Source organism: Silene latifolia, chromosome X (assembly GCF_048544455.1).
Source record: "Silene latifolia isolate original U9 population chromosome X, ASM4854445v1, whole genome shotgun sequence".
Taxonomy (NCBI): domain Eukaryota; kingdom Viridiplantae; phylum Streptophyta; class Magnoliopsida; order Caryophyllales; family Caryophyllaceae; genus Silene; species Silene latifolia.
In genome coordinates, this window is record NC_133537.1 from 21,421,207 (window position 1) to 21,493,295 (window position 72,089).

Genomic DNA, 72,089 nt, shown 5'->3' on the forward strand with positions numbered 1-72,089 from the left:
TATGTTAATAAAGGGTAATTCGGCACACCGTGCCCTAAGTTAATATGAATTTTGGTCTTGGAATCAATTATCATAGTTGGGTAGAGGTCACTATGTAAATGCTATACTTGTTTTACAAGTATTAATAAAACGATAAATGTTACGTTTTCCACTATTCCGTTATTATATTGTTCTATTTCTTTACCACAATTCATATACGATATCATTTCGATTTTGATACAAATCTCCATTAAAACATCGTAACTAAAGACAAAATTTGAATTTGCTTCTAAAACCTCAAACGAACCATTGCTAAGGATCTCTTGTAAAGAGTATAGATTAAAGTTATTCATTATCAAACAGGTTTTTGATTCTTGACTAACACTTCTACTTACAATGGATTATGTTTCATATACTTAATTGAATTAAGTACCTTGAAGCGATAAATTGTTTTGGTGATTAGTTTTGTCAGAATTCGTAATTGACCAAAATAACACAACCACTTCAATGAAAGTTTTAAGACTAAAACGATTAAATTGAAGAGTAATCTTTATAAGATTCACCTTTGCTTCTCTAAGTAAAGACTCATTGAAATGAGTGGGAGCATTCTCTTAAACCGTTAAGATGAGGACGAGGTTAAAGAAGTAAAATTAGAATGGAATTGATACAAGGTTATGTTAAAGGTAAAGTTGTTGAGAATGACAATACTAAACATATCAATCCCGACCGATAAAGTTTCCATTGTCTTAAATGTTAGACACGAGAAAGGAAACTACCCCAAATTATTGAAGAATCAACAAGTTAGTTGTGGGACATCTAATGGGACCTTCTTCGTTAAATGTTTATTTGATTAAACATAAACTTTGCTAGTATTACTTCGTCAATATTAGAAACCGGTGGTGGTTTTCATCATTATGTTTGATACATAGGATGATTAGAATATGACGACTAGCAACAATGAAGTCGAGAGATAGAGTAATTGTGTACTCAATCTAGTTTTTGGATTTAAAGTGGTACTTAATTGTGACTATTAGGTGCATAAACTCTAAATAAGAATATAAACTTGTTAAGAGACAAAAGAGGTTTTCACTTACTTTGACCCTATACACCACGATTTGATAAATGGCTAGCCCATTATCAAGGTGATTATATTCTAAACCAAACTAAAATGACATATCATGTAGATGATGTAAGATTCAAATTGGTAACCCAAGATTAAACCTTAATTTTTGGAATGAGAAACGCAAAGAGTTATCAAGTACTCTTGAAACCATTAGACTATTAATGGTATATGCGTATCTTGTATTCAAAGCAAGATATCTCGTGCCTTTTGGTTGAAAAAGGAGATCGAGATTGTAAATCATTGATTCAAAATAGGTTGATCATTTTCTTTTACCAACGATTTAAGTTGACACTAGTGTGTTCACTTAATAAGGTAAATAGAGAAATCTTTGAAGAAGTTCAAGAGTTCAAGGAATCACGATTTAGTCGCGATGGGATTATCAAAGTGAAGACTTTGATATAAGCCAAAGGAAATGTGATATAGTATCACAAGTTAATCTCTCTTAGCACGCATTATGAAATAATGTGTGGATGGATAAGAATTCAAACGCTATTCGATAAGGTTTGGACTTCAATCAAGTTACTTTGAGTTACTTGATCCTTTTGGGGATTTTATCATTTTTGTCTAAATTATTTTTCCACTAAATCGAATCATATGAGATATGAAATGGTAAGAGTACCATGGTTGTAAGTTTTCACAAGAAACAAATGCTCATTTTTCCCTTTTTCAATTATCACGAGTACACCGGGTTTGTGGCTCGTGAAGCTGTCTTTCTAAAATACAAGTTTATTTCTAGAAGACAGAGTGGGAGAAAATTATTCAAGAGCCACAAAGAATGTTATGTCGCAAGAAACTGGTCTTTCTTGGCTACATGAGACGTTTTGTGTAAAATATTGTTTCTTTAAAACCTAGGAGGTTAAATTCGTCACTTGTTAAAAATGATGAATTCATGCTACTTTTAAGAAAGTAAAGAGCTTATAACTTACAAAGCTTATAACTTACAAAAGAAATTGTTTGATTCAAGTTGATTACTTCTATAAAGTAATGAACATATGACTTAATACAAGGCTTAAGTCACAACTCAATACAAGGCTTAGAGCCATGAAAATCCGAAATAGAAGGGCTTGATTAGTGACAAAGGGTTTTGCACTAATAAAGAGAGATTTCAAAGCAAGATTGGTTGCAAAGGGTTTTGCACTAATTGAAATGCTTAAGTCTATTTGGATCTTCTTAGGGATTGTGTTTCATTATGAGGTTATGAAATACATAGCGAGTGAATCTAAAACCCACTTCTTCAATAGAAGAAATGTATTCAATACATATCATGAGTTTAGTAGATTCTTGCAATCCTAAGATAATGTGAAACTTAAGAGAGGGTCTTAAGTAGGACATCAATGAGTTAGAATCAACATTTTGATCATGTGATAAAACATTTCTCGATAAGTCGAGAAGTTGTGTTTATACATGAAGTTTAGTGGGAGTTACGGAAATTTTAATTAGTCCGATATGTGGATGACATATTGATCATTAGGAATGATTTAAGACTTTTGGAGTATTACAATACATCTTTAATATCCAGATTTATGAAGATAAATCCACATGTTATTAGCGTCAATAAGAAGTCTTATGTTAATAAGATTCATGACTAGTTCAATTAAATTGAACATATTTGATTGATTTCATTTGCTTCCGCTGCCGGATCAATTAAATGAGAAATGATGTATAACGCTTCATATGCTTTGAGTATGATGAATTGTTTTCAAAATCGAATTTAAGTAATCTTTACCAAGTAAGCTATAAAGATTACCCTTAAGTGCTTGCAGAAGCATTAAGGCTATGATGCAAAGTGTTTATGATGCAATTTTGTGTAAGGGTGTTACACAAGTGACAATTGACAATTGAGATTGCGCATGGTTTCCGACAAAACCATAATCAAAACACATTAGGATGGTTAAGATACCATTGTGGTTATGTTATTTAAGAAATATATTTTCTAGAATCGTTCTAGGCAATAAAGAACAATAAGAGATATTTATAACGAAAATTGAGTACACTTGCAATCATGAGATGTGCAAGAAGGATGAGTCCCGCACACTATGAAAACAGTGGGAGCTATTCTTAGGCTAGAGGGCCTATGTCTTGATTGGATCTCGACACGTACTCAGAAAGTTTTGTAATGCAAATGTATACATTACAAAGGAAAACGAGTATGTAGTGAGGTTGAGTAAGGTACAAGAAGTTGATAAAACCTACTAACCAAAGCCTTCTCATAGGCTAAACATGATGAGTCATGTCATTTCAATTGAATTGAAATGAACAACTACGTACAAGATCAAATTAGATTATAGAACATGAAATAGTAATCAGGCATTGACTATTCATGTGTGATGATCGCATTTGTCGTTCGAGTTTTATTTTAAAACTCTTTTATTATACTTTGTTACATCCAAACGGGTTGTGGAGACAATTGAACCCCGTTAAAGTGAACACGGATTAACATTGTATTTGCCCATAGTTACTTGTATGAGGTGACGTCTCGAAGTAACTAGAGTGTGATGCGATTGATGGCAAGTTCAAGTGCCATAGAGTCATGTAAGATGACTAGTCGATCACATAGGCAGACTGTTAGGAACATTTTGTCGGGCCTTATGACCGCTTATAGAGTTATGGCAATTTATATAGCCTGGTCGTGGCGAGAGCTACTATAGTATTCAAATGAGTCGATTCTTTTGACTAAAGACTATTCACCTAAGATGGCACGATTTCAGATTAACTTTGATTTGTGTTACTACGACCTTCGTAAATGGGGTCAAATGGGCATATTTTGGGTTATGATGGCTGTGGCTAGTCGAAGGGAATTAGTGCAATAGGAATTGTCCATCCCCTTGTCAGGGTTAAAACAATATCTCAGGGCCACTCGAGGAGTAATGAATCGAAATGCGTGGCCACGCTCGGAAGGTATCCGAGTGGATAAATCCGGTCAATCGGTTATTCTCCGGATCGAGGAAACCACTCTCGATATGATCACTTGCAAGTACGACACGAAAGACACCTTGCATTGAGTGGGAGATAGTAATAGGACAAGAGAATTGGTGACGCACACTTGTCGAGGACAAGTGGGAGATTGTTGGGAAATGTGTCCTCAACAATAGTGCGATCAAATGATTTAAATATCATTATTAAATCTCATTTTAAGAATACATGTGGGATGTAATATTTTACGATCAACTGGTCCACACATATCGGTAATGATTGGTGACTAGAGTTTGACATTCGTCGTGCGACGGTGGTGATCGAGTTGATCCCCTTAGGTCATACCTATAGGGAAATACTCTTAATTGATTATTTAATTAATCGTATACCGATACGAGTTAATTAAATTGCTTAAAATTGACGGATGATTTTGTGAGTAAAATTTACGTATCTTATTGTAAATATGATTAAATAAGACACGGTCTAAGTAATCGAACTATTTTATTACTTGGATGAAATTATTGTTTACAGAAACAATTGAAACGGGATGAATAAATTATTATAAATACAGAATGTTGTAGTTTATAATTTGGAAACATTTTTGGTACAAGTAATTACGAATTACTAGTCGATTTTGTAAAGGACATATTTTATGAGTATGTTGATTTTTAATATGTTAAAAATACATTACAAATTCACATGTCAAGTAACATATCACATATGTCACAATTGACAAATGACAAAATAAAATGGACCTTCCATTTTATCTTGTATGTCTTAAAATTAGAAGGAGATTTAGTGGAATAATTATGTTGATTATTTTAATATGAGAAAACATAATTATTAAAGCCTAATCTCTAGCCTTGCAAGCCTAAGCTTTTGAGAAGAGCAAAAACTAAAGGCATTGGGCATGCTACCCAAGGCCATAATTTCGGCCACCCTAAGGAAAGAAGAAGAGTTTTTCTTTTTGATCATTATTCATTCATAATTCATACATAACATTTCTAGTGTAAGAAATGGCTTTCTCTCTATCTTGTGTGGAAACTCTAGAGAAATAAAAATCTCAAAAATCATTATCTCTCAACCGAAATATATGAGAGAACAATAATATTTTGTGTCAAATTTTTTAAGTAAGACTAATCTTAATACTAGATCATATTATTTTAGTCTTTAAGATGTATTCCTTGGGTATATGCTTTTGGGAGGGATTCTACATTTGAGTCCTTGTTCATCCATTTAGGAAAGCACAAGAACAAAAGAGAAGGAGATCTCTTTTGTGCCCATATGAACCGAAATCACAATGTAAGAACATGATTCCTCCTCTATTTTCATATTGTTTTCATGCATAAAATCCGTATTTAATTTTATGACAAATTAATTTCGACATATATGAGTATGTTAGTATGTATAAAGATCTACATTTCTTTCAGACACGAGGTATTCGAACGGTTTCCAATTTTCCACAATAAATTGGTGGCGACTCCACAAATGCAAATAAACCAAAGAGTGAAAAGCTTGCTTCGCTTTTCGCCCCCGTGGGCCCGCGTCCACACTTAGGGATTGGCCAGGACTTAATTGATGAGATTTTCTCCTGGTCCGCTGATATACCTCTTCCAGATACAATATAGCCTAGAAAGGTCACCTCTAGAACCATGAAGGTGCACTTTTCTAGCATGCCAAACAGCTTCTGTTCCCTGAGAATTTTAAAAACCACTTCAAGATGCCTAAGATGCTCTTCCCTACTGCTGTTGTGCACCAGTATGTCATCAAAGTATACCACAGTAAACTGACCTAAGCAAGGCCTCAGCACTTCAGTCAACAACCTCATGAAAGTGCTGGGTGCATTTAAGAGACCAAATGGCATCACAAGCCACTCATACAACCCATATTTTGTCTTGAAAGTAGTCTTTCATTCATCTCCTTCCCTGATTCTCACCTGATGGTACCCTTGCCTGAGATCAATCTTAGAAAAGATTCTGGCACCACTCAGTTCATCAAGCATATCATCTAGTCTTGGAATTGGGAACCTATACTTGACAGTGATATTATTAATAGCTCTGCCGTTAGTACACATTCTCCTTAGGAACAAGCAATGTAAGGACTACACAAGGACTTAGAGATTTTCTGACAAAGCCCTTGTTCATGAGCTCCTCAATTTGGTGTTGTAACTCCTTGGTGGTTGCTGGATCACTCCTGTAAGCAGGCCTGTTAGGTAGCACAGCACCTGGTACAAGATCAATATGGTGCTCAATTCCCCTCAAGGGTGGCAGTCCACTAGGTAGTTCCTTTGGTAACACATCTCTGAACTTATGGATCAATGGTTCAATTTCTACAGGCAACTCTGAACCCTCTCTTTCAGTTACTCCCTTGGACAGTAGGATCAATACAGTTTTCTCCTGCTTCAGTTCCTGGATCATGGCTGCTTCAAATAAGAATAGCACACATAGTTTCTTTGATTTGGTGGTAAGGGGGTTAGGCTTACCTTCTTACCTTCATGTTTGAAGCTTTAAACATTCTCTTTACCCTGGTGAGTTGTATTCCTGTCAAACTCCCATGGCCTCCCTAACAGCAGGTGGCAAGCATCCATGGGTACAACATTACATACCACCTCATCTTTGTACACTTTTCCAAAAGAGAATAGCACCAGACATTGCTTATCAATCTTAACCTCTGCTCTCTTGTTTAACCATCTGAGCTTGTAAGGGTTTGGGTGATCCCAAGTCACCAGATTCAGTTTGTTGACCATGGTGATGGAAGCCACATTGGCACAGATCCCTCCATCTATGATCAAGTTACAAACCCTTCCCTGAACTGTGCATCTACTCTTGAAGATCAGGGATCTTTGGTCAGCTTCTAAGGGTTCCTGTTGTGAGTGCATAACTCTCCATAAGACCAAGTTGTGCCCTGTGTCAGGGTGAGCTACAACCTGATCTTGACCTAACTCCTCCTCAGCTTCCATTTCCTCCAGCACTAGGCTCTCATCCTTCTAATACTCAACCAATCCTTCTCTTTCCCATTCTTCTATTTCCATTGTTGTCAGTGCCCTCTTAGAAGGACAATCCTTCCTGAAGTGGTCATATCCCTGACACTGAAAGCATTTGATCTTTCCTTCAGTCACAGGTGGGTTGGTTTTCTGGTTCATGGGGGCTTTTCCTTTATCTAGTGTAGGTGGTGCAGTTGGTTTAGGTGTACTCCCAATCCTGACACCAGTAAATGGTCTGAATGCAGGTCTAGCGGTAGTTTTGGACACTGTAGGTTTAGCCTTTCCCATTTTCTCAACTCTCAAGGATAGGTTAACCACATCATCATAAGACCATAGGGGCTGCATCCTAACCTTTGTAGCAATATTCTTATCAAGACCCTCTAGAAACCTAGCAATCCTTTGCTCAGGTTTTTCATTAATCTCACATTGCAAGGTTAAATGCTCAAACTCCCTCAAGTAGGTCTCAATGGGTCTCTCATCCTTCCTAAGTTTGGACAGTTTACTAAAGAGATCCTGAGTGTAATCTTTGGTGACAAATTTACCCAACATTTTTTTCTTAAGCTTAGCCCAAGACCTAAGTGGTTCTTTCCCTTCTCTAATCCTTTGGTGTTTCAGGTTGTCATACCAATGAGAAGCAAAACCCATTAGTTTCAAGACAACAACTTTAAAGGCCTTAACATCAGTGTAGTCTTTATACTCAAATATTTTCTCAATATCCCTAATCCATTCTAATAAATCATCAGGATTTAAGCTACAAGAAAATTCAGGGATTTCTACCTTTAAGTGCTTGTCTGTGTGCTCAGGAAACTCCTCCTGAGTCCTGTTGCTTTCTTTGGATTCTGACTCATATCCATGTGGTGGTTGTCCTCTCCCTGCTCCCCTAAAGAAGCCTCTGCCTCTACCTCTTCCTCTGGCAGGTGGCTGTCTTCTTGGATCATGGTTTGGAAACCTCTTCATCACTACATGGACAACATTGAGTAGTGTGTCTACATTTCATGCAAGAGTTTCTATTCTGGTTTCAATACCAGCAAGTCTCTCTTCACTCATGGTTGTTTTTGTGTTTTTGTTGTAGATATGGATAATGTACTCACAGTTTCTCTCAACCCAAGACTAATACAAAGGTGGAATTGTGTTAAACCTTGCTCTGATTACCAAATTGCAGTGTCAAACCCCAGGCCTGACACAAAGACTTAAACTTTAGTTGGACTAGTTTTCCTGAAATCTCTTAGGAATACAATAGACTTCAGAATTGGATTAAAAATACCATATGACCTGCTAAAATCATGAAACTTTGTGACAAGCTAGTTAAATGGTTAAACTAACTCTGAGTAAATTTTCAAGATTTTTGAGACAATCTAAGTATTTTTGGTTGATTAAGTAAGACTGGCTGACAGAATGAATCAGACAGCTTGACACAGAAATGTTGTTTGAGACTGAACAAGGACCAAATGATATAATTATCAACTCAAATCCCACAGAATACTCACAGGGAAGTAAGCTAATAATTTGGACAACTTAAACTAGAATTTGTCACGGCCAGACACAGATAATTACCAACTCAAGCCAACAACAAAGACCAAACAACCCACAATCTGAGCGCAGGATTGAATGAACCTTACTAACAGACTTATTCAACACCTACAGACTAAGCACAAGATGTTAACAGGCTTGACTCTTAACTACAGAGTAAGCACAAGTTATAGAGATTTGAAATTGAGAGAAAACTCAGGTTTAATATTCATCAAAAACTGTCTCAATGCAGTTGGAGTAGAGGTCCTTATATATGCCTCTCTCTTGGAAATCTGTTACAAGTTTAACCTAGAAATATGATCCAAGGGCCAGGATTAGTTCTTAGGACATAAACAAGGTGCTGAAAATATTTTACAATGATGACAATGATTTAAAGAAAACTGCAATAAAACAACAGAAAGTCTGCACTGGTTGTGACATGCTGCTTCCTTGGTTGTTGTGTTGCTTTGGCTGGGAGTATAAGGACGAATGGGTGTAGGAGGTGCCTTGAATTTGGTTCTTAGGTGATATCTGAAATATGGAAAGACAAGCAAAAACACATCATCATCAACTTCTTCTTTGTTTAGCCAAAAATGGCAATCTGCTTTATGCTTTATGTCTCTTTCAGCAACTTGACTTTCAGTTTGATTTTCTCTTGGATGCAGTGTGAATTAAGCCTGGCTCCTTAGGACTTTTCTGTGCTTAGTTGATCAAGGTTTCAACTGGACAAGGTGGCAGCTGGTGGTCGAGCTTGTACTGGTACTTATGACCTCCCAAAGCAGGCCTGGCAGTGGATGTTATTAGGGTAGTGTGACTGGGATTGTTGCCTGCTCCCTGATCAGTATTGGCCTGGTTCCTGGTTCCTGGCTCCTGCTGCAGTATAGTTTATAATTTTTGTTATTTTGATTTTGATTTTACGATGCGTTTATTTCCCGCTAATCTCATATAGTTTATACTTTTGTGGTTTTGACTTTTACGATAGTTTCTATGTATTTCATTGATTATTGATTTCTAAATAATATTATTGGGTGCTTGAGCTCCTGATTTGACTTATTCGAGATTAATATTTGTACGGAATTGTTACTAAAGTATTTCATTTGATTAATTTATATATTTCGTGTTGAATTCGAAAGCAGGTTAGCATGGCGTTATCAAGAAGATTAAAAATTTCTCTCGTAATATGATGGTTATAGAGAAGACTTAAACTTATTGCATGATATTTGATAGATGCATAAATATATATTTCCCTATGTTTCTCTCTATTTGTCAAATGAATGAGATGTTATAATTTTCTTAAGCTACTAAAGGTGGTTGATCAAAGTTCCAAAATAAAAGAGGTGATGAAATTGTGGAACATATAATGTAAAACGACATGTTTACTCATTTATAAGAATGACTATCCTTCACATTTGGCAAAGTGAGTATTATCCTTTAAATACATATTTTATTGGGAGAAAATTTGTGATTTCAGACAACTCTAACTATTCTATATTACTAATCTTGTCGTGATTGTTTAAATATTTAAACTATAACTTATTTGGTATTAATGAATTTCATTACAGGGCAAAGTGATCTAATGAATGATTTACAATTTTTTTTATGCTTCCAAAAGAGTAGAAAATTTATTGTATTTTTATTTTGTTGGGGGATTATCATTATTTCTATATATTATTTTTTAGTGAACTTGAATTTCTCATATATATTTATAATCTATAAAAATGAATTGTTGTTAGTCCTTGAATATTGAAGAGTTTTGACAAGTCCTAAATTTGAGTGTATTTGTTAAGCCTAAGTGGCTAACAAAGGTAATGAGACTAGCAGTCGTATTTATAATTATTTAATTGTAGCCAACAAATAGGAAAAATTTATTTTATTTATCCTCAAGAGAAAAAATAAAGAAAGAAATTGCTACGATGTGTATATTAATGTATAAAAGAGTTTTTGAGAGTCTGTGATATTATTATGTATTATATGAACATGAATGATTATTTATCATCGTAAGATGAATGACAACTATTGACAAGCTATATCAAACCATGTATAATGAACATAATAATTTGGAGTTTGGAGAATTATGGAATAAGTTTAGAGTTCGGTAAATTTGCTTTAAAAAACAAATGAGATTTAAATTGTGGGGTGTAGAGAGTATGGTCTACGGAGTAGCGTTTTACATATATACTTACATATGTACAATCTCATGATTCACAAACTACTTTATCATGCGCAAAATTAAAAAAATACCATGCTTCCAAATAAGTTTTGTGTTTATAAATGAAGTATTGATCTATAAAATATAATTAAAAGGCTACTCTAAAATGACAAATAAACGCCACCTAGACAAAGCCACGTAGGATCCAAAAAGTCATCTAGATTAAAATTTAATGTGACGTGGCATATTTAAATGTTATGTTGCATATTTTTAATGTGACATGGCGAATTAATGTGACATGGATTATCAATTTATTATTACATGACATTAATTTAAATCATTTATCTATAAATTAATTTAATTCACTTATATCTATATTATTAAAGGATATTATTATTATTCTTATATTAATTTTGTATATTAAATATATTGTCTTCCAAAATTTATATAACTCTTACAAATTTACATCAAATTTCATAATTTATAATTAATATTGACATTTTAATTGAAAATTTTTGTAATAAAACATGTTAATAAATTTCATAATTTATAATTAAAATTTTAATTGAAATTTTTGTAATAAAACATGTTAAGGAATTAATTAAACTTGTTCATATTACTAAACACTCGCCATTATTAATATTTTCCTATTTAATTCATTGTTTTTAAAATTATTGTAATAAAATATGTTAAGAAATTAATTAAACCTCTTCATATTACTGAACACCCACCATTATTAACATTTTCCTATTTAATTTTTTTTTAATTAAACATGGTAATAAATTGATTAAAACTCTTCATAATACTTAACACACACCAAATTAATTAAAAGTTTTTCCTACTTAATTAATTTTTGTAATATAATATGTTAATAATTTTATTAAAATTCCTTATATTACTTAACACCCATAATCTTCATTAACATTTTGTCTTATTTAATTCACCTCTTGAGGTTCTCGGCAATCAATTATCTAACTAGTTTTAGAGCCCGTGAAAATCACGGGATCGCTAATAATTTATTGTTTTAATCAGCTTAAAGATTATGGACTATGAATGTTTATCTTCCAACAAATATTTAGGCGTTATTTTAAGTTCTCTTTATTGATTGAATGAATTAGAGTGTTTAGACGGACAAAATAAAATCTCAAAGGTGTTTAAGGTAGACAAGTAGAGATATTGTGATAACACAAGAGATGATAATCGTAGACAAAAATATGGCAATGTGTATAGGTAGTATTAATAAGGAGGGAAGCCAAAAATTCATCATTTAAGAAAAAAGTGATATGCTAAATTAGTAGAATGTATTAATTAATTATTAATAAGTATAAAGATAAGAGGAAACTAAAAAATTTATTACATTTACATTCTTTTGTCACATTAAAATTTGTCATTTTAGGTACCATTTAATAAATTGTATAGATTTATTTATAGATGAGTGAATGAAATCAATGTCATGTAACTATAAATTGATAATCCACGTCACATTAATATTTCCATGTTACATTTAATTAAATTTATCATTTTAAGTACCCCTTTAATTAGATTGTATAGATTATAGATAGGCTTTTAGGGCCGCCGCATGAAACTTCATAGTGAAAAGAGTTGCATATTCAACTAATAAAAAGTTGTTTAAGGTAATATTTTTAAATTATGTGAGTATGTATCATCCTCCTGCAATTTGAAAACACAAAAATAATAAAAAAATAAGATTCTTATTAATTCAATATACAATAAAGAAAAAAAGTAAAAAAATATTCTAGTTATTTATGTAAACTTTACATATCAATTTTTGGAATAAAATAGAAATTTCGATTGTTATATAATGGTGATGGAAAATCAAAAAGATCATCATTAAATAAAAGTAATAAAGTTAAATAAATAGGATAAATTGATGACTAAAGTTATGAGAAGGAGATAAAAAGCTTGATCAATTTTTTTTAATTTTTTTTGTATGTTTGAGACTTTATATTTTAAATTTTTTTTACTAACAAGCATTTAACACATGATAATAAAAAATGTTTTTTTATGACACATGGCTTAGTGAGATGACTTAGTGAAATATTTAGTCTTGCCTTTTTATAATATTGTAATTTACATACCAATTTTTTGAATAACATGGAAATTATGATTATTGTTATATAATAGTGAGGGGAAAGAAAAAAGATCATCATTAAGAAGATAATAAAGTTAAATAAATAGGGTAAATTGATAACCAAAGTTATGGGAGGGAGATAAAAGGTTTGCATCAATTTTTATTTTATTTTTTGTGTTTGCAACTTATATTTTTTAATTTTTAAAGAAATTTATGAATGAGAGGTTTTGTTTGTCATGTTGAACTCAAAGCTGGTAAGAATATAAACTATACATATATGAAAATTAAAGGGTTAAACAAATAAAAAAAATGCAAAAATAAAACAATAGGCGAAAGTAGTAACTTACAACATAACAATAAAGCGTTCACATCAAAGAAGATCATGACATTGAATCCTATAAAACACAACAAAATAAAGAGGTTAGACTTAATTTACTATTAGAAATGTTAAAAAAACCATTAAAAAAAATCAATACCAAGATATACATAAAAGATATGTAATTTCACTTAAAGAGATGAAGCACTACTACAAATCCAGGCAACTACAACGCCTCTTTAACAACGATTATTCACGAAAATCACAATAGACGTTGTAGAATGTATGGCGCGAATTTTACTAAAATTAATTACAACGGGTATGGTTATATAACCGTTGTTATAAGTTTTGACAATGGGTTCCTTAAGAAAACCAACCGTTGTTAAAACCTTTTACAACGGACGCTTTAACAACGTCCGCTTTTTTATATAACAACGGTTTTTAACCGTTGTTATAGCTTGTATCTGTAGTAATGAAGTATATATATATATATATATATATATATATATATATATATATATATATATATATGTAAAATGCTATAACATTCATTAAGATTAAGAATTCAAGAGTAAGATGAAAGGTTGAAATTAGGTTACGAACTTACAATGAATGGGAGAAGAGGAAAAACAAAAGTGGAGTAAATGCATAATAAAACATCTTGAATGTGTTATTATTATTATTAGAACTTAATTAGACATGAAATATTATAGCATATTAGGAGGTTTTTGAGAGTTGTCACATGACAATTAAATACTACTCAAGTTAGTCTTTTAATGGTATTGTATAGATGATTTAGCTAGTCATTTAACTATATTGTATAGATAGAAATATATTTCAACGCGGACATCGGCAATCCAAAGACATTTTGGCAAAAAAATTGGGGAAAGTGATATTTTGAAAATTGTATATGTAGTTAATTTATATGTGGGTGGAGTAAAAGAATAGGGGATTACTAATCCGATTTTGATTTTTTTTTTTAAAGAAGGAAAAAAGAGTGGATTGAAAAATAATTTCTTGCTAGGTGGCTTTTAGTCAATGTCAACGTGACATTTATAATCCTAGGTGGCTTTTAGTCGATGTCCACATGACATTTAATAGGTGTTTCAAGTAGCCTTTTAATAAAATTTTATAGATTAGAGTGACACGCGGATTAAGATGTGGCATTGCAAATGTATACGTGGCTTTTCCTTATCCTACATGGCATTGTCTGGATGGCCTTTTGAGGCTAGCCTTTTAATAAGATTTTATAGATTTAATATTACCACAAAATAAATTAAAAATTAAATTAAAATATGAGAATTTATGGTTGTGCAATGACTATAAAACCTACAATACCTATAATAGTTTCTATTCACTTTATTTATTTAAAATATGCCCATTTGTCATGAGTGTCTAAGTTGTGGGTTGTATTATATGGTTTAATTTGTTTATTTGATTATATTGAGTATTATTGTCGAGTATTATTGTTGAGTATTGTTATTGTTGTTGTTGGTGTTGTTGTTGTTGCTATGTCCCATAAAGTATATTTTAATTTGTTATGTTGTTGCTTTTATAAATCGTTTGCTTTATATTTGAATTCATGTTTTCCAGTTGGTTTAATTTAAGTGGCTTACATGTGACAATGTTTTGATTCGTTTGTCAAGTTTTTGCCAGGTTGATGTTTTATCTTTTGGTCAATGTATTTTTTATATAACTTTAAAGCACCATGAAACGTATGTGAATACAGATAAGGCAAACCATCACGTGGGTAATCTGAAGAGGGAAGAAATACAAAAGGCACGAAACTGAGGTAAAATTAAAGGTGCAAAAACGTAAGGTAGAAACTGATAAGTAATGGATGATTGTTGATCTCAAAATAGAAGTCTTATAATACTTCTTTTAATTTGTTATTAAACGTATACTGTGGTGTAATTTTACTATTATACTTTCCCGATCAACCTATTTGAATTTGTATTTTTGTATTCACGAGTATAATCATCTCTAACGTATATTTTTCTTTTTCATTTTGTATAAACTATTATCAAGGCATGTAATAAAAGGAATGAAAAGTGAACCTTCGGGTAAATATTAAATAGTATGATTTCTAAATTCTACTTCGTATGTTTTTAAGTTTATGTGTTTTTTTTTTGTCAAAACATGAATAATACATAAAACTTAGTCTCATAATTTCCTTAAAAACAAAACATACTCTCATAATTAATGGTAAATAAATAAGTACAAATAATTGAATGAAAAATCTTTAAAATTTCACAATTTACTTTTTGAACCATCATGACAATTATTAATCATTTTAATTATGTCATTTCCTCTTCCAATTTAAGTTTTCTCTAATTCCCACTTTTTGATTGTTTTTCTATAAAATTTACTTTACTTTTTTAAGTGGTTTATGCTTTTTTAACCATTATAAGATGATCGTTGATCTCAAAATGGAGATCTTATAATATTTCTTTAAATTTGTTATTAAGCGTATATTGTTGTGTAATTTTACTATTGTGCTTTCCCGATCAACCTATTTGAATTTGTATTTTGTATTCATGAGTATAATCATCTCTAACATATATTTTTCTTTTTCATTTCATATGAACTACTATCAAGGCATGTACTAAAAGAAAGCGTACTAAAAGGAAGCGAAAGTGAACCTTCAGATAAATATTAAATAGTATGGTTTCTAAATTCTAATCCGTATATTTTTAAGTTTATGTGTTTTTTTTTTCAAAACCGGAATAGATTATTTTATAGTCTTTACTACTATTTTTATTTTTATATAGGATCGTGGATAAAGTATAACAGGAGATGGATCAAATTCTTGAAATAGAAATAAGGAACTTAAAAAGTTTTATGAACCTTTTGGAATTCGGATTTGGGGAATATAGTTTTTGTGATTATTGAGCAAGTGAAATAAAAATTTAATTCGTAATACATGGAGTAGATACCGACCATACTGTTGAATCGTGTCTAATATTTTTCTATCGATATAATAAATGTTTTTCAGATGTAAATAATATTTGAAGCATGCACGTGGTGATAAGACTTCAAAGATATTTCTATGGAAGGGTTGATGGAGAGATCTGGAAATAATTTGGAAATGACTATACTGAGGTATTGAGTTTACAACCTTATAAGGCGTCATTGAAGATTTTTCCATACGGAATTTATTATATACGGATGGTTTCAAGTCTTTCAACTTTTAATATTTAAAAACTCACTTTATTATAGTGTGGAGTAAAACACACGTATATATAATGAGTCATCTTTGTCATTGCTCCGTTGTCAAGTTTCTCAAAATTAGTAGCTATCACATTGTCACTTGCAGGATTCGATTTAATAAAATAAACCAAAGTTGTCAAAGTATAAGATATTAACTAACTAATTTCTATGTATTTCAAGACTGTATATTTTTAAATGGATCAACAGCTAATTGCTCGAACAAATATTAACAATACGATAAAAATATAAAAACTAAAACAGGTAAACCCGTGAATTTCACTGGTCACAAACCTAGTTAATAATGAAAACCTATACAGGACCCGTGATTTTTCACGAGTTTCAAAACTAGTTTCTTATAAAAACCTAGAGAAGTTCCATATTGTTGGGAAATATAAGAGTTTCCCTCTTTGGTTCAATCCGTCAGGCAATTCCGCACCATTTAGAATATTTAGCGCCGTGCCAATCACCGAAGGTCCCACAATATGTCAATACGTCTGGTAAAACAGAGCATTTATCGCATCTAAACCCGGTGCCTTTAGAGGATTTATTTGCTTCAACGCCTCCATAACAAGTCCCTTGGTTGCGTCGATGTAAACAAGTTCGAAAAATAATTAGCAGCATAGTCCGATATATCATTCGTGTTCTCAAAAATCCTCCCTTGTTCATCGACAATTTTAGAAATATGATTTTTTTCGTTTTCCTTTGAGTTGCTTGGCGGTGGAAAAAGGTGATGTTTTTATCTTTGTCTTGAAGTTATAACGCCCTAAATCTTTGCCTTAAGAAATTTTCTTCTTGATGAATAAAAATAACAATGTCTTTTACCAATTTACTCCTCTACATCACATTTCTCTCCTGCCTCCCTCCTTCATTCAACCGTTTCAGCTTCTCCCTTTTCTACTTCAGATCACGCACAACCTTCCCTATGCTTACACCCTTCCATGACTTCAGTTTAGCAGCGCAACATCGAATATTCAACATTACATAATCCTCCCCGCCACTCCAAGCTCTTGTGATAGTCCCCTCACAACCCTCATCTCCAACCCAAACTTGCTCAAAACGAAACGACTTAATAATTCTATCAACTTCCTCTCGTTTTCTGGCTATATGGACACAAATGCGACCATGAACTTGTCACCATAGCTCAGTGCCTCTGTCAAGCCTACATTGCCTATTGTCTTCCCCTACTTGTCCGTTATCAAAGGTATTTAAATTAGAGTTTTTTTGCCTTCATATAACACGCTTATTTAAATTAAAGTTTTTTTTTACCTTCATATGTACCTCAACTACATCACTAACTTAATCTCTCGCCATCTCCAGATCAATAAATTAAAATGACCATACCTCTGTATAAACCAACTTATGTTTTACTCGATCCAAACACGGCCTCGAACACGACCTCGGCCCCAAGTGACAAAACTTTAGGATATGAAAATGTCTGTTAATGTGTCAGGCTGCTTAGTCCATTCATACACAACTACAGTCCGTCTCATTTATAGACGACCATTATCCGTCTATAGCTATGGATGGATAGTGGCCCTTTCACAAAATTAAAGTGGGTGGGCAAGTGGGGGTATCCATTTTCCACCCACTTACACTACTCATTTTCATTTGTGAAAGGGACACTATCTGTCTATTGTAAGAATATATTGGGTCCAATACAATTTATGTGGACACGCTATTAAACCGGTTGTATTTGTTAGCTATCATTTAAGTATAGCCCAATATAGTGATCCATCAGGATGATGTAATACGGGCATAATTATATACGTTTTATAAAGTATGGGCCGGATATCTTAATTGTGTAGATACCCATTAGGGCTTTAACTGATGCATGATGGGCGTATCAGACTAAGGTGGCTGTTATAGGATAATAGGGTTTATATCCCCTTCCTATATATAAGCAGGGTTATGGTCCCTGGCAGCACACTTTTACCTAAACTCTTAAACATCCCATCAGTAGAGAGAACCCTAAGGAGAGTGTGTATGCTAGAAGGCTATAATCCGGACCTCAAGTTCATCCGATCATCTTACTCCTATGGATTCATCAGGTACGCTTCCGCTTCTCCGGTTTACCAATTAATTTAGTATGAAGTTATGGTCTCATAAGGATTTAATTCTAACAAGTGGTATCAGAGCCTCCTTCATATTAAATTAATTTGGGACGGTTTATTTCAGATTATGAATATGTTATGCGGATCAGTTTTTTGCGTCAAATTTGTTTTCTGTTCATATGCAAATTCGGATGAAAACTGATTTGGCTTAAAGTTATAATGCATAAATTCGCTTATTGTTATTGATCTATACGTGTTGGATGAATGAATACTGATCTAGTAGAAATTTAAGATAATTATGCCTATAGCTGCTGCCGTCCACAATTTATCTGGTATTATTAATCTTGGAACATATCTTATTAGTGGCAGACAAAGTTTGTTTTATCACGCATGTTTGATTTGAATATTGAGATACATGTGTTCTGTTTCGGCCGTCATCGCTTCTCTGCTCATTAGTTTATTGCAAAACAATGGTAATTTAATCAAACATGGCAAGGCGAATTTGAGATTAGTAGCAGACACGACTCTTTAATTATACTAGCATCTTTCGCCTTATATGCCCTTGTTAATTTAGATTAAAATTTGCAGTATTGAATTGCAAAAGTTAACATAAGCATGTGCCGTCGTATCTATATGTGGGTTTTCTGTCTTCATCAGGTTTTGATATTGTGCTTTGGTAAACACATACGAGATTTTGCTAAATAAACAGATGACTGAATTATCTCATGACATAATATGAATGTTCATTGCTGTCTTCTTAATGATTAAGTCATTCGTTAATTATCTGTTTATTATCGTATTATGTTAGTATATTATGGTGTCTAAATTACCCATCTTCTTAAAGTTAGACAAATTTTCATATTTAATAATTGGCCATACGGATTTATAAGAATGGGTCTAATATTTTGGGTTGTTTGATTGACATAATAAGTTGCCAAAGTAACCTCTATTGTGTAAGTTGAATGATTTAGAATATTATGACTACGGTGTGTGACTGAGTTTCATGCGGATAATGGTCGGCCCAAAGGAAGGCTATTATTTGGCCGGAATTTAGTCATGCTTGTGGTGGTAAATATGTAACAATTGTAAGGTTTCCATGTGAATATTAAGTCGGCCCAAAGGAAGGCTTAATGTTTGACCGGAGTTTATTGTTAATATTTGATCACTACACCAAGATGACCACTTACAAGTTAATTTTATGTCCAAAGACTAAAGTTAATGTTGTGCTAGGTGTCTTGTTATGATGGGATTTGCCAAATTCTTAAATCTGATTACTAAATAAAGTTGAATAAAGTATTTATTGTGGGCATGTTTTGTTTGTTTTTTGTTCTTTTACAGTTAATGCTTCTGCTAATACGGTATCTGCTAACATCAATATGATTCCAATGCTTGACGGAACAAATTTTAAGTATTGGAAGGAAAATGTTATGATTGTTACGCCTTCAGGTTGCATGGATCTAGACCTTGCTCTTCGGGATGAGCGTCCCATTTGCTCTTACGACTACTAGTACCCCTGATGCTAAGAGGGACATGGAGAAGTGGGAACGCTCAAATCGCATGAGTCTAATGATCATGAAACGTGCAATTCCAGAATCATTCAGGGGCACTATGTCCGAAGAGGATAATGCCAAGAAGTTCCTTGTTGAGCTTGAAAAGCGTTTTGTAAAAAACGAAAAGTCGGAAACTAGCACTCTTTTAACGAGTCTAGTCTCCATGAGGTATAAAGCAACAGGGAACATAAGGGAGTACATTATGGAAATGTCTCATATTGCTTCAAAGTTAAAGGCACTTAAGTTAGACTTCAAGAAGACTTGTTGGTGCATTTGGTTTTGATATCTCTTCTTAAGAAATTCAGTCACTTTCTTTATCGATTCTAACCGTCGGAAGGAGAAGTGGACTCTTAATGAGCTCATTTCTCATTGTGTTCAAGAGGAAGAGAGGTTGAAGTAAGAAAGGACTGAAAGTGCTCATTTGCATCATCCTCTAAGGATGGTAAGAAAAGGAAAAAGGGTAAGGAAGTTGCGGTTATCGACCACCAAAGAAGCGAGAATAAGGAAACTAAGGAACCGAAAATTCGAAACTAAGGAATCGGGATGCTTCTTTTGTGGAAAGCCGAGGTTATCGAAGAAACATTGCATAAAGTATCACGCTTGGCGTGAGAAGAAGGGTATGTTTCTTTCTTTTGTCTGTTCCGAGGTCAATTTAACCCGGTACCTAAACACACTTGGTGGATAGACTGCGGTGCTACTACTCACATAAGTGTGTCTATGCAGGGCTATCTCAGCTGCAGAAATCCGGTTGATGGTGAAAGATACATCTATGTGGGGGATGGCAAAGCAGTTGAAGTTAAAGCTATAGGGACATTTAGATTATTATTAAAGCCTGGAAATTATTTGGATTTGAAAGAGACTTTTGTTGTACCGTCATTTAGACGGAATTTGGTTTCAGTTTCTACTTTGGACAAATTTGGTTATTGTTGTTCATTTTCAAACAATAAATTGAGTCTTTTCATAATTCAAAGTTCGTTGGTTACGGTTCTTTATCCTGGATATGATAATCTATATTTGCTTGATACGCATGTCTCTTTTAATGAAACCTTGCATGTAAGTCGTTCTAGTGGTACCAAAAGAAAGTTGACAAATGAGAATTCATCGTCATTATGGCACAAACGTTTAGGACATATTTCTAAACAAAGAATTGAAAGACTTGTGACAGATGGAATTCTTGATTCTCTAGATTTTTCAGACTTTAATGTTTGTATAAATTGTATTAAAGGGAAACAAACAGACAAAAGGAGATTAGGTGCAGAGAGAGCTTCAGATGTCTTAGAACTTATTCATACAGATATTTGTGGTCCATTCCCTACGGCTTCTTGGAATGGTCAACAGTATTTTATTACGTTCATAGACGATTACTCTCGATATGGCTACCTATATCTAATTCATGAGAAATCTCAATCACTGGATGTGTTCAAATCATTTAAGGTCAAGTTGAAAATCAACTTGGCAAAACAATAAAGAAAGTCGAGATCTGACCGTGGTGATGAATACTACGGCGAGAAATGATGGATCGGGTGAACAACGTCCGGGGCCTTTTGCTAGATTCCTAGAGGAGTGTGGTATTTTCCCTCAAGTAAACCATGCCGGGTACTCCACAAATGAATGGTGTTCTTTGAGAGACGAAACAGAACCTTAAAGGATATGGTGAGAAGTATGATTAGTCATACAACTTTACCGAGAATCACTGGGAGAGGCACTTAAGGCGCAACTTAAATCTTAAGCAGTACCAACTAAAGCGACTTCTAAAACCCCTTATGAATTATGGACTGGTAAGAAACCCAGTATAAGGCATTTACACATTTGGGGTTGTCCACCTGAGGCAAGGCCTTATAGGCCACATGAAGGTAAACTGGACTCTATAACTGTCAGTTGTTATTTTGTTGGATACCCGGAAAGATCTAGGGGGTACAAGTTTTATGATCCCACTTCTAAGGTAATTTTTGAGACAGGAAATGCCCTGTTCTTTGAGGATGTTGAATTTGGGAGGGAAGATAAGGACAAAGATTTCATCTTTGAAGAAGAAAATGTAACTCTTCCTCCTGTTATAATTACCCCGGGACCAGTTTATTAATGCGATACGGTTCGGGATACAACTTAAAGCGAAGTTGATCCGGAATTTAATCCTGGGGAACAACTTCAACAACCTCAAGAACAAGTGCCTTTAAGAAGATCCATTAGAGAAAGGCGAATTGTAAATCCAGATGAGCCTTTAAGAAGATCCATTAGAGAAAGGAGAAGTGCTATTTCAGATGACTATGTTACTAATTTAGAAAACCTTTATGCACTCCTCCCTGATCAAGAGTTAGATAATGGAATGGTGGAAGATGATCCAATCACCGTCCGCCATGCCATTGAAGGTCCTAACTCATAGAAATGGATTGATGACATGAATGAAGAGATAAAGTCCATGACTGACAATGACGTTTGGGACCTAGTTCCATTACCAGAAGGTAAGAAACCCATTGGTTGCAAATGGATATTTAAGACCAAACGGGATTCAAGTGGTAATGTGACTAGGTATAAGGCACGTCTTGTTGCTAAGGGCTACACTCAAAAGGAAGGCATTGATTATAAGGAGACTTATTCGCCAGTTTCATCGAAAGACTCCTTCAGGATTATAATGGCAATTGTGGCATATTTTGATCTTGAGCTACATCAAATGGATGTTAAAACGGCGTTTCTCAATGGTAACATTGAAGAGACAATTTACATGCAAAGACAACTGAGAACACTTTGTTTCAGGAGATTCAAAGAATATGGTCTGCAAATTAAAGAAATCCATTTATGGGCTTAAGCAAGCTTCTCGTCAGTGGTACTACAAATTTCATCAAATTGTGATGTCTCATGGTTTTGAGACTAATTTGGTTGATGATTGTGTATACCACAAGTTCAGTGGGAGTAAGCACATCTTTCTGGTTCTGTATGTTGATGATATATTGCTTGCCAGCAATGATATAGGCTTCTTGCACGAAACCAAGAGATTCCTTTCACAAAATTTTGAAATGAAAGATCTTGGGGACGCCTCTTTTGTGTTAGGGATTCAGATATGCCGAGATCGTGCCCAAGGCACTTTTGGTTTATCACAAAAGAGCTATATCGAGACAGTCTTAAAAAAATTTGGCATGCAAGATTGCAGACCGATAGATACCCCTGTTGCTAAAGGAGATAAATTTAGTCTCACTCAATGCCCAAAGAATGAGTTTGAAACTAAAGAGATGCAGAATATCCCTTATGCTTCAGCTGTAGGGAGTTTGATGTATGCACAGGTTTGTACAAGACCTGACATTGCATACATAGTTGGGATGTTAGGCAGATATCTCAGCAATCCAGGGATTGATCACTGGAAAGCAGTCAAGAGGGTTATGCGATATCTAAGAAGAACAAAAGATTACATGCTCACTTACAAGAGGTCAGATCAGCTAGAGGTCATTGGGTATTCTGACTCTGATTTTGCGGGATGCCAAGACAGCTTGAAATCCACTTCAGGATATATTTTTCTAATGGCTGGTGGAGCTGTGTCTTGGAAAAGTGTTAAGAAATCGCTTAATGCTACTTCCACCATGGAAGCAGAATTCATAGCTTGTTATGAGGCATCTAATCAGGCATTATGGTTAAGGAATTTTGTCACGGGACTTCGGATAGTGAATAACACGGACAAGCCACTCAAGATGTTGTGTGACAATAAATCTGCGGTGTTGTATTCTAACAACAATAAAAGCTTGACAAAGTCAAAACATATTGATGTCAAGTTTAGAGCTGTGAAGGAAAGAGTACAGAGTGGTCAATTGTCTTTAGAGCATATTGGTACAAACTCCATGGTTGCGGATCCGCTGACTAAGGGCATACCGCCCAAGGTATTTGGTTTAAAGTTGCATGCAAATAAAGTTAAAGTTTTCAGTTTTTTTTTGGTTATTTACTATGTTACTTGTTTATGGTGTTGACCTCAATAAAGTTTAAGGTGGACCAGTTGGAAATATACATATTTTGAATCACATTTGGATGTTGTTTCCATGCTACGCACCTATATTAGATTCATGTCGTTGGTTGTATTGGCATACGTGACCATTGAGGGTCCTGTTACGACAAACTGTAGCAAAGGCCGCTTTGATCCTATGTTAGTATGATTGATGGACCGAATTGCATAAGACGGTTTGAATGTTGATAGCACTATTGAGCGCGTAAGGTTATAAAATGAATACAATTTTTCAGGTGTCGCACACTCACTGTATTTGACCCAAGTGGGAGATTGTAAGAATATATTGGGTCCAATACAATTTATGTGGACACGCTATTAAACCGGTTGTATTTGTTAGCTATCCTTTAAGTATAGCCCAATATAGTGATCCATCAGGATGATGTAATACAGGCATAATTATATACGTCTTATAAAGTATGGGCCGGATATCTTAATTGTGTAGATACCCATTAGGGCTTTAACTGATGCATGATGGGCGTATCAGAGTAAGGCGGCTGTTATAGGATAATAGGGTTTATATCCCCTTCCTATATATAAGCAGGGTTATGGTCCCTGGCAGCACACTTTTACCTAAACTCTTACACATCCCATCAGTAGAGAGACCCCTAAGGAGAGTGTGTCTGCTAGAAGGCTATAATCCGGATCTCAAGTTCATCCAATCATCTTACTCCTATGGATTCATCAGGTACGCTTCCGCTTCTCCGGTTTACCAATTAATTTAGTATGAAGTTATGGTCTCATAAGAATTTAATTCTAACATCTATAACTATAACTATAAACGGATAGTGTCCGTCTATAATAAGAATTTGCGATACAACTATACAAGGATCCAAAGTTAATATTAATTGGTAGTAGTTGGCTAGTTGGGTCATGAAACTACGTTTCTCATAAAGTGAGGTGGTCACAAATGTTTGAGGAGTACACAGCATGGGGGTCGCAGCTGACCAGTAAACATTAGATTCACAAATGTCTGGATTCTTTCACCCCCACGGCCCACACACGTGATATTCGTGTCTTTTCCAAACTCTCGTACTCATGGGTAGGGATGGCAGTGGGTCGGGGACCCGACCCAGACCCTGAGGGTCGGACCCTAATGGGTCGGGTATGGGTCTCATTTTTTCAGACCCAACGGGTATGGGTCGGGTATGGGTCTTAAGAAAATATTTCGGGTCCGGGTCCGGGTCTAAGTTATGAGACCCATACCCGACCCTTAGACCCTTTATTAAAAAGAAAAAAAAACAAACAAAATCACAACTTTCCTGAATTCATACTGGCAGACCGTAGAAACCCAACTAAAGTCTCTTTCTCTTCCCTCATCCCATAAAGTGATAAAACTCAACCAAACTCTTCTAACAATACCACCACTCCACCACTGACACAAGAAAACCACCACCAGAGCACTGATACGCGACTGGCAACCACCTCTCTAATAGGCGGCGACCGACAACCACCATTAAACTAAAGCCGCCGACGGTCAGATGGAGACGACTATCAAGTACGGTATTGATTTTTGGGTTCCGAGTTTGATTCTTTCACATGTATTTGGATGTAAAACAAATTTAGGTCTTCTTTGTCTTTCTTAATCTCTTTGGTATGTATATTGGATTTGGTAGTGTACAATAGAGATTAATAAACTCATAATGTTAAAGTAGTATGAATTTTTTTTTTAATATTATAGACCCCATCCATACCGTTAATCCCATTCTTAAAGTGGTAGGCTAAACTCTGGACCATGGGTAGGCCAGACCCTACCCTTACCCATGGGTCGGGTATGGGTCCTCAAATTTTAGACCCTCAGTGCGGGTCGGAGACGGTCCAAAGGGAAAATCTCGGGTCGGGTCCGGGTCTAGGCGGACCCTACCCAGACCCTACCCATTGCCATCCCTACTCATGGGGGACCGTTCCAATTTGACCAAGTCTAACAAATCGTCTTAATTTTTTTCGGCAAGTCTTGAATGTGACGGTTACAAATTTATAATGCCATATAGGATTATAGTTCCTTTCTCTTTTAGTATGATTTAAATTGGTTATGAGTCATCACAGATTCAAGAATCTGTCCAAAATCATTATTCCGTTCACTCGTGAGCTAAACTTCAACGTGATCCAACTTAAAGCTCGCATCTAATCACCTTGAAAACTTGCTATACAATAGAAATGTTTTATTCAATTATCTTTAAAATTAAAATAAAAACTTTTTTGATCTAATAAATTTTAACTAACTGACCATATTTATCATAGTAAGTAAATTATACAACCAATTGTATTGGTTGTATAGAAAAGAACCCGAACTTTATAATCTGTTTACTTGAGTTTAGACCTATAGATTACGAGCTTTATTTAAAAGAATCTGAGTTCATTATAAAAATATTGAACCTATAAATTACAATAAAACTAAAAAAATAATATATATATATATATATATATATACTAGTATTGGTGCCCGGCTTCGCTCGGGCTATCTCTACTTACCATTATTTTTTTTTATTAAGTAAAATTACTTAAAGTTGCATAACCCATAAATTTATCATTAATATATTTTTCTATGACATATCCTAAAATTACGATGAAATAAATTTTGAGACAAATTTACTACTCCCGTCATTAATATTTTACTCTTATTAATGAAATAATAGTAATGACATTTCACTACTTGCCCGTAATCATTGTTACTTTCACTACTCCCGCCGTAATTATTGTTACTGTCACTATTGTCGCATTAATATTGATAATTTCACTACTCCCGCCGTAATTATTGTTACTTTCACTATTGCCGCAATACTATTGATTATTTCACTACTCCCGTTGTTGTTTCTACCACTTTCACTAATCTCGCTGATAATATTGTTACTTTTATTATTCAAATGAGTGATTACGATCATATAACTATATTTAATGTTACTACAATTCTTTTCTTTACTGACGAAACTACTACAATGATGCAATATTATATACTAATTAATGAGGATTATATATTTATATAAATATATTACATATGTGCATTAAATGAAATCGAAAGAATTATGCAATATTATATATTATGGAATCTAACTTAAATTATTTATAATCTACTTATTATATTTTTGTATGTTAAATAATTAACATCTCTATACATCTAATAAACTATAAAGTTTAATAAAATTGTATAGATTTTAAATTTAATATATAATTTTATGATGATAATAATTAACACCATAGGTGTGCATGTTTATACTAATTAATTATTTTATTTTAAGCAAATTGACCATCTTCTAGTCTTCTATAAAATGTTTAGGAAAACTACCAAGCATCATCTTTCTTTTAGTCTCTTTGAAATTGACCATCTTAATTAGTTATTTTATTTTAAGAAAATTGACCATCTTAATTAATTATTTTATTTTATGGAAATTGACCATGTTTAGGAAAATTATCAAGCTTCTATATTATTTAATTTTAACCCAAACTATATAATATTTGCATTGAGATCCCTTAATCGGGTCCATCACACGGTGCTATTTATTTAAAACTATATAGTATAATTAATTTGTATAACTTTCTTTAATTACATTAAAGTCCCTTGGTTTTTGGATTTAATATATAGTATTGATATATATATATATATATATATATATATATATATATATATATATATATATATATATATATATATATATATATATATATATAGAAGAGATCAACTAAGGTCCACATTTATATTGAGTCCATAAGTTCTATTATGAGCCATTGGATGGAGGGAAATGGAGGGATGAGATCAACCCCAAAAAGTGTGTTTATAAGCTAATCTCATTATCTCACCATCTCTCTCCTCTTTCACTAATCCACTCTAATTAATCACTAATTTACTATATATTTGTTTTCCACTCATCCATTTCTCTTTCATCTTACACATTTCATTTCTCTCTTCTCTCAAACTCTAAAAAAAACCCAAATAAATAAAAAAAACCCAAAAAATCCAAATAAATAAAAAAACCTAAAAAATCCAAATAAATCAAAAAACCCAAATAAATCACCCACTCCTCTCATCTTCATTCACCACCACCCACCACCACCCCACCCGACACCAACTAACCACCCACCACCCCCGCCGCCGCCTCACCGCCGCTGCATTTTTTTTTTTTTTTTCAACTCGTTTTTTTTTTTTTTTTTTTTTTTTCCGTTTTGTGTTTGTTTGTATGTTTTGAGTTGTTTTTTCCATTCATTATTTTTTTTGTCTTTTATTTTGTTAGTTCTCATTTTTTATTCATTTTCTTAAATCGATTTCGTGTTTTAAATCTCGTTTTTTTTTTGTGAGATACTTTTTTTTCATCTAAGACAAAAATGGTCTAAAGTTATACAAAAATGAACCAAAGTTATACAAAAACAGACTAAAGTTATACAAAAATTGGACTAAAGTTATACAAAAATTGGACTAAAGTTATACAAAAATGAACCAAAGTTATACAAAAATGAACCAAAGTTATACAGAAATGGACTAAAGTCATACAACAATGGACTAAAGTTATACAAAAATTGGACTAAAGTTATACAAAAATGAACCAAAGTTATACAAAAATGAACCAAAGTTATACAGAAATGGACTAAAGTTATACAAATATGGATTAAAGTTATACAAATATGGGCTAAAGTTATACAAATAAGGACTAAAATTATACAAAAATGGACCAAAGTTATACAAAAATGAACCAAAGTTATACAAAAATGAACTAAAGGTATACAAACATGAACCAAAGTTATACAAAAATAGACCAAAGTTATACAAAAAAAGACTAAAGTTATACAAAAATTGGACTAAAGTTATACAAAAAATTGGACTAAAGTTATACAAAAATGAACCAAAGTTATACAAAAATGAACCAAAGTTATACAAAAATGAACCAAAGTTATACAAAAATAAACCAAAGTTATACAAAAATGAACCAAAGTTATACAAAAATGGACTAAAGTTATACAAAAATTGTATAACTTTAGTCCAATTTTTTGTATAACTTTAGTCCATTTTTTGTATAACTTTGGTGCATTTTTGTATAACTCTGGTTTATTTTTGTATAACTTTGGTTCATTTTTGTATAACTTTAGTCCAATTTTTTGTATAACTTTAGTCCATTTTTGTATAACTTTGGTTCATTTTTGTATAATTTTGGTTCATTTTTGTATAACTTTAGTCCATTGTTGTATGACTTTAGTCCAATTTTTGTATAACTTTAGACCTTTTTTGTATAACTTTGGTCTATTTTTGTATAACTTCAGTCCTTTTTTGTATAACTTTAGTCCATTTTTGTATAATTTTAGTCCTTATTTGAATAACTTTTGTCCTTATTTGTATAACTTCAATCATTTTTTGTATAATTGTAGTCCAAATTTGTATAACTTTAGTCCAAAATTGTATAACTTTAGTCCTTATTTGTATAACTTTAGTCCTTATTTGTATAACTTCAGTCCAAATTTGTGTAATTTTAGTCCAAAATTGTATAACTTTATTCAATAAGAGTACAACTTCAGTCCAAAATTGTATAACTTTAGTCCAAAATTGTATAACTTTAGTCCAAAATTGTATAACTTTAATGCACGTAGTGTATAACTTTAATAGACAAGATGTATAACTTTAATGCACCCAGTGTATAACTTTAATGTTTTAAGTGTATAACTTTAGTCGTATAACTTTTATAAAAACCAAATAAATATGAAAAATCGTAATTAATCAACAAATATTAAATCTGAAAAAAAATTAAATAATAACAAAAACCAAAAAAACTCATAATAACAAAAACAAAAAACCAAATAACAATAATAAAACCAAAAAACCAACAACCCAACCCAACCCGAAATCTGAAATAAACCAAATAACAATAAAAAAAACCAAATTTAAATATTGTGTGTATAACTCTAATGCACGCAGTGTATAACTTTAATAGACAAGATGTATAACTTTAGTCCAAAAAATCAAATAACAATAACAACCAAATAACCAACAAAAAATTAATAACCAACAAAAAAAACAAAATAACAAAATAACAAAAACCAAAGAACCAAAGAACCAAATAAAGTAAATCTGAAAAATTTAAAAAATGTACAATGAAAATAAAACAAAACTCATACAAATACGAGAACACTAACAATAAACACCAAAAAAAAAAAAAAAACAAAAAAACAAAAACAAAATGGAAGAGATCTGTTAAACCGAAAAAAACAAAACCAACAAAATATAAACAAAATCAAAAATCAAACCAACAATGACTGAAAAAAAAAAGAGAAAGGAAGAGGAAAAGGGGAGGAAGGAAGGACGGCGGAGGAGGAAGGACGGCGGAGTAAAGGGCCAGTGGTGGCAGATCTGAAGAGGTGGTGGCGGGACTCGTGATGCGTGCGTGTGGTAGGGAGGGAGATGCGTGTGGTGGTGTGTTGTTGTTGTTGTTGTCGTGGAGTTGTTGCGGTGGTGGAGGGAGGACGGAGCTGCAAGAAAGGTGGTAGGCCGGTTCTGGGGTGATGGTTGTCGCGGTTTGTTGTTGGCGTGGTGGATGGTGGCGGGTCAGCGTGGGGGTGGTTGTGGGTTGTGTGACGGTTGCTGAGGTGAGACGATGATGGTGATGGGCGGTGAGGTAGAGGAGGACGGTTTGAGGTGGTGAGATGCGAGGGTGGTGTTTGTTGTGGGTCCGGTGGAGGGAGGGAGGTCGTGAGGTGTTGTGGCGGGTGATAAAGAGGAGAGGAAGGAAGGTGGTGGCCGGGTTGGGTGGTGGTCACTGAGGAGGTGTGGAAGAGGGAGTGGGTATTTTTGGGTATTTTTTGTTGATTTGGTTTTTTTTTTTTGTTTTGTGAGAATGAGAGGGAAATGAGAGAGAATGAGTGAATGAGAGAGAAGTGAGAGGGTGAATTATGAGGAAGTGAGAAGGGAGGATTAGAAGGAGGATGGAGTTATACAAATTAGGATGGAGTTGTACATGGATTAGGAAGGGAGATTAGGGAGGGAGATTTATGGCCATCCATTGAGATGAAATCTCATCCCTCCATCCCTTCCATCCAAAGGCCCTTATAAGGACATAGGGACTCAATGGATGTAAGGACCTTAGAAGAACCCCTATATATATATATATATATATATATATATATATATATATATATATATATATATATATATATATATATATATAGATCTATTGAGTCCACCCTTTTTCATTGAGTCCATAAGTCCTCTTTAGGACCCTTAAAAAGATAGGATGGAGGGCTGAGATTGAAAGAGAAAAAGGGAGGATTAGTGCAGAAATTAGGGGATCAATGCTAATTAAATACTTTCCCTCACTACCTTCACTAATCAACCACTAATTTTACTATATATAATTTATTTTTCACTCACTTCTCTCTCATCTCACACAATTATCATTCCTCTCATCTCTCTAAAAATAAAAATAAAAACTCAATTCCTCTCAAAAATCCAACAACATTCAAAAACCAAATAATTCAAAAAAAAAATTCCCCCTCTTCCCCACCGACCACCTCCACGGCCACACACCCACGCCCAACAACCCCACCACCCAGCCAACCACCACCACCACCACACACGCCCACCAAAAACCCAGCCGCAACAACAACCCACCAACCACGCCCCACCACCACCTCACTGCACTCGACACCACCAACCACGTACCACAACCCGACATCACCAACCCTCCAACCACCCACCACCAACCATGCACCACAACCCGACACCCTTAACCCTTCAACCACCCACCACAACCTGACACCACCCTTTTTTTTTTCAAGATATGTCGCACGTCACCACCACAAACCCGATGACAGACCCGACACCATCACAACCCCCCACCGTACGTAGCTCCGACAACAACCCACAACCTCCCACCGTACGCAGCCCCGACGACAGACCCGACACACCTACTCCCCCGACCACCACGCAATAGCTGCTTCGTCGTCCAGATCTACCACGCAATAGCTGCTTCTCCTTTCTTCTCTGATTTCAATTTTTTTTAGTTTGTTGTTTTTTGGTTGACTGTGTTTTTACGGTTTTAGATTTGCTTTTTATAATTTCAATTTTTTTTTTTTTTCGATTTTGTTCTTATTAATTATGTTTGTTTCGTCCTTTATTTTCTCAGATTTTTTTTGGTTGGTTTTTTTTAGTTTCTCTGTTTCACTTACTTTTTTTATTTCCATTTTTGTTTTTGTTTTTTTTAGATCTATAAAGTTACACCGCGGTGGTTTCAGATCTGTTTGTTTTTGTGTGTTCTTTTACAGTTACCATCGTTTTTCTTTAAATTTACACTTTTACTTCCTCACATTTACACTTTATTTTTTTATTTTTTTATTTTTTAAATCTATACACTGGTTTTTATACATTTACACATTTACAAATCATATTATCATAATTTTTATTCTTAGATCTAAGAAATATATTTATTACACTCATATTTTTTTAAATTTACAATCTTACTTCTTTACATTTACACTCGTATTTGTGTACATTTACACTCATATTTCTTTACATTTACACTCATATTGTTTTACAATTACACTCGTATTTCTTTACATTTACACTCATAATTTTTACATTTACACTCATATTTCTTTACATTTACACGCATTTTAGATTTACACTCATATTTCTTTACAATTACACTCGTATTTCTTTACATTTACACTTATAATTTTTACATTTACACTCGTATTTCTTTACATTTACACTCGTATATCTGTACATTTACACTCGTTAAATTTATATATATTTGCACTCATATATTTTCGTGGATATGAGTTGGTGGTGGAGGACGGCGTTGGTGGTGTTTGTTGGTAGTCGGACTAAAGTTTACTCGTAAAAGGACCAAAGTTACACTTATAAAGGACCAAAGTCACACTCAAAGGACCAAATTTACACTCTAAAACCTTCAAATTTTCACTTAAAATACTACATTTACACTCGTAAAATATCACATTTACACTCGTAAAATGTTAAAATTATATAATTTCAAAATTTTCGCCACAAAAAAATCAAATTTACACTTTTAAAATATTACATTTACACTCGCAAAACATCAAATTTACACTTGTAAAATGTTAAAATTATATAAATTCCAAATTTCCGTCACAAAAAATCAAATTTACACTCTTAAAATATTACATTTACACTCGTAAAACATCAAATTTACACTCGATAAATGTTAAAATTATATAAATTCAAAATTTCCGTCATAAAAAATCAATTTTACACTCTTAAAATTTTACATTTACACTCGTAAAACATCACATTTACACTTGTAAAATGTTAAAATTATATAAATTCAAAACTTCCGTCACAAAAAATCAAATTTACACTCTTAAAATGTTACATTTACACTCGTAAAACATCACATTTACACTTGTAAAATGTTAAAATTATATAAATTCAAAATTTCCGTCACAAAAAATCAAATTTACACTCTTAAAATGTTGCATTTACACTCGTAAAACATCACATTTACACTTGTAAAACTCATACAACATTACATTTACACTTCTGAAATCTGAAACTCAAAACTGATTAATTAGGAGCTAGAGAGAGAAAGAAAAATTAATTAGTGTATAAAAATTTGATTAGTGGTAATTTTTTTTGTTAATTTTCAATCTCAACCACCCATCTCAATCCAACCATCCACATTTTTTACCTTTTCTTTTTAATGACCCTTAATCAAATTCATCTCAACCATCCATTGAGTCCATCCAATGGCCCTTAAAGGGACCCATGGACTCAATGACACATGTTGGACTCATTAGAACTCTCTCTCTCTCTCTCTCTCTCTCTCTATATATATATATATATATATATATATATATATATATATATGAGCTCAGTTAGATTTTAATTTTTGACATTAAAAAATTAAAATATAAATAAAAAATTATAAGAGCTCGAAAAAATATAGATAAGCTTAGTTAGATTGATTATGGTTGTACAATGCTCTTGTACAACCAGTTGTATAATAGTATTTGTGCATATTTATTAGCCACAAATTACATAATCGACAATTTTTATGCTTGTGACACTAATAACACTGAAGTCATCAATTGAGTGAAGAATTAGGAGTGAGATGGAGTGAAGAAATCGAAGTGAATGTTATTGAATTGTTTGAGTGATAAAAATGTGAAAATATTAACTTCTGTCGATGACACCAATATCACTAAAATGAGTAACTTATCAGTAAACATGTCTAATTTTAATTACCTTTTCATATTTTAACCTTAACTTTTCCCACGAGTATTAGTTTTACTAAATAAATCTAATTTAACACTTATTTTGTACTCCACTTTCCTTTAACTAAAATGGGTTAAGTATCAATAAAAGTGATTTTCTCTCTTAAAAAAAATCTCTCTCTAGTTTTCTCTCCCCTTTTTCTCTAAAAAATAAAACCCTAAATTCTCCCCCTTTGCCGCCGCCGTTCTCCTCCTTCCTCCCACCGCCACCCATCAACCCCCTTCCATGTCGCCGGGGATGGGGTCTCTCAAGACCTTTCTCCGACGACCCGTCTCCTCTCTTCCGATTAACCCTCCTCCCCTTTCTTACCCACATCCGGTTCTGGATCGTCCGGGTCTGTCCGTTCCTCTCGGTCTGTGTGGTGTATGTGGGCTGTTCGGGTCTTATCGGACGAGTTTGTTGAGGTGGTGTGGCAGGGTGGTGCTTGGATCTGGCGGTGTTGTGGGTTGGTTGGGAGGCGGTGGTTTCCGTTTTTTATTCCTGTGTTCTGTTTTGTTTCCTTTATGTTTTTGTTTAATTTCCGCTTTCGTTATTGTTTCGTCTCTCTTTCTGAGGGCTCTGTCCCCGTCTATCGGTGGTGTTCGTCTATCAGTTTGAGAGCTTTTGTTTTCTGGTTCGTTTGCAGTTTTCTAATAAGTCAGCAGAAGATCAGCGTTGTTATAGATCGTTATATGATTTTACATATTTTGTCCGATTCATGGCTACAATCAATCACATCAGAAGAAATGGATACTCGTCAAGGAAGATTCGGAGACCCTCTTATGGATGAAAGCCTTTTGCGGCGAATCGATGATAGAGACTCTGTTGCAGTGTTTCATTCTTTGAACAAGAATTTATTTCCTATGGTTGTAATCGATTTGTATCCGATTGAGCTTGGCATATGTTGTAGATGTCGTATGACTTTTTATTAATGATAATGATCTTTTCTCAAAAAAAAAAAAAATGGGTTAAGTATCATTCCATCTGTGTATATAAGTCAAATACATTGTTTCCTTATATATTCTGTTTTTTGTCTTAATTTAACCATATTACTTAACCCGACTTGTTTTTGTCTTATCCATACTAACTTAATCCGTTTAAATTTAAGACGGATAAACCCGTTTTAAATAAGAATTTGTGTTTGTAACAACCGAGTAAAGGTGATCAAGATTCAAGAGCAGGCTTGGGCCGGACATGGACGGGCCTAGACTTAAAAAAATTATCCGACGAGCCTAAATTTGTTGCCAATGTTCGTTATAGCGGCCTAGTTTGTCCATACCCGCCCATCAAAATAGGTGGGCCTAACAGCGGGCTCGTGGGCTCAAAACTATAACAAAAAACTCGATTGTTATCCTAAAAAAACTACCTATTATAAAGAACAAAATAGGTTTATGAACTTTTCTATAGGCTCAACTTCGTTTTGCTTAAAATTATCTAAGAAAAATAGTTAGTATATTATTTTATACATTTTTTTTTATGCTAAAGACGTTGTCATGTTAATAAAAATAGGAAAATATTATTTAAAGCGGGCTTATCAGGCCGGCCCATGGACATTTATCTTAGTCCATACCCGCTCATTAATTCTAGTGGGCCTATTTTCTTTGTCTATTACCCGTTAATGTAATATATTTTTATGTCTAAACCCGTTTAAATAGCGGGCTAAACGGAACGGACCAAGCAGACCGACCCGCACTTAATCAGCTCTAGAAGGGAGTACTCTTACCTTTTATCGGCCGTACCTTCTATGGGAAAAAATCACAACCTTTCTTATTTCCGGTCTTCACACTTGGTGCAATGCACTTGCAAAACACGCAAAAACAAGGAAACCAAAAGCGCCAAAAACTAAAAAAGACGAGAAAACATAAAAGGAAACCAACCAAAATCTTTTAACAAAATCTCCTTATAAAGTTAATTAATCCTATTGTTTTTTTTTTTTTTTTTCACAACATACTCAAAAACTGTATTTAAAGCGTGAGGAGAAAAAATCATGACATACCAAAAAAAAAAAAACATAGTGCAGCAATGGAAGAGGTTAGAGCGACCGCCGCATGGGTTGCTTCACATTCGTCTCATGTTTTTGTTAACCATTCAGGTTTGTTTCATATTTACCAATTCACATTAGTTGTAATCATCAATTAATTTTTGTAATTGGTTTGGGTTTGGAACTACGACCTAATGTATAGAATAACTCGGTCTTAACTCTTAACCATTGGGCTAAGACGTACTGTATTCAATAGTCGATAATACAGTATATGACTTTTGTTTGTTTGTATTTTCAGGGATTGAGAAGGTTGTGGAGGACATAAAGGGTTCAATACCAAAAGTGGAGTGGGATTTTGAAGGGATTCATTACTTTGATGGAGGCCCTCTTTCTGTTCAGTATCTCTTGGTTTTAGATGCCTTGAACTTTTGCTTTTGGCCTGGTACCTACACTACCTTATTATTCCTTTCTTTCTATTCCCTATTCCGATAACTGCAAAAGTTGGTCAATTCGACATATTCCGATACTTCACATTAAAAGGAGTACTTGGATATTTTTAATATTACTTACTAGTTCTTGTATAACTGCAAAAGTTGGTCAATTCGACATACTTTTGAGTTAGTAGGAATTAGATTGAAAGCAATAATTTGCAATGTACTATTTTAGCAGTTAAACTGTGAATTTACGGCATGGCTGTGATTTTTTACTGCTCCATGGGATTTCATTCCTTGATTTTAGGCTGCATTATTTCCACGTGGTTAGAGTAGGTTGCCACGTACAATTGTTATTACAAGAGCTACAATTTTACTTATAAATCTCGTGGCTCAGGGTAAACGGCTTGTGGATATACCATTGGCCTTGATTGGGGCAACACTAGTTGGAACTGGTTTATAAATTCTCTTGTGTTTCTTTTTAGACGAGGAATTGAATTATGATCATCTGGCCTTAGGCCTAAAGAGAGCATTGGAGCATGACAAATCTGCACTAGATGCAGACCGACTACAAAACTACACAGGTTTGATCCTCCTGGTTTCCCCTTTTGCCTCTTTAATTTCCTTCTTTAAACCACCCTAGTTGTCTCCTTGTTTCTTTTGAAAAGATGGAACCTTTTACATGAGCGATTTAGACTAATTAAAGGTAATGCAATTTTGGTCACTTGCGTATTCATGGTTTAGACAGGTCCTGAACTACAACAAATATTGAAATGGCCCCGGCCATTACCATTAGAAGATGAGCGAATCCGCCTACTTCACGAGGTAACTCTAATATTACCGCTCAATCACCCGTTTAAGAGACGATCTCTTATTGACGTAGAAACAATTACCTATAGTAGGACAATCTTTTGAACGAAATATAAGAATATGAGTTGAACTAAAGTCTTCAAGTGGATTCTATCCTAGGTTGGGCGCGTACTTGAACGAGACTTTGAGGGGAAGGCGTCAAAACTTGTGGAAGCCAGCGGAAAGTCAGCTGCTAAACTAGTAGAGCTTGTAACTCGACACTTTCCTGGTTGGCTTCCCTTCATTTAGTCAGTTAGAATGTGTTGTTTGTACGCGTCTTTAGGTCACTAACACATGTTTATATGATCTAGGTTTTAGAGACCACACAGTATACAAAGGTCATCAAATATTCTTATACAAAAGAGCACAGATATTTGTAGCAGATATGTGGGGAGCTTTCAAGGGGAAGGGCTTCGGAGAGTTTAAAGACATAGGCAGTATAACCATATTTGCAGATTACATTGTTCCAGCTGTTCTCCGCCATCTTGGTGTGCTAGACTACAGCTCATCCCTTGCTAGCATTGTCGAGTCAAACAAGGTCATATGTTCCGGTTCAGAAGAGGAAGTAGAACTCCGAGCTTGCACCATTCATGCTGTCGAGAAAATGAGGGATTTGATTTTGGTCAAATCTGGAAAACAGGTTATTTCTTACACCTCGCTCCTTACACTTTTTCTACACAAGTTTAAGTGCCAAAAATGGGATTTTTTAAAGCAAAATAGCAGGCATGAGTCTATGACCTTTGATACCAGGGGTATTAAAGGAAAAGGAAAGATGTAATTAGTGATTTGAACAAAATTTGACCTGGTGAATAGGGTCATTCGGGTTGGGTTTGAGTCATTCCAGAAGTTATTGGGTCATTTGCGACTGGTGGTTACAGGTTAATCAATTAGGTCATAACTATTCTGGTTTTTGTGTCAAGTTAGTCAGATGAGGTAAACTCAGATCAATTTGGGTTCGGGTCTACTACGTTTGTTCCTTTTTTGGTTTCGGCTTTCTATATTTGTGCTCCACCTGAGCTATTACCTTGAACTTAGCTGCTTCTGTTCTCCTAGAAGGCCTATAACACGATCTTTGATGGCAGGTGCTGAGTGTGGAGCTGGACCTTTGGCTATGGTCGTATGGCATTCAACTGACTTCTCTTCCATACCACAGGACTCTTTCCATATACTACTGAAGGCCTCGAAGCTCTACGATTATGGTTTAACTATGTGTTCTATCTTTTTTAGTCGTCAAACAATGGCTGTTTTAGAACAATGGTGCATGTTTTTCTTAATTGTAATTAAGTTGGTGATTACTTTGTTTCTCTACGACTTCAGTTCATGGTCACTATAATATTTGCCTATAGATTATCTTCGCTGATGCTTAAACAATATGTTGTTGGCGATAGAAAAAGGACAATACAACATATAAGCATTTGATACACTTATTTATTAGCTGTGTTTAACATTACTCACAACTCGCTCCAGTGAGTACATGTAACATAATCTGTACTGTATCTGTTTTCCCTTTATTAATCAAGAAGATGAAGCAGAAGGGTTCTTTGTGATTGGCAAATTTCCGTCATAAGTGCACTTCATCACATCTGGTTTTCTCACTAACCTGGGTCCTGTAGGAACTTTGCTACTTTTTGGACGTATATCCTGCAGTAATTAAACAGTGCGGACATTAATTTATATAAAAAAAACGCCAATATTATCTTGGTAATTCAAAGGCTCCCGCTTTGGCGGGGATGGGTACGCAACCAACCCTGTGTGTAGGAAACATACTGTGATTGTTTCCTGATGATATTTATTTACTGATAACTGAATAATTGGTACTCCATAATGAGACTGTGAAATACCTGATCAAAGATAGAAGTGGGAATTGCAAGAGTAGCAACAGCATTCGGGGCATCAACAATGCCAGAGATTCTTCCTTCACAAGGGCAGCAAGACAGTAGGAGATAAGCCTGCATGTGCCGTTCATTTTATGAGTTACTGTGAGTTAAAACTACCAATTACTTTTCAACTATCCTGAAGAATCAACAGCTGTTATTACAGGAAAACAGGATGCTTTCGTACCTGCTCCTTGGAGTAACCGAATTTGGACAGATAATCAATGGCATTGAGCACTGCACGCTTGTAAGCAACGCTAGCATCGAGGAAATGTTGTCTTCCGCTCTCATCAACGCTAATGCCCTCAAACACCAGCCACTCTGAAAACCTGGGTTCCACAGGACCGATCTCAAAGATAGGGTTTACATGCAGTGGTGTTGGCCCCATAGGTGTCAGGTATTCCTTCATTCCTCCTCTTATTATGTCACACCTGATCATTCCCATTTGACATCATAAAAAACGTTTAATGAGTCATTCCCATTGAAGCTTTAGGAATGGAAAAAAGTCAAAAACTATTCTCTAGTAGGCATGTTTCAGAATATGCCCTGCTAATTGCGTATGTTAACTGCATTTCCTATTTATATTAAGTTTTGACATAAGTGAATAAATTGGGGTTAAGAAAGAAGACATACTTAAGCTCGAGAAAGCCGCTCATCTCAATGGCACCACAGAAAGAGACTTCACCATCTCCCTGAGAGAAGTGCATATCACCAGTGCTAAGATTAGCTCCTTCCACAAACACCGGAAGGTATACCTTTGAGCCTCTGCTAAGATTCTTTATGTCACAGTTTCCTCCATTTTCCCTCCCCGGTATTGTTCTTGCTGCCTCCCTCGCAATCTTTTCCCATTCTTCACTCCCCTTTTCGATCTACACAATGTAGTCTAGTCAGAAACACTATGCTATTTATAGGGCTGTCTTGTATAATTCAGGGCCCCTATGCCATAATTTACAGTTTACGACTACTAATACTGGGAATTAAGTTCTTTTAAGATGCAGATAAAAACCGTAATCCTTCTGTTGACAGCATTTTAATTTTACCTTTCCTAATAAGCATCCGTTAGGTGATGGCAAATTTGCTAGTGGTCTGCCATGCAGAACTTCACACAGTTTAAGAGACTTTAATCCATTTTCTTCAACGTCTCGTTCCCTTTCGTTCCATATATCTAGAAGCTCTTTTGATGGTGCTGTCCCGACTATTCCCGGGTGGGTTAAACCTGGGAAACGGACACCTAGGAAACCCATGCACAACCTTTGACATATAATTTCTGATTGAAAATGTTTTCTTGCCAACCAAACAAAGCCTAAAATATACGCAATTACCAGGGATATGAGGCGAATAAGCATAAATGCCTTCGAAGTACCAGATAGCCTTAGTAGCACAAGGGAAATGATCTGTCAGAAAACCACCTCCATTTTCTCTGTCAAATGTTGCAGTGAATCCCCATTCATCTCCTGGTAGAGGACCTAAGTTGCATATCTCCACTACCAGCAGATCACCTGGTTTGGCTGGTACCCCGTCCTCATCCGAAACTCTGATTGGCCCGCTTAAGTAATGGACCTAATTCATTTGTCAGAGACATTAAAATTAGCAGATATATCTCCAAAAAATCTTAATTAAAGTATGAGTAGTGGCATGATCTTGTGTGCATCTATATAGTCAAGCATAATCCATAATCACGTATCATCCACGTGACATAATCTATCTTAGTTGGTAAAGTCATTGAGTTTTGATACTCATAGAACCGATAATCGATGGCACCCTGAATTTCTGGGGCCTCAGAAATTCCAAAGGCATTGAGTTGATAAGACAACTTATTAAAAAAGTTGCCATTGAGTTGGTAAAGCCATGTTTGACTGTTTGTATTAGTTGTGTTAGGGTCCGACCCAAATAAGGTTAGGCCGATCCGACTGACTATTAGTTAGACCTTACACTCTTTATGATTTGACATTTAAATATCCATTTATGTCAAGTGTCAACTTTGTGAAGCTAGTAAGATGAATCAACTATTCTAATGGTTGGATTTTAATTTTAGCTTCAAGAATCCATACTAGTGACAAAATCTAGTGACCAGTTTGGTGGTCCTTTTAGCCAAGGGTAATGGTTTTCCATATGGGACAATTATGTGGGGAAAACTGGGTTATTAGTTATTACTTGTGACTTGACAAAGGTTTGAGGTTGTGATTTGTTCCTTTTCAATAACAAGATGCTTTGTTTGGTAAAACTAAAAAACTAGCTAAAAAGGGAGATGAAACATGAAAACTGAAAAGATAGAACTGATAGGCTAACTGAAAATTACGAGCCAATAAGACAACTTATTATATAAAAAATGTTTGGCAACTAGCTGAAAAAGATAGAATTAAAAAAGGAAGATAAAATAAGATGAGTTAGCATATTTCTCAACAATAGGTCTTGGTATAGACGGGTGGGGCGAACAGACGGGTAAAGACCTCTAATAAAATGGGTAGGGGGACAAGGTGGGCACCCTCCATGTGCTTCCCACTTTATGGCAAATGGATATTTTGTGAGAGAAAATGGTATCCGTCTATACGTATAGACGGATAGTGTCCGTCTATAATGAGAATTTGTGATTTCTCAAATAAACTACCTGTCAAACACTCAAACACGTAAAAAAAATAAGGTAATTGAAATTTTAGTCAAATAAACTATTTTGGTCAAATAAGCTAGGTGAAGTGTATGAGTCAAACAAAACCAAAGTTCTTTTGTTTTATATTATGATGGGCTACACTTTTGCTTGCCATTAAGGAAGTCATTTGATATTATGTTTGACATATTTTTCATCATGAGTCATCTGGTAAAAACTTCGTGTGTTGTGTAACTTGAATACATCGAGCACCTTATGCTATCGACCATTTGCACGACAAGACAAGTACCCTATGACACTAAGGGGTGTTGTTTTTGCTCCCATAAAGAAAATAGGAAAAGCTCATTAAACTGAAGGATAAGCTTCAAAAGCTTTCCAGTTAGTTGAGATTACTAAATGCCAACCTGAACCTATGAATTTATGATATAACAGCTAGTCTTGTTTGTGACGGGCTAATCCCGTTACAAGCTTGTGACCTCTCACAAAAAGGGAGAGAGGACAAGGTGGGGCACCCCCATGTGCTTCCCACTCACCTCTCAATGGGCATTTTGTGAGAGGAAACGGTACCCGTCACAAGCTTGTGACGGATAGTGTCCGTCTTCAATGAGATTTTGTAATGATATAAAGATTTGATATAAGTAACATCACTTATAAGATGCATCAATCATCCCTTCTCATCACGGAGTTTCATGAATAATGAGAACAAAATGTACTCCAACTACACAGAAAATTACTAGCCACTAAAAAACAGCTTAAGGTACTTTTATGAGTTGTTCTTACAGTGGAAAGATCGATAGATTTTACATCAGAAGCGGAATTATTATCACCAATTAGGCCAGCAGTCCAATCAACCATCTCAACTCTGAAGAACTCCCCTGATGTAACATCCGCAACTGCGGGTATTTCAGGGTGCCATCGATTATGAAGAGGTAGCTTTTGCTCCCACGCCGACCTCTTCAAATCGATTGGTACCACAACTCTTGGTGTTCTAGGAGCCATGTTTGTGTTAGGGTCCGACCCAAATAAGGTTTGGCCGATCCTACCGAATAATACTTAGAGCTTACTTACACTCTTACAGGACACTTCTGGTAATTCTATATGACTGACATTTAAATGTCCATTTATGTCAACTTAGTAAAATGAGTAAATAACTAATGGTTGGATTTTAATGATTTTGTTAGCTTCAAGAATCCATACTATTGACAAAATTTAGTGACCATTTTGGTGGTCCTTGTAGTTAAGGGTAATACTTTTCCATATGGGATAATTATGTGGGGAAAACTGTGTTATCACTTGTCAAAAGCTTGAGGTTGTGATTTGTTACTTTTCAAAGATATATCATATTATGATGGGCTACACTTTTCCTAGCCACCAACGTAATTTTCATTATGAGTCGTCTGATAATAAATTACCCAAATATAGCATATTCTTACTATTTATTGTGTAACATTGAATACATGGAGCACCTAATGCTGCCTATTATCGGCCATTTGGACGACAAGACATAAAGATAGTATTGTGGTCGCAAAATCCTATATCCTAAGTACTACAATTCATAACGACCGACGGGTTTGGTTAGTAGATCTTCTAGCATGGATTTTATTCACTAGGGGTGCCCATAAATAGGAAATAGGAGAAACTCATCAAATTGAAGGATAACTTGAAAAGTTAAGAGATTGCCAAATGCCAACCAACCTATGATATAAAGATTGATATAATTAAGTAACATCACTTATTAGATACCGAGTACATCAAACATCCCTTCACAGTTCTCATCATGAATAATGTGAATGGATAGCAAAACAGAACAAAGTTGGGAAGTTGTCATTGTCACGAGTTCATGATTACATTCCTTACGAAACTTGAAGAATAATGTTTACTAAAAGGTCGGTCAGTAGCATTAAGTTATACTTCTTATACTCCGTTTAGGTTTTGTTATTCCGTAGTTAGTCAGGTTGCTACACAGTAATTAAATGGTGGAATGGAGGGCGTACAACTTAACTTACCACGGAATTGTCAGCGTATTTGATATCCTCAGCAGAATCATCAAGTTTGATAGCACCACCAGAGAAGTCTAACATCTCAACCCTGAAAACTTCAGCAACCTTAACTTCTCCGACAGGCGGTATATCCGGATGCCACCTGTTATGATGCGGAAGTTTTTGTTCCCATGGCTTCTTCTTTACATCTACACTCACCACTGTCCTTGCTCCTTGAAATGATGCCATTGTTTTTAACATTTGTTGTGTTACTGCATTTTCTTTAGCAACTTTAAAGATACATACGGAGTAAATCTATTTATATATTCCAGAAACCAATGGACGTCCATGTAATTAAATAAATTTATACAAATTAATTATACTATATAGTTTTTAATCCTAGCGCTGTTTGGTGGACTTGAACAAAGGACTTCAATGTAAATATTACGAGTATATAGTTTTGGTTGAAGTATAAATTTAGAGAATACCAGAATATCGTGAGTTTCCTTAAAATAAACATGCCCCACTTATGATATTAATTAGTATAAAGATGTTAATTATTTAACATACACAAATATAATATAATATAAGTATGTTATATTTTGAAAACTATTAAAAGGTAAATAAATAGGGATGACAATTATGGTCCAAACCGAACCGAACCCAAATCGAACAAAGGAAAAAATTCAATCCAAACCCACCCTTTAAAAACCCCTCCCCGATCCACTATTTAAAAACCCATATTCATATTCACTATTGGAAAACCCGAACCAAATCCAAACCCGATCCAATCGGATATTTTTGAAATTTTAGGCTTTATTAAACTTGAAATTTCAATTTTCTTATATAAGATTAATTTTTTATGTAGTCAAATCAAGTTTCGGATTGGTTTTGGATTATATGGTGGATCGGGTATGAATTTGGAGCGGGTATGGGTTTGAAAAAAGTATAATGGATCAGATATGGATTTTAAAATTTTGGATATGGATCGGGTATGGATATGGATCTGTGATCCAATAAGTAAGTGGATTTGGTTTGGATCTTGCAAAACCCGATCCAATCTGATCCTTGCCATCCCTATAAATAAATCTATTTAGATTTTCAAAAAATATAATATTCCATAATTTATTAGATTTGTAATTTAATTAGTACCTAATAATGATTGCTCTTAAATAATATTCTAATCTAATATTTCAGATTTATTTAAATACTCCCTCCTATTCAAGATAAAACTCCTTATTTCCATTTCCGTCTATTCACAATAACTTCCATATTTCCTTTTTCGGTAAATGTTTGTGTGGTCCAAATTTAATTGTATGGTGGGGTAGTGTATTTGTGTGGTTCAAAATTATTTATATGGTGGGGTAGTGTGTTTTCTTAATTTTCGTGTCAAAATGAAATGAGAGGTTTATTGTGAATATGAGGGAGTATATAACTCTAATACAACTAGATAATCAACTAATATGATAGTAACACTCATGTGAGTAGTAAAAGCAACCATAATAGCAACGGAAGTTGTGAAAGTAATAGAAGTCACAACACATATAATGAAAGTAACAGTAGAAACAACGGAGAGAGTATGTAAAATTAACTAACAATTCGATATTAGGAAAATATTAATTTATTTAAATATATGAGTTTGACAAAACTAATGGTTTAACAGTAAAAACGGCAGGAGTAGTCACCACATATAATGAAAGTAACAGTAGAAACAACGGAGAAAGTATGAAAAATTAACTAACAATTCGATTTTAGGAAAATATTAATTTATTTAAATATATGAGTTTGACATAACTAACGGGTTAACCGTAAAAATAGCAGGGGTAGTTAAGGAAACAACAATAACCAAAGAAGTAGTGAACATAATAATATTAACAGGGGATGTAATGAAAGTAATAATATTAACAACGGAAGTGGTGAACGTGTCTCATAATTTGTTGATTAATTTTACATCTCAACATAATTTCAAGATATAAATTTAGTTAGTTATTCCCATCTGTAGTCCCTGTGATTTTCACTTTTCTCAACTGTACCCCTACGTCTAACATTTTCCCAATTGTACCCTTAAACTTAGTTAGTTATTCCCATCTGTAGTCAATCTACCATAAACCGTCTGTTTTGCCATTAAGTGCCAACATGGCTTTTCCTTTTTTTTTTTTTTTTTCTTTATTCCCCCATTTTATTCAATATTTCCCTCCATTACTTCCCCTATATAATCTACTAATCCCTCGGTTTTATTTCATTAATCCTCCAAAATCCTTCACCCTCCTTTTTTTTCCTTAATTATTCATAATTGTTGTCCGGATCCTTCACCCTCCTTTTTTTCTTAATTATTCATAATTGTTATCCGGATTAAGGGAAATTAATGAAATAAAATTGAGGGATTACTAGATTATATAGGGGAAATAATGGAGGAAAGTTATGGAGGGAAATATTGAATAAAATGGGGGAATAAAGAAAACAAATAAGAAAGGAAAAGCCATTTTGGCAATTTCATGTTGGCACTTAACGGCAAAATAGACGATTTATGGTAGATTGGCTACGGATGTATGGATAGTACAAGTGGGTGGAAAATGGATACCCCACTTGCCCCCCATCTGCATTTTGTAAGAGAACCATTATTCATCTACAGCTTTAAACGGATAGTATCCATCTATAATAAGACAGATTGGGCCTATAGTTACATTGGTCCATCCGCGTACGATCGAAATTATAATTGGACTGTAGCAGACCGAATTGGTTTTCTATGCAAATTTGTTGAATGAAAAATGACTTGTGTCATATTATAAATATATATGAAAATATACATGGTATCTTTGAGGTTTGACATTTTACCTTAAATACCAAATTTTTTGATATGAAAATCTTTAAAATGCAATAATTCGTGCTTATAAGCTTAGAAAGTGAGGATTTTTTTTTTTTTTAAAATTGATCATTTTTCTGAGAACTATGACTTGAAAAAAAAAATTGTCGAGATTGGAATTCGTGACAAGAGATATGGTCACTCAAAGTTTGTTTGGTAAAAAAAAAACTGACATACAAAAACTTCTAACCATGGTGTAAGAATATTGTGCTTGATTAATTATGAGGAAAACCCTCGGTATATGTACAACGATTGTGCGAGATCTCGAGCCTAATTACAAGTGATTCATTTCCTAATTAGATCGTACAATTACGGAAACAAGATATACAATATACGCAGAATATATTACATATATTCTAACACACCCCCGCAGTCGAAACGGGAGGAGGTCGAATGTTGAGACTGTCTCGAAAATCATCAAAGAGAACGGAAGGAAGCCCTTTGGTGAAAATGTCAGCCAGCTGAGAGCGAGAGGGAACATGATGGACACGAACGTCACCACGCGATACCTTTTCACGTACAAAATGTATGTCGAGCTCAATGTGTTTAGTACGCTGGTGTTGGACGGGGTTGCCAGCTAGGTAGATGGCACTAATATTGTCACAATAGACGAGAGTTGCTTTCCTAAGCGGGTGATGAAGTTCCAATAACAAATTACGCAGCCAACATGATTCAGAAACGACATTAGCAACGCCGCGATACTCGACTTCGGCACTAGACCGAGAGATGGTAGGTTGACGTTTAGACGCCCAGGAAACCAAGTTGTCACCCAAGAACACACAATAACCACTTGTAGACCGTTGAGTGTCGGGACACCCGGCCCAATCAGCATCCGTATATGATGTGAGACTCGTAGGAGGAGAGCGATTAAGCAAGAGACCATGCGACATGGTGCCTTGAATGTAGCGTAGAATACGTTTAAGTGCATTCATGTGTACCTCCATTGGATTATGCATAAATAAACATATTTGTTGGACTGCATAAGAAATGTCGGGACGAGTGAATGTCAAGTATTGTAACGCACCTGCAAGACTCCTATAGAGGGTAGGATCATCATACGGTGTATCAATGACGGTGGAACTTAGCTTGGGTTTTGTATCAACTGGAGTGGGTGATGGTTTGCACGAGCTCATGCCGGCGCGAGTGAGAATTTCAGCAGTGTACTTATGTTGAGAGAGGAAAAGACCTGCAGCAGTACGTGTAACACCCCCTCATACCAAGGTGCCTTACCAGGACCACCCTACCATGAAAGTGTGTTACCGTCTCGGTTGCCCGAGGTTAGTACATATCAAAAGCGTCTGAACTGAGCACATTTATTAGAGTACTGTAAAGTATAAAGTTTACAACATCCAAATCCAAATACTGATTCAACAAAAATACAACTCCAATGTCTGACAATAAAAGAAATCAAACTAAGACTCAGACGGTGATGCTATGACTGGTGATGATAACACTCCCATGACTGTTCTCAAGCTCACACTAGCAATACCTGTCAAGCCTGCTCACCATCCCCGAATGGATCACCGCAGATTCCACAAACAACAACGAGGTCAGTATTACTCAATCAATATAAGACAACAATGAAGTAATCAACTGATCATCGTCCAATCCCAATCTTCCGTTCTCACACTGTAACCGACTACACACCGAAGTGTGTAGCCCTGCCAAATTACCCATCGCAACAGGTAATCCTCGCCGCCAGTGGGTGACCACAGCCGATCCCACCTAGTCCAGCTCCTCAACGAGCGACAAACAATCCCTGTCCCTTAATGTGCACATCCTCTCCCGTGGCGGGTTCCACGGAGGGCGAACTAGGGTGTGAAGCCACTCCCGCAAGTGACTCCACCACAATCACAATCACACGACATCACAGCCGTCACAACACCCTCACACCAACATCGTCACGACAACCTCCATACTCCGATGATCAACAGATAACAATATTCACACAACAAACATGTCTTAACAAAGAACAAGAATCGAGTAGGAAACCCTACCTTAGCAATCAACAGTGGAATGAACTCGAACAATCAGAAAGGCTCCTCTACGAAGTCTTCTCCTATACCATAATCATATAACACAATTACACATTGCACAACCCCCATATTCCCAATTCCGTAAATGTACATTAACCCCAACGAATACGAATAACATAGAAATAGAACTTACCAACAGTAGGATGAGGAATTATACGCAAGAACTCCGAAGATTACACGCACAACAATGTTATGGGATGATTAGGGAGTGATTAGGGAGAGATTAGGGTTAACGTAGAAATGATGAAGTTGAAATGATGTTTTAAAAACTGACGCGGGATATAAAAATAATCTTAAACACTCCCTAATCAAACCGTCAAAATAACACTCGCCAGACCGAATACTCGGTCGAGCAAAGTTATACTCGGCCGAGTATCCTCTACTCAGTCGAGTATTCATTATACTCGGCCGAGTATTCATCGGCAGAACCAAAACAACTCATAACAACAGCACTACTCTGCCGAGTAAGCTCTACTCGGTCGAGTAGTCACCAAAGAAAATCCGTAGTATTACAGTCTTCCTCCCTTAAAAAGAACTTCGTCCCGAAGTTCACACTCCACTCTAAAACAAGGCACAACACCACGCAACAAAACTATACTAACCACATATAACAACACCAAAGAACTACACAAGTCACCACAAAATTCACTACCCCGACTCAAAACAAAACCACAAAACAAGACAAAACACGACCGCGACCATCTCCTACCCCCCTAAAAAGACAACGGTTACGTCCCCGTAACCAAACATACCTGATCAAAAAGGTTAGGAAAACGTTCTCCCATGGCTTCCTCGGGTTCCCATGTGGCTTCCTCCACATTATGATTAGACCAAAGGACCTTGAGTAAGACCGTCTCACCATTCCGGGTCTTACGAACTTTGCGATCAAGAACCTCCCTAGGAATCTCGGCGTAGGACAAGGATTCATCAAGTTCGATGTTCTCCATCTCAAGGATATGCGATGGATCGCTCACATACTTCCGAAGTTGAGATACATGAAAAACATTGTGTACCCTATCCAAAGCTGGTGGTAACGCTAACCTGTAAGCTACCTCGCCAACACGGTCCAAAATCTCATAAGGACCTATAAACTTTTGGCTTAGTTTACCCTTTTTCCCAAACCTCATAACACCTCGCATAGGTGACACTTTCAAAAGGACCTTGTCACCTACTGCAAACTCAATGTCCCTGCGGTGTAAATCGACATAGCTCTTCTGACGATCTTGAGCTGCTCTCATCTTTTGCCGAATTACCTGGACTTGCTCAACCATATCTTGTACTAACTGTGGCCCTAAAACCACTGTCTCCGAACTATCATCCCAACAAACTGGACTTCGGCATTTCCGGCCATACAAAGCTTCAAAAGGTGCCATTCCGATGCTCGTGTGATAATTGTTATTGTATGAAAACTCGATCAGATCAAGCCTGTCTTCCCAACTGCCCCCAAACTCCATAACACATGCCCTCAACATGTCCTCTAAAGTCTTGATGGTCCGTTCTGTCTGACCATCGGTTCGGATGAAAGGTCGTACTCATCTTCAAAGTTGTACCCATCAACTCTTGCAGTTCTTGCCAAAACTTGGATATGAACCTCGCATCACGATCAGAAACGATATCCTTAGGTATACCATGTAACCGCACCACATGTCTCCTGTAACCCAATGCCAGCTGCATCTTAGACCAAGTATCTTTCATGGGAACAAAATGGGCTGACTTGGTTAACCGATCAACAATCACCCAAATCATGTTGTTACCTTGCTGTGACCTAGGCAACCCCACAATGAAGTCCATGGAGATCGACTCCCACTTCCACTCGGGTACTTCCAAAGACTGTATCTTACCTTGTGGTCTCCTTTGTTCACCCTTGACCCTTTGACAGGTCAAACATCTGGCTACAAACTCAGCTACATCTCTCTTCATGTTTGGCCACCAAAAAGTCTTCTTAAGGTCTTTGTAAAGCTTGTCACCACCCGGGTGAACTGAATAAGGAGTGCAATGAGCCTCCGTCAAGATCACTCTCCGCAACTCTGCATCCTCAGGAACACACCATCTCCCATCAAAACGAACACTCTCATCTGTATGGATAGAAAACCTGGAAACCGTTCCACTCTCTACCTTTGACTTCCACTCCTGAATCTTAGGATCAAGCTCTTGCTTACTCTTGATGTTCTCATACAACTCTGGCTCGATCGTCAAATCCCCGATGGTATCCCCCTCTCGAATCATAAAGATCCCCAACCTAGACATCTCATCCATCAACTTCAGCAAGGACATAGCTGTACATAGCGAATGAACGCTCTTCCTACTCAATGCATCTGCGACAAAATTAGCCTTACCCTCGTGATAGACGATCTCCATATCATAATCTCCGATCAGCTCCATCCACCGTCTCTGTCGCATGTTAAGCTCCTTCTGAGTGTAGATATATTTTAGACTCTTATGATTAGAGAACACCTTAAAAGTTGCTCCATAAAGGTAGTGCCTCCAAATCTTAAGAGCGAAAACAATCGCACTGACTCCAGGTCATGAGTAGGGTAGTTCTCCTCATATTGCTTCAGCTGCCTCGAAGCATAAGCTATGACTTTCCCTTCCTGCATCAAAACACAACCAAGACCATTCTTTGAAGCATCGGTATATACCTCAAAGTTCTCACAACCCTCTGGCAAGGCTAGGATAGGGGCTGTGGTCAAGCGTTCCTTTAAGGTCTGAAACGCCGTCTCACAACTCTCATCCCAAACAAACCTGACTTCCTTCCTCATCAAAGATGTCATAGGCCGCGCTATGGTAGAGAAATCTTTCACAAATCTCCTGTAGTAGCCAGCAAGGCCTAAGAAACTCCGAATCTCAGTAACATTCTTCGGCGATTCCCACTTGGTTTTGGCCTCAATCGTACTAGGATCCACAGATACTCCCTTCTTAGATATCACATGGCCTAGAAAAGCCACTTCCTCTAACCAGAACTCGCACTTAGATAGCTTGGCATAAAGCTGATTCTCTCTCAAGGTCTGCAAGACTATCCTCAAGTGCTCCTCATGTTCTTCCTTAGTCTTAGAATAGACTAAGATGTCGTCGATGAAAACCACCACAAACCTGTCCAAAAACGGTGTAAAGATCCGATTCATCAAATCCATGAAAGCTGCTGGTGCATTGGTCAACCCAAAAGGCATCACCACGTACTCGTAATGACCATATCGAGATCGCAACGCTGTCTTATGAATATCCTCATCTGCTATCCTCAGCTGGTGATATCCCGACCTCAGATCAATCTTGGAAAACACACCTGCTCCACTTAGCTGATCAAACAAATCATCAATCCTAGGCAACGGATACTTGTTCTTCACTGTGACACGATTGAGCTCTCTGTAATCAATGTACAGTCTCATACTCCCATCTTTCTTCTTTACAAAAAGAACTGGAGCTCCCCACGGTGACACACTAGGCCTGATGTAACCCTTGCCAAGCAACTCATGTATCTGCTTTTTCAACTCTGCCAACTCTTTAGGTGCCATACGGTAAGGTGCTTTAGATATAGGACTCGTTCCCGGCTTAAGCTCCACGCTGAAATCAACATCCCTCTTGGGAGGCAAACTCGGTATCTCCTCAGGAAAAACATCTTCGAACTCTCTCACCACAGATATCTCAGAAGCTGTCGGCGGCTCTACTCGGTGGTGTCTCACATGACAGAGAATCAAGGGACACTTCTTCCTCAAACATGACTTTAAAGTCATCACAACTATGAACTTACACTTAGGCTTTACCACAAACCCTCTATAAGACACCATAACACCCTTGGGACCCTTTAAGGATACTCTCTTTTGCCGACAATCTATCCTGGCATCATACTTACCCAGCCAATCCATCCCGACAATCACCTCAAACCCACCCATAGGAAACTCTAATAGGTCTACTGGTAAATCTACCCCTCCAACTACCATGGATACTCCCTTATACAACTTGAGACCTGACACAGACTCCCCCGAAGGTATGAACACCTCATCTTTTACAACCTCAAACCTTCCCAAACCCATAGACACAGCATGACTCTTAGACACAAAAGAGTGTGTAGCCCCTGAATCAAACAAAACAAAGGACGGTACGTTATGAACAAGAAAGGTACCGGTAACTACATGAGCGTTATCCTGTGCTTCCTGCTTGTCTATCATGAAAAGCTTCCCACTGTTTTTCTGTCCTCCACCCTGAACTGAAGCATTGAAGGTACTTGGCTTGGCTGCCGAATCCGGGTGGTCTTTGTTGTTCGCGCCGATATGATCCACCACCACTGCGGTTGTAACCGCCCTGGTTGCCCTGTCCACCTCTGTTGCCCCATGAACCTCCTGGTCGGTTACTAGCAAAACTCTGAGTCGTCCCCTGAGAAAAATTCCCTGACCGAGCTCCTGAACCAATGTCGGGCTTGTAGCTCGTGCATTCCCGTCTTTTGTGGCCTACCCCACCACAATTGAAGCATGTAAGGTTAGAGTTGTCACTCACACTCCGACCTCCATTCTTTCCCCAGCCACGAGATCCTCCCGAAAAACCAGCTCCACCAGAAAAAGCCTTAGCATGGTTGAAGTTCCCCTTCTTGTTGGTCGACCGACCGTTGCTTCCACCGTCGCCCTTCCTCTTTCCGCGGCGAGTCCTCTCATCGATCTCTCTTGAGAGATCTACCATTCTCTCAGCTTGACCCGCTCTCAGATACACTTCCTTGAGGTCAGTAGAAACCTCGGCTGGCATACGACTCACGATCTTAGCAGATAAACCCCTCTCAAAACGGAGAGCCAAACCTCTCTGTCCTAGCTGCATGTCCTCCACATAACGAGATAGCTCCAGGAACCGATGATAGTAGTCAGTGACTGTCATCTCATCAGTTATGGTGAAGGAATCAAAGTCGGATCTCATCTTGTGTCGGATATGCTCCGGCACAAACTGCTCCCTTATAGCACTCTTCAACCCAGACCAAGGAATAGCTCCTTCAGCCTGGTAAAAAGCTCTAGCATCTTCCTTGACGTTTTGCCACCAAACTGCAGCTTCGCCTCTTAGGTAGTACACTACCTGCTCGACGATCATGTCTTCGGGGCACTTAACCATTTCCATGAGAGCTTCGATCTCACGGTGCCACTTTTCGAGTAGCTTTGGTTCACCTACCCCATCATATGTGGGAGGGTTGAAGCGAGCAATGATGATGCTGAGCTGAGTAGCATCCATCGACTTCTCGTTCCCCTTTCCCACATTTTTGAGAGCTTCAAAGAGAGCCTCTTGTTGCTCAATCATGCGAGCAACCTCATCAAGAGTCATCTCAGAAGCTTGGATCTGCGCGGGAGTTCTTTTGGGCGGCATTTTGAGCTGACAAGAAACAAGGAAACGTAAACACAAAAACCTACGGCTCAAAATGTAACAACCTTCCGCCAAAGGAACACTCGGCCGAGTATACAACCATACTCGGTCGAGTAATGACTACTCGGTCGAGTATCGTAGATACTCGGTCGAGTATTCGACTCCAGAAGCAAACGTCAAAAACTCAGAAACAAGACTCGGTCGAGTAAAACAACACTCGGCCGAGTAGTGGCTACTCGGTCGAGTATACTTACTTACTCGGTCGAGTTATCACATACAGTAGCTACTGCTACTCACTGCCCAACAATACTCGATCGAGTGCTTGGTTACTCGGTCGAGTGCTCCCTACTCGGTCGAGTACCTGCCCTGCTCAGCCGAGTCACACAATAGACGGGTATACAGTATAAAGTTCTCTATCATGTTCACTATTCCCGCAGCAAACGCATAGCATCAAGGACTTAAATGCCACGTTATAACCATACCAACATACAATTCATGCATATTCTAAATCCAACATAACAAGCATTCACAAACCCGTCACCTCCACCTTTTTTTTCCAATCACCACACTTACAAATTTCAACCCATACCTTTTCAATTATCAACTATTACCAACATGCATCATCACATACATGTACATACAAAACCGAACTCTCATCACACTTCCCCATGTTACCGGCTCGAGTTAATGAGGGCCAATTTGCGACTCCGGGACGTCTCCCGAGTCTTTGCGGTAGCTCCAAACAACTCTCCCCGGGTTCATTTTATTTAGACTCCCTAGGTTCATTAAATTCATTTGTTTAGGTGCCGAAATCTTCGGCTCTGATACCACTTTGTAACACCCCCTCATACCAAGGTGCCTTACCAGGACCACCCTACCATGAAAGTGTGTTACCGTCTCGGTTGCCCGAGGTTAGTACATATCAAAAGCGTCTGAACTGAGCACATTTATTAGATTACTGTAAAGTATAAAGTTTACAACATCCAAATCCAAATACTGATTCAACAAAAATACAACTCCAATGTCTGACAATAAAAGAAATCAAACTAAGACTCAGACGGTGATGCTATGACTGGTGATGACAACACTCCCATGACTGTTCCCAAGCTCACACTAGCAATACCTGTCAAGCCTGCTCACCATCCCCGAATGGATCACCGCAGATTCCACAAACAACAACGGGGTCAGTATTACTCAATCAATATAAGACAACAACGAAGTATTCAACTGATCATCGTCCAATCCCAATCTTTCCGTTTCACATCAGAATCGACTACACACCGAAGTGTGTAACCCTGCCAGATTACCCATCGCAACAGGTAATCCTCGCCGCCAGTGGGTGACCGTAGCCGATCCCACCTAGTCCAGCTCCTCAACGAGCGACAAACAATCCTTGTCCCTTAATGTGCACATCGCCTCCCGTGGCGGGTTCCACGGAGGGCGAACTAGGGTGTAAAGCCACTCCCGCAAGTGACTCCACCACAATCACAATCACACGACATCACAGCCGTCACAACACCCTCACACCAACATCGTCACGACAACCTCCATACTCTGATGATCAACAGATAATAGTAATCACACAACAAACAAGTCTTAACAAAGAACAGTAACTGAGTAGGGAAACCCTACCTTAGCAATCAACAGTGGAATGAACTCGAACAATCATAAAGGCTCTTCTACGAAGTCTTCTCCTATACCATAATCATATAACATAATTACACATTGCACAACCCCCATATTCCCAATTCCGTAAATGTACAGTAACCCCAACGAATACGAATAACATAGAAATAGAACTTACAACCAGTAGGATGAAGAATTATACGCAAGAACTCCGAAGATTACACGCACAACAATGCTATGGGATGATTAGGGAGTGATTAGGGAGAGATTAGGGTTAACGTAGACATGATGAAGTTGAAATGATGTTTTAAAAACTGACGCGGGATATAAAAATAATCTTAAACACTCCCTAATCAAACCGTCAAAATAACACTCGCCAGACCGAATACTCGGTCGAGCAAAGTTATACTCGGTCGAGTATCCTCTACTTGGTCGAGTATTCATTATACTCGGCCGAGTATTCATCGGCAGAACCAAAACAACTCACAACAACAGCACTACTCGGCCGAGTAAGCTCTACTCGATCGAGTAGTCACCAAAGAAAATCCGTAGTATTACAGTACGGGTTGCTCGTATCCCAAGGAAATAATGAAGGGAGCCAAGGTCCTTCATAGCAAATTCAGAACTAAGACGGTCCATGAGAGAAACACGTAAGGACTCTGTCGAGCAAATGAGAAGGATATCGTCGACATATAGGAGCAAAAATGCGGTGAGGCCAGCTTTGTCACGGTAAATGAACAGAGAGTGATCACATTTACTATGGACAAAACCTATAGATTCCACAAAGTCGGCGAATCGCTTATACCATGCTCGAGGAGCTTGTTTAAGACCGTAAAGGGACTTCCGAAGGAGACAAACATGATTAGGAAATTGTTTATCTCGGTAGCCAAGAGGCTGATGCATGTACACTGTTTCCTTAAGATCGCCGTGAAGAAAGGCATTCTTTACATCTAACTGGCGAATAGACCAATTATGAGAAAGAGCAAGAGACAGTACCGTACGAATGGTGGCTGGTTTCACGACGGGACTGAAAGTCTCTCCGCAATCGACTCCAACCTGTTGTGTTTTGCCATCACCTACAAGACGCGCTTTGTGCCTTTCAAATGAACCGTCAGAATTAAATTTATGCCTAAAAATCCACATGGACCGAATGACATTCACATTGGTCGGACGAGGGACAAGTTCCCATGTCTTATTACTAATAAGAGCATTATATTCATCATCCATAGCCATTTTCCAATTATAGTCTTTAAAGGCGGACACGGGATTACGTGGAATGGGTGACACGGAAATCTCAGTATTTAGGTCAAATATGGGTTTCGGTTTACGAATTCCGTGGTCACCTCGTGTCACTGCTTTATAGGCTATAGGTTGGTTGGTTGTGGCGGTAGGATCGTGGGTCACATTTGGGTTAGGAGGAGGTGAGGACGGTGGTGAAGGCACATGCGGGTCTTGGCGTATGGGGGCTGCATCATCAGGTGAAGGTGGATTGGGTGTAGGGTCGTGGTTGTGTGTAAAATGCTGGACAACATGCGGGGATGGAGTATCATCTAAAAAGTCATATTTGCGAGAGCCAGGGGTATGCTTTTTAGCAAAAGGAAATTGATATTCATCAAAAACAACATGACAACTCAGAATGATTTTATTTTGCGCGATGTCGAAACATTTGAAACCACGGTGATTAGAGGGAAAGCCGAGAAAAACGCATGGAGTTGATCGGGGCTGAAGTTTATGGATAGTGGTTGACGGGATTAAAGGATAACATAAACATCCAAACACTCGGAGGTGAGAATATGAAGGCTGTTTGTTAAACAATAATTTGACAGGAGACTCGAAGGCTATTATTTTGCTAGGAAGGACGTTATGAAGGTATGTAGCCATTGCTAGAGCGTGATGCCAAAAAGACTCGGGTACAGATGTGTGATGAAGTAAAGTCCGGACAATGTTATTAATAGAACGAATTTTTCGTTCAGCTTTACCGTTTTGAGACGATGTGTGTGGGCATGATAATCTAAAAGACGAACCATGCTTAGCACAGAAATCCCAAAACGAGCTGTTTTTGAATTCTTTCCCATTATCGCATTGAATGGTTTTTATTTCACGTTCAAATTGAGTTTTGACATAATTGCGAAAAGTGACAAAAATATTATAGACTTCGGATTTTTTGGCAATCGGAAAAGTCCATAAAAAATTCGAGTAGTCATCTAAAAGCAATAAATAATATCTATGCGCAGATGAGCTAGGGACGGGGGATGTCCATAAATCACAGTGTATGATATCAAAAGGCAAAAACGTTCTAGTAGAGGAAGCCACAAAAGGCTTTTTAACGTGTTTTCCAAGCACACAAGAATGACAAATTGTTTTTCTTAAAGGAGAATTACAATTGATCAATTTATTGAACCTAAGAGAATTAAATATCGGTACACCGGGGTGACCCGGACGGTCATGCCACAATGTTGATTCGACAACAGCAAAGGTAGAAGGAGACTCGGCCAAAGAACTGTGTGTAAAAGGATAAAGCGCGCCCCGACTCTCACACCTCATTAGAGGCATCCCCGTCATGCAGTCCTTCACACAAAAACCAAAAGGGTCAAATTCGACAGAAACTGAGTTATCAGTGGTAAATTTACGAACTGAGATCAAATTTTTGACGAGTTTAGGGGCGTGGAGAACGTTATTTAGGGCGAGTGGAGGGTGCGTTTTAGGGACAATAGTATGTCCAGTACCTACAATTGGTATAGTATGGCCATTTCCGACTACTGTAGAATTTGAAATGCTCGAATTAACATAAGTTGAGAGCTTACCTGCGTCCGATGTCATGTGAGATGTCGCTCCGGTATCCATTAACCAGCGGGGATCAGGAGGGTGAAGACCAAGCGTGTACATTGCTTGCTCTATATCCATCTGTGATGGCGGAGATTCAGCGGTAAATGCCTGCTGACGTGGGGGTTGTGGGGCACGCATAGGCGGCCGAGTCCATGGCGTAGTAGGATACGGGCATGGAGGATATCCCCACGATGACGGACCCCACGGCCACCCACCATAGCCACCGTACGGAGCAGTAGGCCAAGGCGAGGAAGCAGAGGTCGGTGATGAAGCTGTTGTGACAGGAGGTCCTGTCGTTTTCTGCCCATTATTGCTGCCTTTTCCTTTGTTGCCCTTTTTCTTGTTATTGCCCTTTCCATTTTTAGAAGAAGAGTTGGAAGGAGGACGCCCTAAGATCGATGTACCATCTCCGTCATCACGCTTGGCATACATGGCAGTATGTCCGCCATTGGTGGCAGCCTGTTTTGCAATACCCGCTTCTTCCAGAGTAAGCATAGATCGTGCTTTATAAAACGGAGGAAGCGGACTGCTTTGACGGATGATGGTGCCGACGCCTTGATAGGCAGAAGAGAGGCCGGATACCATCTGGAGAACCAGACGTGTGTCCGAGACCGGAGACCCAACATTTTTAAGCTGATCGGCAAGATTCTTGAGACGTTGACAATAAGCAGAAATAGTCGAAAAATCTTCTATGGAGACATGTGAGAAGTCCTGTTCTAGCGTGACGGCTCTCGAATGTTTGTTGTCTTGAAAAATATCGCAGATACGATTCCAACACTCCATAGCCGTGCTTTCGGTTTCAACAATGGTTTCTAAGAGATCGTCGGTGACGGTCGCGTATATCCACTACAATACAGTGGCATCGAGCGTCTCCCATAAGTCGAGGTCATCTGGAGAAGATGGCTTAGACGATTTGCCCTTGGGATCGATGATATGGTGTAGCACGCGATGAGATTTGGCGTGGTTGGTGAATAAGGCGACCCATAAACGATATTGATCGTTATCTAACCCAAGAGTAACGGTGACGTGATTGCGAACATTTGTGACTGCTAGAGCGGGATGAAACGACGAGGTTTTCGTCCCTTTTGAACTCGTGTCAGGCATGATAGATTTGTGGACGTGAGGTCAGGGAGGAAGAAGGATTTAGCGTGTGGCAGAGGAGATAAGAGAACTAGGGTTGAGCGGAAGCGAAGGATCGATTTCCCTAGGAAGCTGATACCATGTAAGAATATTGTGCTTGATTAATTATGAGGAAAACCCTCGGTATATGTATAACGATTGTGCGAGATCTCGAGCCTAATTACAAGTGATTCATTTCCTAATTAGATCGTACAATTACGGAAACAAGATATACAATATATGCAGAATATATTACATATATTCTAACACACGGTATTCAAATACAACATTTTTTTTTTCAAATCATAGTTATCAGAAAGATGATTGATTTGAAAAAAAATTATCACTTTTTGAACTCGTTTTTATAAGGGCATCTATGTAAATTGGCTGATTCCGTACAAAAGAATCTGTAATGCAGATGAACGCAATTATAATAAACACAAATTGTGAAGTTTGAGTTTGATTGAAACATATGTTTGCGTCAGTGTTTATCTTTTGGGCTTTTCATTTGTGAACTTTCAACGGACATCTTTAATTACTTGGTTGGAGGAATTTTTAGTGAAAAATCACGTCACAATGCATTCACGAATATTGTTTGTCTTGTCTTTTGTTTACGTGAACGTTAGCCTCAAGTGCTTTGGGGTCATTTAGTCAATTGATCTCGTTGGAAAATTACCATTGTTATATCTTAGTCATTAGAAATTTCAAATATAATTAGGGATAATATGAGCAGGTGCGGATTTAGGAGGGGCGTAGAGTAGTTAATAGAGAGCATAGCAATGATAAATGAGTGGGAAAAGGGTATTTGATTATAGGTGGCCACTGGCCACTATGAAAAAATCTTATAAGGATATTGCTTTATATCTCACGTATGGATATACTTACACAACTTACAAGTGGATGATGACTACTTGTATTGATTTATTGGACAAATGTTTATTTTGTTTTCTAACTTTATGATATAGATTAATAAGGTTTTGAGTAATGTTGCTGACTTTACTGCCTTAAAGTAACAGCCATATAGGACCGTACTATTCTGCAATTTTGGCAATCAAATTACGGTGTTAAATACCTCTTGAATTGAATGACCTTATCAAGATGAATGTGACATACTGCTTCCAACACCAAAGAATGTGACAAAAATAAATCGTCATTAGACAACTATTCGACGATGGAAGTCGGACTATGAATCCTCCTCATCTTGACCTAGGTGGCCAAGGCCGGGTTTCAGAACTTTAAAGACAACTTGAACATATTATTGAGGATAATCTCACCATTATGACTTGGTTGTCATGGTACAAAAAGCTCTGCCTCTTAAGAAACCAAACACATATATGCCTTGTGGCTTGGGCCATGAATATTTGGGCCAAATTGAGGAACCCAACCCAAAATAATTGTCCTACTGAATTGGGCTACCTATTCAACTCTAACAAAAGCCTATAAAAAATAGTAAAATACTTCCCGTTTCAGTAATTTATTATCATTTTCCTTTTTTCACATTTCGTTAATATTCTTACTTAAATATTTGTAAAAATTATAAATTTTTAATATTCTTATTATACTTGTTAAAATTAAGCAATTAAGATCCCACATGACTTTTTTTTGTTAGAAACTGGGAATTATTTTGAAATTTTTCTTCATTTATTGCCAAAAAAAGCAAATGATAATAAGTTTAATGATGGAATTGGCTGTAATGGAAGGAGGAAAAGACAAAGTGGGTAGAGCTTAGTAAAAGTAGTTGGGTATGGCGGATAAGGGTGCCACATAAGCTGTGACAATGAAATCATATACGAGTAGTTCAGGACTCCTGACTTCTGGGCGTACGCTACGGCCACTCTTTCACACTTACTTGCCCCTTTACAACTTCCTATTCCTATCATTGGGGTTTTACTTCTTGCCTCATCAAGGACATGCACCTTTCAACTATTATTACATTACATAATTTGTTTAAGAATTTGTGAATGTTATCGCCTTTACAATCATCACTAATTTCAAATAGACACATGTGATAAAAATAAAAGCGACAAATTATTAGCTCTGATGATGAACAGCTCATTATACTAACTTTTATTCGCGTTTTATGAAATGTAACTTTAAGATAATACAGACTAGTATAACTGAGCATTTAAATCAATTGATCTAATAAGGGGTTGTTCTACCTTAACCAGAGGTCTTGGATTCATGTCTTGAGAATGTAGTAGTGTTAAATTCACGAGAGAAAGCTTAGAATCCTAGTGATTATACCCATTTCAAATCCGATTTAAAATAGATAGTACACAAGAGAAAAAATGGAACAAAAATTGAATTTCATGAACAAAAATTGTTAAAATAGATAGCAGCCTTCATTTCTTGTTACAATAATACTCTGCGTAACAAATACTCCGAGTATTATTGTAACAATAATACGAAATTCAAAAAACTTGATTTTATGCTCTATCAAGAACTCGAGATATATATAACAAACAAAGTTGAACTTGATAAAGAATCAACATTGGCGTGAAATGTTGGCGTATAGATCGACTCTGCAAATGCTTAGTTTAATAGTAGATGCGGAAAACACGAAAAAGAAAGTCCCAATTGTCATAACCTAACACTCCGTACTAACTACTAGCTAGTAAATTAATGCAGATATGCAATAGCGATGGTGACCAACCATGTCAATTTTCAACTTCCAATATGTTGGCGATGTTGCTTATATTATCATATTGCAACTTGTTTCTTACTTCACCTTTTTCAATCATTAATTTATCTACTTGAAATTTTATTAAAGATTGAGCATATTGTTGTCGCTCCTCCCATTTGGATTGCATATATTTTTTGTTTTGTCCCGGATATAGGTCATAAATAAATAAAACAATTCGTCTTATTACAGACTGGATACTATCCGTTTATAGTGAGTGATTCTCTCACAAAATTAAAGTGGGAGGACAAATGAGGGTATTTATTTCCCACTTACTTATACTACCCATTTTCATAGTAGTTTCACCGTACAATCTGTTAGACTGCAAGGCTAAGGATGCATACAACTGATAAGGAGTATGTTACAACATCCAAAGTACCATCATTCGTAATCTAAATACAAGATTCCCACACTAGCTATTTCTTAGCTCGAAAGTTTTGGTTAACATGGGCATGGCCAATGACCTCATGCATGACCCCATGTGGAAGTGACTTAGTTAATACTATCTTTTTCTATCCCCCAGAAGTTGTCATGATTCATGATTCTTGCCCCTCTCATTCAACTCTTCTTTGATTCAATTATACCAAAGACGAAAAAGACCAATTAAACGTATGGGAAGAAATGAATAAAAATGACACATTGACATTTTAATAATAAAGAATGGTCATTTGCATCTTGTACAATGTATTTACCCTTGACAAATTCTCATTTAAAACAGGTATATCTGTCTTAAATTTAAACCTGGTTAAATATATTCATATTGGATGAATAAGACAAAAGCTGGTTGCATAGAGAAAAGCAAAACAGTTGTCCTATATACCTATGTGCATGGTATGATATTGTACTGTTTTAAACCTCCCTCCGTTTTAGAGAAGACTAACTATTTACCTTTTATTGCTATGGATTAGGAAGGACGAAGGAGGTTAAGACTTAAGAGACCATAATAAGACAAATACGAGTAATAGATGATCGATCATTGCGTTAGAAGATGATCGAAATTATATCCTAATATATGGCATAGGTTCGCCCATAGATGAAATCATGATGGCACCTCAATTTATATATAGCCATAAATATATACAAATTGTTCTTTTTATAGAATAATACGAGTAGAAGATTAATCTATTTTATCATCTACTCCCTCCGTCCCGGTCAATTGTTATCCTTTGGTTTTGGCACAAAGACCAGGGAAAGAGGAGAGAGTCAATTAGTAAATGACAAGTGGAACAAATTGAGTGTGAATGATCAAATTGCTTATCAAGTTCATTCTTAAAATAGAAAGGATAACAATTGACTGAAACACCATAAAATGGAAAAAATAACAAATGACCGGGACAGAGAGAGTATACAAATTACTTCATTGGACAATATAATGTTGAACATCTCGACGGTTAGGGTGCAAATTCATGCCTTACATCGGTAGTGTAAAAATGGAAGATTATCTTTATAAATGGCACAAAATATAATAATATGAGGTATTTTGGAAAGGAGCTTAAGAGTAAATATGTGAAAACTTAACCCAAGATGGACAATGCCATATTATTAGACCATCCCCAAGCAAGGTCACGAGGTAGGTCGCGACCTTGTTGGGTCGCCTTAATCAACAATTAAGCATGAGATTAGCGTGACCTTTTGGTTGCTCTTGACCTTATGACACTGAACACCAACGTAAATCACATAATACTCTAAAAACCCAACACAAAGGTATTCACATTTCCGTACAAACAACGGCCATCAGAAAGCAAGTTGAAAGAATAAGAGGCTATTGGAGTGAACAAGGAATCAAATAAAGGATAGTGGAGATAATGATGAAACACGTCACCCTCCATTTGCGGAGAAACGCGGCCGCTTCTTCCCCTCTCTCCCAAACCTCTTGGAATCTGACCCTTTCATAGTAGTTTCACCGTACTCCATATCTTCCAATTACAATCACAATTTTAATTTAAACCCAACAAAGAATCATTCAGTATTTCATTTCGTCTAGTTCCTCCGTTCAACTTCATTCTACCACTATCTTTCTATATTTAAGGCAATTAGTCTTGCTGAAAATGGGTCGGAGTAAGTGACGGATAATGTCACTCACAAAACGAATAGGGGAACAAGGTGGGGGCACCCCCATGTGCTTCCCTCTCTCCTCTATTTGGATCATTTGTGAGAAAAAATGGTATCCGTCACTCCAAAGTGACGGACGCGTGCCGTCACAAATGAGATTTTGTGTATTTAGGGTCCGTTTATACAAGGACATTACCGAATTAATCGAGGGCTCAAAACTAAAGAGAAAATGATAAATGTAAGGGTTAGAATGTTAGATACGTTATGTAAAGATATATACTCCTCTCGTTTCACAATTATCTTCCATATAGTCGGTAATTAGTACTCCCTCTGTTCCGGTCATTTGTTGTCCTTTTTCATTTTTGGGTGTCTCAGTCATTTGTTGTCCTTTCTATTTTAAGAATGAACTTGATGAACAATTTGATTATTCACACTCAATTTGTTACACTTCTCATTTAGTAATTGGCTCATTCCTCTTTCTTTGGTCTTTGTGACAAAATCAAAGGACAACAATTAACCGGGACGGAGGAAGTAATTAGGAGTAGTTTAAAAGCAACATTGGATATATTTGTACGGAGAATACAATAATAACAAATCTTAGGATTAAAAGGGGTTGTCAATTATTCGATAGGTTCATGGATAAGCTTTTTTATATTGTTGGATGAAGGTGTAGGGGTTTATGGATGAGAAGGGTTAAAATTTTGCATACTAGTATCTGTTTTTGATTGTTGGTTATAATGTGTTCCATGAAGTAAATTTTATGAGATTTGTTTATATTTGAGAGGTTTGTCTACTGTTGTGTAGAAGTTTGTTTTTCAAAAGGTTTGTACTTGGGTGATATGACATTTAGACCAAACCTCATTTGTAATAGAGGTGATCAAATGCGTGGATGAGCCACACGACGTAGGCGAGGTTAACATGATTTTTCTGGCCCACAAATATGCGGGGTTAGTGAGTTTTAGGCGAGTTCGTGGGACGGACCTTTGTAAATTTTGGAAAATACATTGTTCAGGCTCGCTTTGTTAGCAGGCCAGACACGACGGGTCTAATAGGACGTTCCGTCCATGAACATCTCTAATTTGCAAGACGTTATTTTCTAAAAAAAAAAACAATTTAATACTCGTATTTTTTTTTTTCATTTACTTTTCTCACTACTTTCATGATTAAATTTGTATCGTCAGTGCATGATAAAATGTAGACCATTTAAAAGAAATAGACCCACTATTTAGTCTAGGAAATGAAAAAAATTCTAATTACTCATTAGTCTTCTTTAAGACATTATATATATTCGTCTTAAGTTTAAAATATATCAAATACTCATAAATAAATGGGACAAATTTATTGTCATTTTTCAAGCATTTTGTTTTTTATTGGATTATTATCTCATTTATCTATTTGACATTTTTATATTTAAAACGACCTATCTTAAAAAAGAAGCCCCTTGCCCCCTACACTCACATACTCAATCCAAGTTAAGAGGCACACTAACTTAATTATCAACAAGTTTTCCTTATGACGGGCATATTCGTCACAAGCTTGCGACGGGTTAAGTACTACCCATGTGGGTAGATAAGATAAAACAAATTGCCAGCACTCAACTTTTGTCTCATTTATCTATATGGGTATTACTTGACCCGTTGTTAACTTGCGACGGATATTCCCTGTCACATACTTCCTCCATTCAACTCCACTCTACCACTTTCTTTTTTCACGTTTGTCAACGCGTGTTTTACTCGTTAAATATCGTTAGCTACGTATTTGCAAAAATTATAAAAGTTAGATATTTTTAATGTACTCGTAAAGACGAATCAAACAAGATCCCACATGAATATATTTCCACTTACATATCAAGAGAAAATCGAAATTGAATACACAATTATGAATAGCGTACAAAAGTGAAATAGGTAGAGTGGAGTTGAATGGAGGAAGTATTAGAATTTGAGCTTAACCATTGAGTTAATCTTAACCAATGCACCAATTCTCTCACCTCCTTTTCCCATCTATAAATCCAATCCTTCCTCCCCCTCAACCTCTCCAAATCTCACTTGTTTCCAAAGGCCATAATTGATAAAAATTGTACCCATTTCTTTGGTACTACTCATCTAATTAAGAAACAACAATATAGAAATTAAACAAACCACTCTTATAAACAAAGAAACATACTCTTAACAAACTACTACATGCAAAATGAGCTGCAACGGTTGCCGAGTCTTAAGAAAGGGATGCAGTGAGACATGCATCTTACGGCCATGTCTACAATGGATCAACACACCTGAGTCTCAAGGCCATGCCACCCTCTTCCTCGCTAAATTCTTCGGCCGTGCCGGTCTTATGTCCTTCATCTCCAACGTCCCTCAACTTCAACGCCCTGGTACTTGCCTTATTTTTTTGTACCTTAACTACCCTTCACCGCCGTAGTTTAAACAACAATACCACGTCTACTGTCTAGGACTTTATAATTGACAGTTAGTCTTTCTAAAGACAATTAAAATTAAAACATGTTAAATAACATCTCATTTGGATAGATGAGACACGCTCTTTCCTAGTGACGTATTTTAATTTTAAGTTTAAAATGTTTATTACCGTCTTAAACAAGAATTTTAGTATCGGATGTCTAACTCTATCATTTTGGTGCGTCATGTGCAGCCTTATTTCAATCCCTTCTATACGAAGCATGCGGCCGGACGGTGAACCCGGTCAGCGGGGCGGTCGGGTTACTATGGACCGGAAATTGGCACGTGTGCGAGAAGGCGGTTCAGACCGTCTTACATGGTGGGACCCTCAGTCCGATCCCCGAGTTCCTCGTCACTGCTCCCTCTTCCCCGACAACCGGTGAAGTTACCGAGGTTGTCTGTCCCCAGAAGAAGCATACAAGCTCCACGTGGCACAATCACAACACTGACAAACAAAAAGTGCAACAGCTGTATCTAAGCCTTACGCCCCCGTGTCAACGACCGGAAACGCCACCGTCTTTGAATTCCGAAGGATCCGGTACCACGGTCTGTTTCGATAGAGGGATGAGTGCTGATAACTATCGTTATCACGCAAATACGATGATAGCGGAGCCGGAGTTGTTGAATTTGTTCGTTTGAAGAGGCAGGCGGAAGTTTATAATTTGGGGTTCGAGTTTATGATTCTTACCGAATTTGTAATCCACCGGACCGGTCCGTTTGACCTGTCTTAGGAATTTGAGTTAATTTTGTTAGAATTTTGGAGGGGTATTTTGGGAATTTGAGGAAGGAGGGGTATTTTGGGAATTTGATATTGTGGGAGGAGAATATTGTAAATTGACGGTGGCAAAGATTTCTGTCTCTGAAAATATGCGGAGAAAGGAGCGTGAATGCTACTCGGCGTCATTTTTTTATTATTCTTCCTTTTGTAGCGTCACTTCTTTTTGATTTGTGACTATGCCTTTTAGGCTAATAAAATTTCTCGTTTAAGTTCTAGGTTTTGAGTAGGTCTTATTTAATACGAAGTACATGCGATTTTAACTTCAAATGCCTTCCTCTATAGTCTATCATAATTTGTTGTGAGTTGTGAATGTTGTGACTTGTGAGTGTCGTTTTATGATGTATGTGAGAAAAATGTCATAGACCATGATCTTGTTAACCTTCATTCTTCAAGGTGGTGCAATGTGTCTGCTCTGTTTGCATTGATTGATATTTCCATATACAAATTGCGAGTTCAATTTACATTATTGTAGGTTGTTGGTATGAGGTGTGACAAGTTACTTCTTTAGTTTTTTTTATGTGTGATATCACTTTTAAGTAGAAAATCGCCTAGAATGAAGTACATGAAAGAATAAAAGTTGATGGTTAGTTGTTCATGCGATATAGAAGTATGAAAACTTATTGTTGTTTGTTTTTGTCATATCAATTTTATGAGAACCTATTGATGGGTTGAATCTACAAATAAAGCTTGAATCGGCACAAATAACGTCGGTTGAAATTATTCGACAAAATTTTATATGATGTCATAATTAAAGGTCTTTCAAGTCAAAGGAAGCTACTCCGTCCATTATAAATTGGTTTTCCTTGGACTTATGAAGTTATTGGCACGTTGTTTTCCTCAATGAAAGCGGACCAGGCCCTTCTACGATTTTAATACGGTATCAGAGCACATCATTGTATGTGTACATTGGGTTGTGAGGCGAAATTTGGCCATAACTTGACAAGTTAAAAAATGACGACGTTCTTGTTCATGAAATATTTGGCGGCTTTGAAAAGCGAGGACATTCCCTCCAACTTAACAAGTTCGAATGCAAGGAAGCTACTATACCCGTTGCCACTTAACTTTTGGCTGGAACCTCTTTTAACGTATGCAGTGAATAGTCTCTTCTATTTAATAGGCGTGACTCAATCTCATTTACGAATTCATATTTTAAACGAAAATTTCCCATGGTACCCTCGAACTTTGGCAGATTACACATGGTACCCCTCAAATTAACTTTCTACATAAGGTACCCATTAGTTTGACTTTTTCCTTCCCAAAATGACCATTGACAAACGGTTGTTAAGTTTTCTTAACGTCAGTTAGATTTTCACTTTTTGGTGAGAAAATTAATTTGAATTGTATACTATTTGCCCATGGTACCCCTGTGTTTCAAACTTTTGCCCAATCAATACTATATATTAAATTAATATTTTCCACATAAAAAATAAAGTGGAGAATCTTTTAATTATTATAATATCTATATTTTCTATTTTATATTCGTGAGAAGTTCCTAATTTTTATATAAAAACTTTGACATTTCATTTGGCAAAAAAATGTCGTTATAAAAATTACGAAGATAATATAAATAGATTCGTGGTAAAAAAATGTTTTCATTAGAGTATAGATTTCATATGATTTGCACATATTAAAGATGGTGTACTTCTTAATATGTTATATGTCTCACATTGAAAAACAATGTTGTTTGGTGATTATAATACGTATAAATTATAGAATTGTTCCACATCGAAAGATTAACATAAGGTGGGTGATCCTATGATTATAAATAGGAGTCATCATTGGAACCTATATACCAACCAAAAACCTCATTTTGAGTCTCTTAAGTATTGTTTTAGAGAACTCTTAAGAGTTTATATCATTATCTTCACAGTATGATATGTATATATTTTATATTATGTATTATATGTAGGAAATATCGGTATACTTCCTTTAAGATTATTAGGATTATAACGAAATTATAATAATGAAAAACTAGTCATAAACGAATTTACATAAACAAAAGTAGAGGTAAAGAATCAACCTTTGGTCCTAGCAAATTCGGCCTAAGAACAATATCGAAATCGATATTCTCCTAATCGTTGCACCCAAAATGTAATGAGAAATGCCTCTTTTCTTTGCTAGAATAGATCCCCAATTTTTGTGAGTTTTTAGGGTTTTTGTGTGATGATTTAGAATTAGGTCAAAAAGAGTAGTAAAAAATGATCTCCCTTCTCCCCTATTATAACCGAAAAAGGGAGAGAAAAATGGGAGATATTTTTTCTTTCCTTTCTTGTTTTGACCGAGTGAACCACAAATGAGGAGAGAAATCTCCTTATTTTTGGTAGTTATTTTAAGGGATATTCTCTCGTGTACCCCCGAACTTTTTCGTTTTCTATGGTGTACCCTCGTTTTTTGCAAAAAAAAACTTTGACCGACAATAATTCTCTGTTACGAGTTCAGAAAACGGTAATTTTTTTTTCAAACCAATTATCTCGTCAAAGCCTTCAATTTGAAAAAAAAATTCACCGCTTTTGAACTCGTAGCCGGTAGTTATAGTTGGTCAAACATTTTTTAACGAATAAACTTTGACTGACCATAATTCCCGACTACAAGTTGAGACGTCGGTGAATTTTTTTTCAAACGGAAGACCTCTTAAAGACAATCAATTTGGAAAAAAAGTTTATCGTATTCTGAACCTGTAGCCAAGAGTTATTGACGGTCAAAAATTTTTTGCATGAAAAGAAGGGTATATCATAGAAAATGAAAAAGCTGAGGGGTACACGAGAGAATATCCCTTATTTTAATGTATAAAATGTGTGTATATTTTTATCAATTGTCATATATGTTGTCCCGTATTAATAAGTCCATACATACCGTTTGTAGTCGATTTATTAATTCCGGCCTGACAATATATATTATAACAATCACGTATAATATATACTTTAACTATAAATATCGCATATTTATAATTTGCTAATTAAATATAACTGGTTACGTTTAATCACGAATTAAGATCTTAATTCGTTTAAGCTAACATTATATACATTAAGTAAATATAACAGTTTATATTCAATTTACGAATTGACAGTTAATTCGTCTCAGCTAATACTATTTAATTGAATTAAATAATCGTCTCATCATCACATTGACTAACTGTTTAGTCAAATACATGGACTAACCTTTTAGTCATAAGGCATCAATGTGATCATATTTTCATACAATCACATCTCTCAAACACATCCTTTAGGTGTGACTTTTAGGGACCAGTTGATCACCGCCATCAGTATGATAATAACGTCAAACTTCTAGCAAGCCAACCGTTATTAAGTAAACGTTAATCAATTGATAAAATACGAAGTATACCCTTGTGAACCTATAAGAGATTTATATATGTTATCAAACTAACTGTGGAGGACACAAGCTCCAACAAACTCCCACTTGTCCTCACAAGTGTATGTGCGATAACCGATTCTCATATCCTAAAATATCTCCCACTCAATGTAAAACAATTTGCAAAATCCGTATTCACAAAGGTCGTATTTTAAAAGTGATCAATATCAAGAGTGGTTTTCCCGACTAGAGAGTAACTTAACTGATAAACGAATCATCATTCGAGCATGGCCATGCATTTCAGTTACAACTCCTCGAGTGGCCCTGAGAAATAACTAAACCTGATAAAGGTTGGATCTTTTCTTCAACTCGAATCCTGCAGATATAAGCACAGTATGAAATGACCCAGTGACAATCTGCTTAGCCTCCTGTTACGGCAGACCATGAGAAAGAAACCAAAGTCACCCAAAAACCGCCTTAATCTCAAGAGACAGTCGATAATCAAAAGAATCGACTCTAGGAACACAATGGACATCCAATCCACGACCTGGCACCGAATGTTTTAAACATTTAGGACTCCATTACGTTATCACAATATGTCCTACGAGGTATCGTTATAACTCGCATATGTGATCGATCAGCCAACTGTTTGACTTATGGCTCGTTGAACCCACCATCAATCAACTTCACAAAATAATAGCCAGAGTTATCAGCTCATGTAGGCGATTACGGACCAAAACAAATATAATGTAATCAGTTCACTTTGTGGCGTTCAATGTTGTCGTACAATCCACATGAAAAACAAAATATGAAATAAAACGATGAAGTTATAAATAGCATATGAAAAAGATAATGTATCGAATCCATAATCAACTACTACAACTCAGGAACACGTTTAATTCCCATGGAAATAACGTTCCCTTCATGCTTATCATATGACAAAGGTTTAGTGAGAGTATCCGCGATGTTGTCATCCGAAGCTATCTTGTCAATCACTATCTCCTCTTGCTCCACGTAATCACGGATCAGGTGAGCCTTCTGATGTACATGTCTAGACTTGTTGCTAGACTTAGGCTCCTTAGCCTGGAAGATGGCACCTCTATTGTCACAATAGATGGTGATCGGGTCATTCGAACTAGGAACTATCGTAAGTCCTTGTAAGAATTGACGCATCCATATAGCTTCCTTTGCTACTTCCGAAGCGGCATAGTACTCGGATTCAGTAGTAGAATC

General features: G+C 36.3%; 3 protein-coding genes across 4 annotated transcripts; 2 read left to right on the top strand and 1 right to left on the bottom strand.

Moving 5' to 3' along the window:
• Positions 1-36,003: 36,003 nt before the first annotated feature.
• Positions 36,004-38,668, top strand: LOC141623121 (uncharacterized). The gene is made up of 7 exons (XM_074439191.1): positions 36,004-36,156; positions 36,344-36,487; positions 36,962-37,060; positions 37,225-37,301; positions 37,446-37,554; positions 37,637-37,965; positions 38,408-38,668. Exons 1-7 carry the CDS (start codon positions 36,087-36,089, stop codon positions 38,498-38,500), a joined length of 921 nt encoding a protein of 306 aa, XP_074295292.1. The 5' UTR covers positions 36,004-36,086; the 3' UTR covers positions 38,501-38,668.
• Positions 38,669-38,680: 12 nt separating this feature from the next.
• LOC141623120 (uncharacterized) lies at positions 38,681-44,090 on the bottom strand. 2 transcript variants are annotated; one of them, XM_074439189.1, is made up of 7 exons: positions 43,811-44,090; positions 40,522-40,759; positions 40,240-40,430; positions 39,833-40,068; positions 39,387-39,630; positions 39,167-39,274; positions 38,681-38,966 (listed from the first exon to the last, which is right to left on the bottom strand). In XM_074439189.1, the coding sequence occupies exons 1-7, from the start codon at positions 44,042-44,044 to the stop codon at positions 38,841-38,843; spliced, it is 1,377 nt and encodes a 458-aa protein (XP_074295290.1). In that variant the 5' UTR covers positions 44,045-44,090; the 3' UTR covers positions 38,681-38,840. The 2 variants fall into 2 exon arrangements, with proteins under 2 accessions (XP_074295290.1, XP_074295291.1); XM_074439190.1 differs by lacking the exon at positions 43,811-44,090 and adding an exon at positions 42,585-42,952.
• A 22,220-nt stretch (positions 44,091-66,310) lies between these two features.
• On the top strand, positions 66,311-67,762 carry LOC141623122 (LOB domain-containing protein 38-like). Its single transcript, XM_074439192.1, has 2 exons — positions 66,311-66,687; positions 66,963-67,762. Exons 1-2 carry the CDS (start codon positions 66,504-66,506, stop codon positions 67,406-67,408), a joined length of 630 nt encoding a protein of 209 aa, XP_074295293.1. The 5' UTR covers positions 66,311-66,503; the 3' UTR covers positions 67,409-67,762.
• The last annotated feature ends 4,327 nt before the right edge of the window (positions 67,763-72,089 follow it).

What these genes read in the sequence shown, in the direction of transcription:
- LOC141623120 (XM_074439189.1), bottom strand. Translation starts at nt 44,044, where the DNA reads ATGTTAAAAACAATGGCATCATTTCAAGGAGCAAGGACAGTGGTGAGT. An exon ending in AATACGCTGACAATTCCGTG is followed by an intron (nt 40,760 to 43,810) that starts GTAAGTTAAGTT and finishes CAAATGAATTAG; the next exon opens with GTCCATTACTTAAGCGGGCC. An exon ending in AGCGGCTTTCTCGAGCTTAA is followed by an intron (nt 39,631 to 39,832) that starts GTATGTCTTCTT and finishes GGGAATGATCAG; the next exon opens with GTGTGACATAATAAGAGGAG.
- LOC141623121 (XM_074439191.1), top strand. Translation starts at nt 36,087, where the DNA reads ATGGAAGAGGTTAGAGCGACCGCCGCATGGGTTGCTTCACATTCGTCT. An exon ending in TGTTTTTGTTAACCATTCAG is followed by an intron (nt 36,157 to 36,343) that starts GTTTGTTTCATA and finishes TTGTATTTTCAG; the next exon opens with GGATTGAGAAGGTTGTGGAG. An exon ending in GAATCCGCCTACTTCACGAG is followed by an intron (nt 37,302 to 37,445) that starts GTAACTCTAATA and finishes ATTCTATCCTAG; the next exon opens with GTTGGGCGCGTACTTGAACG.
- LOC141623122 (XM_074439192.1), top strand. Translation starts at nt 66,504, where the DNA reads ATGAGCTGCAACGGTTGCCGAGTCTTAAGAAAGGGATGCAGTGAGACA. An exon ending in CCCTCAACTTCAACGCCCTG is followed by an intron (nt 66,688 to 66,962) that starts GTACTTGCCTTA and finishes CGTCATGTGCAG; the next exon opens with CCTTATTTCAATCCCTTCTA.